At 45.2% G+C, this 72,089-nt stretch overlaps 1 protein-coding gene across 2 annotated transcripts; it reads left to right on the top strand.

Moving 5' to 3' along the window:
- Nucleotides 1-12,399: 12,399 nt before the first annotated feature.
- LOC141173120 (myocardin-like) lies at nt 12,400-39,388 on the top strand. 2 transcript variants are annotated; one of them, XM_073657759.1, is made up of 7 exons: nt 12,400-12,651; nt 12,764-12,929; nt 30,909-31,562; nt 35,806-35,943; nt 36,105-36,162; nt 37,644-37,730; nt 37,869-39,388. In XM_073657759.1, exons 1-7 carry the CDS (start codon nt 12,419-12,421, stop codon nt 38,111-38,113), a joined length of 1,581 nt encoding a protein of 526 aa, XP_073513860.1. In that variant the 5' UTR covers nt 12,400-12,418; the 3' UTR covers nt 38,114-39,388. The 2 variants fall into 2 exon arrangements, with proteins under 2 accessions (XP_073513860.1, XP_073513859.1); XM_073657758.1 differs by having other exon boundaries at nt 35,830-35,943; nt 37,644-39,388.
- The last annotated feature ends 32,701 nt before the right edge of the window (nt 39,389-72,089 follow it).

A 72,089-nucleotide genomic window follows, 5' to 3' on the forward strand; every position in this document is an offset into this window, starting at 1 on the left:
CTTGACGTGGACATTGATATTGTTACCTTGCTGAAGGCTGTGTCTGGAGCCAAGTGGGCATATCTGTCACTGGAAAGGCTCTTGGATGTTATATGTGTAGCATGTCGGCGAGCCACTGAGATGGACTATGTTATGTGCGGTTTATGAGGTGTAATAAACTGCTGGACTTCATATAACCGGAAAACGTTGCATGTGTGCTTTATTTGACCCGGTGAAGCGAGTGCCCCCAGGGGGATGAATAGCGCTGCCTTACAAGACCCACTCCCCAATAATGGGAATAATATTTTTAATATGCTGTACTGCATGGCTCTTGTAAGGGGCATTGCAAGTTCCTCCGTCCTAATTGTTGGCAGCTTTTGCTTGGAAAGCATAGGCAAAGACTATGGGAGACCCACTCCCCAATAATGGGAATAATGTTTTTAATATGCTGTACTGCATGGCTCTTGTAAGGGGCATTGCAAATTCCTCCATCCTGATTGTTGCTAGCTTTAGCTTCGAAGGCATAGGCAAAGACTATGGGAGACCCACTCCCGAATAATAGGAATAATGTTTTTAATATGCTGTACTGCATGGCTCTTGTAAGGGGCATTGCAAGTTCCTCCGTCCTAATTGTTGGCAGCTTTTGCTTGGAAGGCAAAGGCAAAGACTATGGGAGACCCACTCCCCAATAATGGGAATAATGTTTTTAATATGCTGTACTGCATGGCTCTTGTAAGGGGCATTAAAATCGTCTTGTTAAGCTACTGTGACCTCCACGTCTCTTCCAAGGATCATTGAAATTGTCTTTTTATTCCACTGGGACCTCCACGTCTCTTCCAAGGAACATTGATATTGTCTTTTCATTCCACTGTGACCTCCACGGCTCTTCCAAGGGGCATTAAAACTGTATTGTTAAGCTACTGTGACCTCCACGTCTCTTCCAAGGGTCATTGATATTGTCTTCTAATTCCACTGGGACCTCCACCACTCTTCCAAGGGGCATTGATATTGTCTTTTTATTGGACTGCGACCTCCACCACTCTTCCAAGGGGCATTTATATTGTCTTTTTATTCCACTGTAACCTCCACCACTCTTCCAAGGGGCATTGATATTGTCTTTTTATTCCACTGGGACCTCCACCACTCTTCCAAGGGGCATTGATATTGTCTTTTTATTCCACTGGGACCTCCACGTCTCTTCCAAGGGGCATTAAAACCGTCTTGTTAAATCCCTCTGAACTCCAAGTCTCTTCCAAGGGCCATTATAACCATCTTGTTAAGCTACTGTGACCTCCACGTCTCTTCCAAGCGGCATTAAAACCGTCTTGTTATACCACTCTGAGCTCCACAGCTCTGCCAAGGGGCATTGAAATGTTGTTTTTAATTACCTCTAACCTCCACGACTCTTCCAACGGGCATTGCATTTCCCCCTAATTTTAGTCAGCTTTTGCTTTTCAATGCATAGACGAATACTAAGGGAGACGCACTCCCCAATAATGGGTAGAAGGTTTTTAGTACGCTGTAATCCACGTCTGTTTCAAGGGGCATTGCAGTTCCTCACAATTTTTGGAAAGCCTTCCATTCACTGCTAAGGCCAACAGTGTACAGGAGACCCAGTTGCTATAAATGGAAAAAACGGTTTAGTTAAGGCCCTCTGACCTCCATGTCACTTCCAAGGGGCATTAGAGTACCTCAAAATTTTTGGTAGGCATTGCACTCACTGTATGCCCTATAACTGTGTAGCCGAACCACTCGCTCCCTTTGGTACAGAAACATATCCTACAAGACGTGTGTGGTTGACTGGCCTGATACTGATTTGAATGGTCCCTGTTCCTCCTGCTCTTTCTCCTTTGCCACCACCTCATCCATCATTCATCACCTGAAGCTTTGTTTTAACTGGAGTCATAGAACTGGGAAAGTAGCAGGAAAACATCCAGCAATCCTCGGAGGAGGTAGGATATGTGCCAAAACGCTGACCACCTCAGGCCTTGCCGCTACTACATACATGTGCTTGCATTCCAAGGAGCAGAAAGCTAAGGCGATAGATGGCCTCATGATCATGAATAATTTACTCGTTGTGTAGGAGTCCGACCACTGCTGTTGTCCACCTTCTGAACTTTATGTTGAAGCCTGATTGACCCATGATCCGCAATCCTCTATGTCTGGAGGACGTGTTGCATCCCAGTGTCCAATTGTCTCCCGGCTTCCACAATATTAACCCAGTGTGTAGGCATCAGTGAGATGGACCATCCCTGGCCACATTCACTTGTCCACGTGTTTGTGGTTAGGCTGTCCTTCCCACTAAATGGACTAGGGAGGGCACAGGTAATGTTTTGGTATGCGTGTTTGTGAATAAGGTGCACCGGGACAAATAGTGGCGGCTGGGGACCATTTATGGACACCCGGCCGCCCCCAAGCGACTGGGGACCGTGTATGGGCACCCGGCTGCGGGGTGGCTGGGAACCGATTATGGACACCTGGATGCCCCCTGGCGGCTGGGGACCAAGCGTGGATACCCGGCCGCCGGGTGGCTGGGGACTGAGCATGGACACCAGGCCGCTGACGCAGCCATGACGTGGTGGCCAGATTCCGCCTCCACATGCCTAAAAGGCCCAATTTCAAGTGCAAGCAAGCAAGAAGTATGATATTGCAGCCTGGGGGTGGGTGGTTGGCACTTGCACTTGCATTGCAAGGAGAGGGGGTGGTACAATTGAACACTGCGCTGGGACAAGGCCTTGCAACGACAGGTGCAGCGCGGGAGGCATCTTCGCATGTGAGAAGAACAGGGGGTTGGCGTGCACACACTACAGCCGAATAGGCTGTCCTTCCCACTAAATGCACTGGGGAGGGCACAGGTAATGTTTTGATATGAGCGCTTGTGTATAAGGTGCACCGGGACAAATAGGGGCAGCTGGGGACTGAGTATGGACACTGGCCGCCCCCTGGCGGCTGGGGACCGAGTGTGGACAACCAGCCGCTGGGCGGCTGGGGACTGAGTATGGATACCAGGCCGCCGACGCAGCCATGACATGGTGGCCGGCATCTGCCTCCACAAGCCTAAAAGGCCTCATTTCAAGTGCAAGCATGCAAGCAGTATAGTATTGCAGCCTGGGGGTGGGTGGGTGGCAGGCTGCACATTTATGTTTGCATTCCGAGAAAACAAAGCAGATGCTAACTTCTATCATCATCATCATGGAAGTTTGGAAGTGCATTGAGCTGTAGGGTGCATTGATGGAAAAGGGGGAAAAACAAACAAAAAAACTCTTTAAATCTCTTAGTTTGCGAGTGTGGATGATCTGAGTGTGACCGGAGCGCAAGTGCGAACGAAAGTAAGTGTGTGACTTGTTTTTCAGTGAAGAGGTATTTGCGAATCCTGCAGAAAATACCTGTGTGAATTGCGGTGAGTTGCTGCATTGTGACCTGCTGAGTGCTTTTCTACCTGTTTAGTTTTATTGGGCTTTTTAAAACCTATTTTCTCACTACAGTTTTACAGTTTTAGTTTACTACCTGTGTATTTAAGGGTTAACTACATTGCACTAAATTCCTGAGGAGTAGCTATACTCACAAGGGGTAAATTAAGGGGGAGGGATCATAATTAAGGATTTATAAGGGGCAGCTGGTTGGGCATCCAGTCCTTTGGAAGTGCATTGAGCTTTAGGGTGCATTGCTGGAAAAGGGGGAAAAAAAAAAAAAACCTCTTTAAATCTCTTAGTTTGTGAGTGTGAATGAGCTGAGTGTGACCGGAGCGTAAGTGCGAACGAAAGTAAGTGTGTGACTTGTTTTTCAGTGACTTTGGATTCAGGGAGTTTGGAAGGGAGGTCTTTGGACTGAATTGCTGTCTGTATCTTATTAATTCTTTACTTTTCTTTTTACTTAACATTCTGTCTATTGCAATCCCCATTAGGAAATGAGCTCCATTATTGACAATGATATCCATTGTACATCTTGCCACATGTATGCATTCCCTGAACAGCCGGTCGGGGTTGCTTACTGCTGCGCGAGATGTGTGCACGTTGTGCATTTGGAAGCCCAGGTACTGGATCTAAATGAGCAGCTGGCAACACTGAGATCCATTGACAATATGGAAAGGAGTCTGCTGCTCACTGAGCAGCAGCTCACTGGGGTAGATGTGGGGGAGGGTGGTAGTCGGGAGCTGCAGGACAGTGAGGTCTCTAGTTGGGTGACAGTTAGAAGGGGGGGTAGAGGGAAGAGTGCCAGGGAGGCTAGTCCTGATCTGGCACACCCCAATAAGTTTGCAAAGTTGGCAGATGAGGGGAGTGACGGTACAGGGGTAGCACTGCTGCAGCAAGGCATATCCCCTGAAAGCCGGAGGAGTGTCAGCTCCAGTAAAGCGGGAAATAGGAGAGCAGGGCAGGCCAGGCAGGTGCTGGTAGTAGGGGACTCAATTATTAGGGGGACAGATAGGGCAATCTGTCACAAAGACAGGGATCATCGAACAGTGTGCTGCCTACCTGGCGCTCGATTCCGGCACATCGCTGATCGGGTTCACAGATTACTGGGAGGGGCTGGTGAGGACCCAGCGGTCATGGTGCACATAGGCACAAATGACAAAGTTAGAGGTAGGTGGAAGGTCCTTACAGATGATTTCAGGGAATTAGGCTGCAAGCTAAAAGCAAGGACCTCCAAGGTGGTATTCTCTGAAATTCTACCGGTACCACGTGCCACGCCAGAGAGGCAACAGGAGATTAGGGAGATAAATAAGTGGCTCAAGAACTGGTGTAGGAAGGAGGGATTTGGGTTCCTGGAGAACTGGGCCGACTTCTCAGTTGGCTACAGACTCTATGCTAGGGACCGGCTGCACCTCAATGGGGAGGGTGCAGCTGTGCTGGGGGAGAAAATGGCTAGAAGGTTGGAGGAGTGTTTAAACTAGGGATTGGGGGGGAGGGTATTCATTTTATAGGTGGGGAAGATAGTGCAGATAGTGACCTGGGCACAAATAAAGAAATTGGGGGTGGGGTTAGAACAGTCAATAAAGTAAGAAGGAATAGAGGTACAGAGAGATACATAAAATGCATGTACACTAATGCCAGAAGCCTCACCAACAAAATGGAGGAATTGGAATTAATTTTGTTGGAAAATAATTATGACATGGTGGGGATATCTGAGACGTGGCTGGACAAGAGCCATGACTGGGCGGTTAAGTTACAGGGCTATAGTGTGCTCAGAAATGACCGTACAAACAAGCGAGGGGGGGGTGTGTGTTTATATGTAAAATCATCCTTAAAACCCGTCTTGCGGGAGGATATGTGTGAATCTAATGAAAATGTAGAGTCCCTGTGGGTGGAGATAAGGGGAGGGGGAAAAAATAATAAATTACCGATAGGGGTTTGTTATAAGTCTCCAAAAATAATGGAAGTAGCGGAGAATATCCTCGTAAAGCAAATAGATGAAGCAGCGACTCAAGGAGAAGTCATCATTATGGGAGATTTCAACTACCCTGAAATACATTGGGGGACAGAAACATGTAGTTGAAGCAAAGGTAATAGTTTTTTGACAACTGTGAGAGACAATTACCTTTCACAACTGGTTCAGGACCCAACAAGAAGGGGGGCACTGCTAGACCTAATATTAACCAATAGGCCAGACCGCATATCAAATATACGAGTTGGGGGTCACTTGGGTAATAGTGATCACAAAATAATACGTTTTCATGTAACCTTTAATAAGATGTGTAGTAGAGGGGTTACAAGGACACAAAACTTCAGGAAGGCAAATTTCCAACGGTTGGGAGATGATCTCAGTGCAATAAATTGGGACGATATTCTGAGACATAAATCTACACAAAGCAAATGGGAGACATTTATTAACATCCTGAATAGGACCTGTGCACAATATATACCCTTTGGAAATAAACATGCTAGAAATAGGAGGAAACCACTATGGCTAAATAGAACTGTAAGGGGTGCAATAAGTGACAAAAAGAAAGCATTTAGAGAACTAAAGCAAGTAGGTAGTGATGAGGCATTAAATAAATATAGAAAATTAAATAAATGATGTAAAAAACAAATCAAGGCAGCAAAGATTGAGACAGAGAGACTCATTGCTAGAGAAAGTAAAAATAACCCCAAAATATTCTTTAACTACATAAATAGTTAAAAACTAAAAAATGATAGTGTTGGCCCCCTTAAAAATAGTCTGAGTGAAATGGTGGATGAGGATGAGGAAAAAGCCAATATGCTAAATGATTTTTTTTCAACCGTATTTACACAAGAAAATTGCATGACAGAAAACATGATTAGTGATAACAAAAATTCTCCATTAAATGTCACTTGCTTAACCCAGCACGAAGTATGGTGGCGTATAAAAATCACTAAAGTTGACAAATCCCCGGGCCCGGATGGGATACGCCCGCGAGTACTGCAGGAATTAAGTAATGTCATAGATAGACCATTATTTTTAATCTTTAAAGATTCCATAATAACAGGGTCTGTACCACACGACTGGCGTATAGCAAATGTGGTGCTAATATTCAAAAAGGGGACAAAAACTGAACTTGGAAATTATAGGCCAGTAAGCTTAACCTTTACTGTGGGTAAAATCCTGGAGGGTTTCCTAAGAGATGCTATACTAGAGTATCTGAAGAAGAATAACCTCATGACCCAATATCAACATGGGTTTACGAGGGACCGTTCCAGTCAAACTAATCTGATCAGTTTTTATGAGGAGGCAAGTTCTGGACAGGACCAAGGAAATGTAGTGGATGTTGTGTATATGAACTTTTCAAAAGCTTTTGATGCGGTTCCACACAAAAACGTTGATACATAAAATGAGAACAATGGGGATAGGGGAAATAATATGTATGTGGGTTAAGAATTGGCTCAGTGATAGGAAACAAAGGGTGGTTATTAACGGAAAACACTCAGACTGGGTCTCAGTTAACAGTGGGGTACCACAGGGGTCAGTATTGGGCCCCCTTCTTTTTGACATATTTATTAATGACCTTGTAGGGGGCATACAGAGTAATATTTCAATATTTGCAGATGACACTAAACTCTGCAGGGTAATCAATACAGAGGAGGACAATTTTATATTACAGGAGGATCTATGTAAACTAGAAGCTTGGGCTGATAAATGGCAAATGAGCTTTAATGGGGATAAATGTAAGGTAATGCACTTGGGCAGAGGAAATAAAATGTATAATCATATGCTTAATTGTAAAACACTGGGCAAAACTGTAACTGAAAAAGACCTGGGTATATTGGTGGACGACAAGCTCACGTTTAGTGGCCAGTGTCAAGCAGCTGCTGCAAAGGCAAATAAAATAATGGGATGCATTAAAAGAGGCATAGATGCTCATGAGGAGAACATAATTTTACCTCTATACAAGTCATTAGTGCGACCACACTTAGAATACTGTGTACAGTTTTGGTCTCCGGTGTATAAGAAAGACATAGCTGAACTAGAGCGGGTGCAGAGAAGAGCGACCAAGGTTATTAGAGGGCTGGGGGGTCTGCAATACCAAGACAGGTTATTACACTTGGGGTTATTTACTGTGGAAAAAAGAAGGCTTAGGGGTGATCTTATTACTATGTACAAGTATATGAGGGGACAGTACAGAGACCTTTCTACTGATCTTTTTACTCTGAGGCCTGAGACGGGGACAAGGGGGCATCTTCTACGTCTGGAGGAAAGAAGGTTTAATCATAATCATAGACGCGGATTCTTTACTGTAAGAGCAGTGAGACTATGGAACTCTCTGCCGCATGATGTTGTAATGAGTGATTCACTATTAAAATTTAAGAAGGGCATGGATGCCTTTCTTGAAAAGTATAATATTACAGGTTATATATACTAGATTCCTTGATAGGGCGTTGATCCAGGGAACTAGTCTGATTGTCATATGGAGTCGGGAAGGAATTTTTTTCCCCAATGTGGAGCTTAGTGTTTACCACATGTTTTTTTTTGCCTTCCTCTGGATCAACACGTTAGGATATGGGTTGAACTAGATGGACTAGTCTTCATTCAACCTTAAAAACTATGTTACTATATAACTATGTTAATATCATGCTCCTCACCTTGGCACTCTCAACTCCCTTGATTGAGAAGCCAGGGCCCAACGGAGGAGTCTGGTTGTCTGGTGGGTTCGTCCAATGCTGCCCTAAAGCAGGCCAGGCTAAGAAAAGTGAGGGGAAGGTTACCGGGACAAATAGTGGCGGCTGGGGACTGAGTATGGAGACATCGCTGCCGAAGCAGCCATGAGGTAGTGGCCAGCTTCGGCCTCCTCCAAACTAAAAGGCCCCATTTCAAGTGCAAGCTAGCAGTATGGTATTGCAGCCAGGGGGTGGGTGGGTGCCAGGCTGCACACTTACGCTTGAATTCCAAGAAAACAAAGCAGATGCTAACTTCTATCATCATCATCATGCTCCTCACCTTGGCACTCTCAACTCCCCAGATGGAGAAACCAGGGCCCACCGGAGGAGTCTCTGGTTGTCTGGTGGGTTCGTCCAATGCTGCCCTAAAGCAGGCCAGGCTAAGAAAAGTGTGGTCAAGGTTACCGGGACAAATAGTGGCGGCTGGGGACTGAGTATGGAGACCTCGCCGCCGACGCAGCCATGAGGTAGTGGCCAGCTTCAGCCTCCTCCAAGCTAAAAGTCCCCATTTCATGTGCAAGCTAGCAGTATAGTATTGCAGCCTGCGAGTGGGTGGGTAGTTGGCTGCATATTTGCGCTTGCATTGCAAGGAATTGGGGAGGTACAATTGAACACTGCCCTGGGACAAGGCCTTGCACGGGGATAGTTGCAAGTCTGCATCTTCTGATGCGGCAGGAATCATTTCTGATGGGCACACTTTTAGGTAGTGACCTGGGTGTCAGAGATGCTTCCAGGGGTCTTCCCCATGCTGTTCCCATGTCTTTTCAGCACTGTATGCATGTGTCACACAGCACATGGCCAGATAAGGTTGTAAAATGTTAAAATGACATTTCCCGGTGAATGCATTTGTCACGGTTGAAAGCAATACAAAAGTGTAAAAACACATAAAAAGTGCTACTTGTGAACATAGCCCAAGGTGTGGAGGAGTATTTTTGTTTTTGGTTATTTAATTTACCTTATACACAAGTTTTTACCCAGGAAAGGATGTTCCTTAACAGTTTCAGTCTCATTTTTGAATGTTTTATTGTGAGCCCGTAAAAGTGACTCTGACCATGTTGTTGACAGCAGTGACCTGGGGGTCAGAAATGCTTCCTGGGGCAATCCCCACGTTGTCTCCATGTCATTTGAGCACTGTCACTATCGTTTTGGGCACTTTTTAGGCTTTCTGCACACTGCCGGGGGTGCCGCCGCAAAAATGCTCGGGTCTCCCATAGACTAACATTGGGCTCGTTGCTGGGAGGGGCTGAGAAAATTCTCCCAGAACTTTGACAGTGTTCCCCTGCCTCTGCTGGATTGGAGTTGTGTCTCTCTGACCTGTAGTCCTTGGTTGTCCAACGAACTGTCATCTCTGCCACCAGCGTTTTCAGGTGGGAATTTTTATAATAGTTCCGCAACAAGGGCCTTCTAATACTGCCCCATTTTTGTAGACCTGTCCGCCTCAGGAATAAGAGATATAAAGCTCTCCTTGTAATGTGCGTCTAGAAGTGTCACCAACCAGTAATGACTGTCACCCAAAATTTTCAGAGCTTTCATGGGAAAGGCAGCGTAACATTAACTCAGCCATGCGTGCCAGACTGATAAAAGGGAAGACTTCCATCTCCTCACCAAGAGGACAACTGGCCATGCTCTCCTCCTCCTCCTCTCTGTCCTCAGACCATCCACGCTGAACAGACGGTATGACAGTTGTGCAGGCAATACCGTCTATAGTGCAGGAAACTAGCTACTGTTCTTCATCATTCTCCTCCTCTTCCTCATTGTCACCCAATCCACATTGGGATGAGATGAGGCTGGGCTGTGTGTAATCACTCTTTATGGTTCCTGGCTCCATCTCATCGTGCTCTGCCTGCAATGCATGTTCTTTGATTGTGAGCAGAGAGAATTTCAGAAGACAGAGAAGTGGGATGGTGAAGCTAATTATGGCGTCATTGCCGATCACCACCTTGGTGGAGTACTCAAAGTTTTGGAGGATGTTACATATGCCTGACATCCTTGTCCACTCCTGAGGTCTTATGTGTGGAGTCTGTATTGAATACTGATGGCCTTGTTGATGCTGGTACTCAACAACTGCCCTCTTCTGCTCACAAATCCTTCCCAACATCTGCAGTGTAGAGTTCCAACACGTGGGGACATCACTCACCAGTCTCTGTGCCGGAAGCTGCAAAAGCTGCTGAAACACGGCAAGGGTGGCGGAAGCTGTAGGTGACTTTCTAAAATGAGCACAAAAGCGGCGAACTTGGAGGAGCAGATCCGGCAGCTCCGGGTAGGATTTGAGAAACCGTTGAACCATGAGGTTAAGCACACTTGCCATGCATGGTATGTGTGTGAGCTTGCCTCGCCTCAGAGCCACCACCAGGTTCTGGCCATTGTCACACACGACCATGCCTGGCTATAGGTTCAGCGGTGTGAGCCACACACCTGCCTGCTCTTTCAAAGCTGTCCACAACTCTTCAGCATTGTGCGGTTTGTCACCTAAGCATATTAGCTTCAGCACAGCCTGTTGCCGCTTGACCGAGGCAGTGCTGCAGTGGTTCCAGCTTGAGACTGATGTGGTAATTTCGGAGATGGAGGCTGAAGAGGAGGATGAGGCTGAGGAGAATGAGGTGCAGGAGCTTTAGACTGTGGGGGCAACCCTGATTGACCTAGGGCCCGCAATCCTTGTCGTCGGGAGGACGTGTTCCGTCCCAAGGTCCGACTGGGTCCCGTCTTCCACTATGTTAACCCAGTGTGCCATCAGTGAGATGTACCATCCCTGCCCACAAGCACTTGTCCACGTGTCCGTGGTTAGGTGGACTTTCTCGGCAACTGCATTGTTGAGGGCACGGCTAATGTTTTGGGACACATGCTTGGGTAATGCGGGGACGGAACACCATGAGAAATATTGGTGGCTGGGGACTGAGTGCTGAGCTGCCATCAGGTTGTGGAATGCTTCCATCTCCACGAGCCAAAAAGGCGACATTTCGAGAGCAAGCAGTAGCCAAATATGGGAATTTAGTAGTGTGGCCTGTGGGGCGTTGGCTGCGTATTTGCACTTGCGTTCCAAGGACTGGGGTAAGGACAACTGAACGCTGCACTGGGACAAGGACGTGGACGTGCTTCCTGATGCTGCTACTTGAGAGTGTGCAAGGGCAGGGCAGGAGGCATGTTCGCATGCACCATGGACAGGGGATTGGCTTGCATGCACAACAGCAGAAGAAGCAGTGGTGCCACCCGCAGACACTGTTCCTGGACCCTGGGGTTCGGCCCACAAAGTCAAGTGATTTGCTGCCATGTGCCTGATCATGCTGGTGGTGGTCAGGCTGATCTGTGTACATGAAAGACTGAATGGGGCCATGTATCGTGAGATTTTGAGTGCAAACCTCCTTCAATCAGCAAGGGCATTGAAGATAAAACGTTGCTGGGTCTTTCAGCATGACAATGATCCCAAGCACACCGCCAGGGCAACAAAGTAGTGGCTTCGTAAGAAGTATTTCAGGGTCCCGGAGTGGCCTAGCCAGTCTCCAGATCTAAACCTATAGAAAACCTTTGGAGGGAGTTGAAGGGAGTAGAGGAGATCTGCATGGAGGAATGGGCCAAGATACCAGCAACAGTGTGTGCCAACCTTGTGAAGACTTACAGAAAACATTTAACCTCTGTCTTTGCCAACAAAGGATATATAACAAAGTATTGAGATGAACTTTTGTAATTGACCAAATACTTATTTTCCACCAAAATTTGAAAAAAAAATTCTTTCCAAATCAGACAATGTGATTTTCAGGATTTGTTTTCTCATTTTGTCTCTCATAGTTGAGGTCTACCTATGATGTCAATTACAGGCCTCTCTCATCTTTTTAAGTGGGAGAACTTGCACAATTTGTGGCTGACTAAATACTTTTTTTCCCCACTGTTTATTTTGGTTTTATATTACAAATGTAATATACTTATGTAGTCAATATGTGACTTGAGGAATTGTGATTTATTCAAGCTTTGGAAATTAAAGTGACTATATAGTGATTGGATAATGTATGTACAGTATGTACATTATAATACACTCCTCAACATTGAAATTGCAACATAAGACGGAAAAGTCCTGGAATTATGGAAATTAAAGGAATGATAGACGCATAAATGATTATGAAATTATGAAAAAAAGACACAAAATTTCCAAAACATCTCGATTTATTCAGTATCAAATGCATGCCATGTGCAAAAGTACATACACTTACATGCCTTGGCTGCTATCAGTGACATTATTAATAGCTGTCTTAGGAGAACTAAAATAAGAACTATGCTTTCTCAAAAATAATTACATTATCATATTGTTAATTAAGGTTCCAGTGAAGTCATCTGACATGGGAAAAAGCCAAAGGCAAAAAAAGCCAAAAGATTCTAAACCCAAGGTGAAGAAACTCAAGTATCATCAATACATTCCACCAGACCAAAAGGCAGACAGATCCCCGGTTGCAATGGATGCAGCCTATTCTCGGTTGCTGCAACAGCAACAGATATTCCTCCAGTTGCAGATCCTCAACCAGCAACAAAACCAAACCTTTTGTGTTCAAACAGTTCACCCTCTGACAACTAGGTATATCCTAATTGAAAAATAAGGACATTTCTGAATGGCTCAGAATGTGTGTTTACAATAATTTCCTATACACAATTTAATTCAAATATTTTTTTTTCTCAATTTGCTTTAGTATCTCAGCTGAACAGGTGATCAGCTTTACAGGCACTACGCAAGCTGGTGCACCCACCATAAATCTCTCATCTGCACCTAGCACGGCCATGACACCAGTGTCCAATTCATCCACAAACTCTACTTTGAAACCAGAGGTGTTGCCAGCAAACTTGGATGATCTCACAGTAAGTGTGAAGATAATTTTTCTTTCTGCTTTAAATTATCTATTATCTTATGTAATATTAAACAATTTACTCACTTGTACATTGATATCTAGTGGATAAATGGTCACAGATCCCAAACTGTGGTTATACAGTGTCTGCTAGTTTAAATTTTATTTTTGGCACCGGATGTAGTTGAATTTGTCTACTGACATATCCAACCATTGTAAGTTTATGTTAAGAAAGGAAACTGATATGAAATAAATACACCAACATTGTACAAAAAAGACAAATACCTTGCAATAATATGATGAATAGTAAATCTATTGCAGCTTAACTTTTTCTATAAAATGAAAATGGGGTTCATAGTATACATTATTAATATGATTAAACTGTATAACCTACTGCCACAGTATTGTGCCATCTATTAAAAAGGTCTCTAATGGTAATGAGTGAGCATGCTCGCTACTGCTTAGTGCTCGCCCGAGCATCTCACGGCTCAAGATGCTCGGCGCTTGCCGAGTATTTCCGGGGTTGCTCGGCGGGAGCTCGGGTCCCCTCGCTGCATGTCGGGTCCCCTCCCTGCTGGGATTGCATGCCACTCATTGTAATGCCGCAGCCATGGTGGTTGTGGCATTACAGTGATTGGCTGGCCGCACAGCGTCATCAGGTCTATATCAGACTTGGTGCTGCTGTGCTCGTCACAGTCACTCTGGAATCAGGCAGAGTAGGGAGAGGTGCTGCTGCGTCAGGGAGAGATTTGCTTGTGTATTAGGTAGTGTAAGGAGAAAAACCATACAATACACATATCCATCTTAACAAACAGTCCTTTTGAGGACTAACTAATCCATCTGAGATATCAGGCAGGCAGTGTATATAGGCATGCAGGCAGTGTATATAGCAGACCGCAGTGCATATAGTACAAGAGGCTCCATTCCAATTCTGCCTTCTGCTGCTGTTAGATATTTCTATACAAAGGCCCAGGTCTCAGGGGCCAGGAATACTCTTTTTTGGATCTTAATCCTCATTATTTGCTTAAAAAGCAATCCAGAGAACACTGTTTTTCTGCGCCATTTGTTTGTTGGCACTGCAGAATACAGCCAGGTCCTTTCCATATTACAGCGCTAGAAATCCAGCTATTTAAAACAGTGTTTTCTCCGTCAAACGGATCACATATACGTTTTCAGAAAATACTGCCATTTCTGGCCTCCATTAAAAAATTCTTTCAGTGTGTCAGTGAAGCAATTCACACCAGTTTGCTGTTCAAACTACTTACCTACAGGCCAGGTATTTAAAACTCTGTTTTCTCCATCACACGGATCACATATATGTTTGCTCCAAACTCAGTCATTTGTAGTGAGTGTGGAAGATACTGTCCTCCATTTAAAATGGGCAAGGCACGTGGCAAGGGACGGGGAACTGCATGCAGATGGTGCATGCAGAGGCTGAGGACAAGGCCATGGGCAAGCTGAAATTGTGCCACAACAAACACCCACATCTTCTAGCTTCACCTTCCTGTCCCAATTCCTAGGGGACCGCAGCACACCACAATTGAACCCAGAGCAGTGTCAAAAGGTTGTTGGTTGGATAGCGGATAATGCTTCCAGTCACTTAGCCACCACCACCACACTGTCTTCCACACTGTCAAGTCTCAGTAGCCATGAGTCTGGATCGCATATTCCTCACCCTGATCCTCTTTCCTCCCACCATGCCAAGTGCCCCGAGACAACTGATCCCACACTTGGACACTCTGAAGAGCTGTTCACTTTTCCATTTATAGATTTGGGCCTCTCGCCTGGTCCACTTGAAGCGGGGCAAGAGGAGATCGTGTGTAGTGATGCCCAAATATTTGAGCCGCCATGGTCACACGAAGGCGACGGTGGGAAAGCGTCAAAAGAGGTGGACAATGATGAGACACAATTGTCAGAAAGTCACGAGGAGGACCAGGGTGCGGAAGTGGAAGACGGGGTGGTGGATGATATAGTAACTGACCCAACCTGGCAGGAGGATATGCAGAGTGAGGACAGAAGCACACAGGGGAGGGAGGCAGAGGACCCCAACAGGCAGGAAGAAGCAATGTGGTGGCTGCAGACAGAAGGCAGGCAACCGTTCCCAGTAACACCAACACAAAGGAAGTTGCCAGTACAACTGTTAGGTCTTCCTGAGTCTGGTTGTTTTTTAAAGACTCTGCCGATAACCCCAAAATGGTCATTTGCACCACCTGCCAGGCCAGCATCAGCAGGGGTGGCAAAACGACCAGCCTGACAACCACCAGCATGATCAGGCACATGGCAGCAAATCACCCAACTTTGTGGGCCGAACCCCAGGGTCCAGGAACAGTGTCTGCAGGTGGCACCATTGCTTCTTCCGCTGTTGTGCATGCAAGCCAATCCCCTGTCCATGGTGCATGCGAAGAAGCCTCCTGTCCTGCACCTGTCTTTGTGCACTCTCAAGTAGCAGCATCAGGAAGCACATCCATGTCCTTGTCCCAGCACAGCATTCAGTTGTCCATACTCCAGTCCTTGGAACGCAAGCGCAAATATGCAGCCAACGCCCCACAAGCCACACTACTAAATTCTCACATTTCACGACTGCTTGCTCTCAAAATGTTGCCTTTTGGGCTTGTGGAGACTGAAGCATTCTGCAACCTGATGGTGGCGGCCGTCCCTCGGTTCTCGGTCCCCAGCTGCCACTATTTCTCCCGGTGTGCCGTCCCCACATTACACAAGCATGTGTCTCAAAGCATTAGCCATGCCCTCAAGAACGCAGTTACCGGGAAAGTCCACCTAACCACGGACATATGGACAAGTGCTTGTGGGCAGGGATGGTACATCTCACTGACGGCACACTGGGTTAACATAGTGGAAGCCGGGACCCAGTTGGACCTTGGGACGGAACACTTCCTCCCGACGCCAAGGATTGCAGGCCCTAGGTCAATCAGGGTTGCCCCCACGGTCTGCAGCTCCTGCGCCTCATCCTCCTCAGCCTCCTCCTCCCCTTCAGCCTGCATCTCCAAAATGACCACATCAGTCACAAGCTGGAAGCACTGCAGCACTTCCTCGGCTAAACGGCAACAGGCTGTGCTGAAGCTAATATGCTTAGGTAACAAACCACACAATGCTGAAGAGTTGTGGATAGCTCTGAAAGAGCAGGCAGATATGTGTCTCACACTGCTGAACCTAAAGCCAGGCATAGTCGCATGTGACAATGGCTGGAACCTGGTGGCGGCTCTGAGGGCTGTGTGGCGAGGTGAGTTCACACACGTACCATGCCTGGCCCATGTGCTTAACCTCATGGTTCAGCAGTTTCTCAAAGCCTACCCGGAGCTGCCGGATCTGCTTCTTAAAGTACACCACCTGTGCACCCATTTTAGAAAGTCAGCTAGAGCTTCCGCCACCCTTGTCGTGTTTCAACAGCATTTTCAGCTTCCGGCTCACAGACTGGTGTGTGATGTCCCCACACGTTGAAACTCTACACTGCAAATATTGGGAAGGATTTGTGAGCAGAAGAGGGCAGTTGTTGAGTACCAGCATCAACAAGGTCATCGGTATTCAGTTTAGACTCCACACATAAGACATCAGGAGTGGACATGGATGTCAGACATATGTACCATCCTCCAAAACTTTGAGGACTCCACCAAGATGGTGAGCGGCGATGACGCCATAATTAGCGTCACCATTCCGCTTCTCTGTCTTTTGAAATGCTCTCTGTTCACAATCAAAGAGGATGCATTGCAGGTGGAGCAGGATGAGATGGAGCAAGGAACCATACAGGGTGATTACACACAGCCAAGCCTCATCTCAACCCAACTTGGATTGGGTGACAATGAGGAAGAGGAGGAGGAGGAAGGACAGGAGCTAGTTTCATGCACTATAGATGGTACGACCTGCACAGCTGTCATACCGTCTGTTCAGCGTGGATGGCAAGAGGAGAGAGAGGAGGAAGGAGGAGGAGAGCATGGTCAGCCATCCTCTTGGTGAGGACACGGAAATCTTGCCTGTTACCAGTCTGGCACGCATGGCTGAGTTTATGTTACGCTGCCTTTCCCATGACCCTCGCGTTCTCAAAATTTTGGGTGACAGTCATTACTGGTTGGTGACACTTCTAGACCCACGCTACAAGGAGAACTTTATATCTCTTATTCCTGAGGCGGACAGGTCTACAAAAATGGGGCTGTACCAGAAGGCCCTTGTTGCAGAACTATTAAAAAAATTCCCATCTGAAAACGCTGGCGGCAGAGGGCACACTTTGTTGGACAACCAAGGAGTACAGGCAAGAGAAACACAACTTCAATCCAGCAGAGGCAGGGGAACACTGTCAAAGTTCTGGGAGAGTTTTCTCAGACCCTCCCATTTCACAGGCCGTGAGGCGCGGGGTACTCTCACAAGGAGTGCAAAGTTTGGGAAGATGCTGAGGGAGTACCTTGCTGACCGTACCAATGTCCTCTGTGATTCCGCTGTGCTTTATAATTATTGGAATGAAATGGCTCTCTATGCCTTGGAGGTCCTGGCCTGCCCTGCCACCAGAGTTTAATCAGAGCGGGTTTTTAGTGCAGCTAGTGGAATTATAACTGATAATCGCATCCGCCTGTCAACTGAAAATGCTGACAGGCTGACTTATAAAAATGAACAAGGGCTGGATTGGGACAGACTTTTCAACACCACCGAATGACAGCAGCGTAACATAAACTCAAATCCAGTGTCTTTTCTTGGGAGGTGTATTCCCATGCAACTTTTCACACCCACACATGGGTATACGCTTCCTGATTTTGGCTATTTGACCTTGTCTTCCTCCTTCTTCTCATCCTCCACCACCATATCACCAGGGTGACCGTGGTCCGTGATGCAACACCCACATAATTTTTTATAGGGTGTTTATGATGCCCGTAAAAAATTTTTTTATATAGTATATTCATGTATACCCCCCCATGGGTAAATGTTTGTCAGCCCATACACTTAGTGCACGGGTATTACAAGTATAGGAGGCCCGCTTTGTCATTACTGTGGCCATGCTCTATGTGTCTTCAATTTCTTAGTGCGGTTTTTCCTAAATTTGGTCAGCCGTTGGACTCACTGCATACCCTATAACTGTATAGCAGACTCTTTCCTTTCTAATGGGAATTTGTTGTTACTGTGGCCCTGCTCTATGTGTCTTTAATTTCTTAGTGGAGTTTCTCCTAAATTTGGTCAGCCGTTGGACTCACTGCATACCCTATAACTGTATAGCAGACTCTCGCCTTTCTAATGCGAACATGTCGTACTCGTTACTGTGGCCCTGCTCTATGTGTCTTTCAGAGTCCCTCTGACTCGCCCCCTGGGCCGCGGGGCACTCGGGACCGGGCTTCAGGGCAATGCTGGGAGTAGTAGTGGCGACCCGGTCCCGTGGCTCAGGGTGGTCAGACCAGTGGCAGTCTTTTATATGTTTTAGGTAATGTCCGACTACGTCACCTGTGGATTGCGGCTATTATGAACCGCTGCTGCAAGGCAGTCCCCTGAGGCTGATGGTGTGTGCAGCTGAGATCGGATAACTCCCCACGGGAAGAGTGTAGCCCCAGGGCAGTGTAGTAGATGGTGGGGGTGATGGTGCAGGGAGTCCTAGTACCGTTAGTGCTGGCGAAGTAAAAAGCACAAAGACAACATGTTGCAGTCCAGGGTCTTTTACTCACAGTTCGTATACTCCAAGCCACTTCTGTACAGGTAGTGACTGCCCAAGCTGTGCTGCGTCCACCAGGTGAGGGGCTCAGTAAACCCCCAGGCAATTCTGGAGTATGGCACAGGACTCCCTTCTATCCTTCCTCTGGCTCGTGCCCCACCAGTGACCAAGCTTTTGTCCAGCTGCCGCGGATCTATGCGGGTAAACGTGGGCCCCGTTTCCTGCTATCCTATATGGTGCCTTCCTAGCAAGGTTTAGCAGGGGGTCGCACCAAGTGATGATCACGACCTCCGGTTCTTGGCTGAGAATTATTTGCCTCCACCAATTTGGGATCTGGTACCCTTTTCTTGCCTGACCCGTCACCCGTAATTTCCTGGGTCCTTAGGGTCCCTTCTGCCTTCTTGTTTCTGAGCCCTTCTGTTTCTCTGTCACTCCTCCTCCTTTCCTGTTCCTTCTTCTCCTTCTTCCCTCGGCCTCTTCTCCAGGCCTACTTCTCCTTCTCCTCCCAGGCTCCGGCCTTCACCCTAGGCCCGCCTTTGAGCAGAGCTCCTACAGAGCCTCCGCTCCCTGTCTTCTCCTCTCACTGTACTTCACCCCGGGAGTGGAATGCCACACCTCTGGCAGAGGTGCAATACCCCTGTAGCGGCCGAACCCTCGGGGCGCTACACCTCCATCATTAATGAAACAAGATGTGTCTGATGATGTGTCACACACCACATTGCCAGATAAGATTGTAAAATGTTAAAATGACATTTCCCGGTGAATGCAATTGCCTTAAAAAATAACGTAAAAAAAAAAAACAGTAGGATCTTTCTTTTGTATAAAAACAAAGTCGCCAATGTAACATCAAAGTAATCACATTGTTCAGCTCCTGCACCTCCTCCTCCATCTCCGAAATGACCACATCAGTCACAAGCTGAAAGCACTGCAGCACTGCGCTGGCCAAGCGGCAACTGGCTATGCTGAAGATAACATGCTTTATGCTTAGGTGACAAACCGCCCAGCTCTGCAGAGTTGTTGCAAGCTCTAACACAGCAGCTTGATTTGTGGCTCTCACCACTGAACATACAGCCAGGCATGGTCGTGTGTGACAATGGGCGGAACCTGGTGACGGAGAAATGACAGCACGAGTAGTTACGATTTCCCTCTATGCCTGTCCTTTCACCGAGCTGAAGAATATGGCTGTGGGGAAATACAAGTCCCACTGAGAAGCTGTTTCAGATTGAAAAACATTGGGCCCACCAGAGGAATTGATTCTGAGGGCTCACCTTTCTCCCCCGCTCAAGAGCCCCATAGTAGCTGCAAAGTTAGCGCTATCATGAACTCTCCTGATGTAGAAGCCAGGGCATACGAGAGGATTCTCTGGTGGGACTGTCCAACCCTGCCGAGAAGCAGTCCTGGCTAAGAAAAGTGTGTGGGAAGGTTCCCCGACACTCTATGGCTGCTTTTTTACTGAGGTGGAAACCCACGCAAACACGGAGAGAACATACAAAATCCTTTCAGATGTTGTCCTTGCTGGGATTTGAACTCAGGATCCCAGCGCAGCAAGGCTTCAGTGCTAACCTCTGATCCAATGTGCTGCTGTTCACCCTCTGATATTTAACTGTCAGGAGAAACTTTCACCTACTGCCACTCTATCTTCAGCTCCTTTGTGAAAAACTAATGTATTTGGGCAGCCACTCAGTCTACCAAATAAAATTCCTGAGAAGGAAATTGGGGAAGGCTTCGCTACTGGTACTGGGGGCAGTGCTAATACCATGACGTCGTACCATAGTTTACTGGAAATATTCCAGGCTGGTAGGTGGCAAGCATATTCCCACAGAAAAGTACCAGCAGTAATGTTCAGGGACCCACGCTTGTAGAAGCCCGAGACAACACCGCGAGAAATAGTGGAGGCTGGGTACCGAGCATGGACACAAGGCATGAGGTTGTGAAAAGCTTCTGCCTCCACGAGCCTAAAAGGCCACATTTCAAGTGAAAGCAGCTTTAGAAGACTTCCTGGGAGAAATCACAGCTGAAGTAGATATTGTTTCCCAAGTCCTTTCACAAAGCTAAAGAATATGGCTGTGGTGAAATACAACTCAGCAAAAAAAGCTGTGGACTGGCTCCGTACCGTCCCTGGCCACATTTACTTGACCACGTGTTTGTGGGTAGGCGTTCCTTCCCAGTAAGTTCACTGGGGAGGGCACGGGTAATGTTGTGGGACCCGTGCTTGTGGAAGGCGGAGACGATACCGGGAGAAATAGTGGCAGCCGCCGGCATGAGGCTGTGAAAAGCTTCCGCCTCCATGAGCCTAAAAGGCCCCGTTTCAAGTGCAAGCTGCTGCCCATAAATCTGGCAGTTTAGTATTGCAGCCTTTGGGTGGGTGGGTGGCTGGCTGCATACTTGCGCTTGCATTCCAAGTAACAGAAAACTAAACAGATGGTGGCCTCTATCATCATCATGGCCCCACCACGGCACTGTGAACTCTCCAGAAGGAGAAGCCAGGGCCCACCGGAGGAGTCTCCGGTTTTCTGGTGGGTCCGTCCAACCCTGCCGAAAAGCAGCCCTGGCTAAGAAAAGTATGGAGGAAGGTTCCCGGACACTCTATGGCTGTTATTTTAATGTACATCGGACGTGCTTGTGTATGTTATTTCTCCAACCGGATTGCATATCAGGCCATTGCACAACTCTGTAGTCATGAAAATAAATGCGCAAAGAAAGATGTTTGTGGGGTCAAAGCACTACCGAAAAGTGCGAGCTGATGTTGGTCGGGCTGCCATTGCTTCTGCAAAAGCTGCTTTAGGGGACTTCCTGGAAGAAATGACACCCAGAGTAGATACGGTTTCCCTCTATGCCAGTCCTTTCACCGAGCTAAAGAATATGGTTGTGGTGAAATAGCAGTGGACTGGCTCCAAACCATCCCTGGCCACATTCACCTGTCCACGTGTTTGTGGTTAGGCGGTCCTTCCCAGTAAGTGCACTGAGGAGGGCACGGGTAATGTTGTGGGACCCGTGCTTGTGTAAGGCGGAGACAACAATGGGAGAAGCAGTGGCGGCTGGGGACCAAGTATGGACACCCGACCGCCGCCAGCATGAGGTTATGAAAAGCTTCCGCCTCCACGAGCCTAAAAGGCCACATTTCAAAAGAAAGCAGCTTTAGAGGATTTACTGGGAGAAGTGACAGCTGGGTAGATATGGTTTCCCAAGTCCTTTCACCAAGCTAAAGAATATGGCTGTGGTGAAATACAACTCAGCAAATAAAGCTGTGGACTGGCTCCATACCATCCCTGGCCACATTCACCTATCCACGTGTTTGTGGTTAGGCGGTCATTCCCAGTAAGTGCACTGGAGAGGGCACGGGTAATGTTGTGGGACCCGTACTTGTGGAAGGCGGAGACGACACCGGGAGAAACAGTGGCGGCTTGGGACCAAGTATGGACACCCGGCCGCCACCGGCATGAGGCTATCAAAATCTTCCGCTTCCATGAGCCTAAAAGGCCACATTTCAAGTGCAAGCAGTTGTCAAAAATTTGGCAGTATAGTATTGCAGCCTGCGGGTTGGTGGGTGGCTGGCTGCATACTTGCGCTTGCATTCCAAGGAATGGGGTAGTGACAACTGAATGCTGCACTGGGACAAGGATGTGGACGGTGATTGTTGCAAGTCTGCAACAACATGTGCATGGCGGGAGGCATCTTCGCATGCGCCAAGGATAACTTATGATGTGCACACTTTTAGGCAGTGACCTGGGAGTCAGAGATGCTTCCAGAGGTCTTCCCTATGCTGTTCCCATGTCTTTTCAACACTGTTTGCATGTGTCTGATGATGTGTCACACACCACATGGCCAGATAAGGTTGTAAAATGTTAAAATGACATTTCCCAGTGAATGTATTTGTCTTGGTTGAAAGCAATGAAAAAGTGCAAAAACGCATCAAAAACACTATGTGTGAACATAGCCCGAGTTGTGGAGGAATATTTTTGTTTTTGGTTATTTATTTTGCCTTATATACAAGTCATTACCCTGGAAAGGTTGTTCCTTAACATATTTCCCAGGAAAATCCATTTTGGTTTCATTTTTGTATGTTTTATTGTGAGTCCGTAAAAATGGCATAATACTCTGACAACGTTGTTGACAGCAGTGATCTAGGAGTCAGAGATGCTTCCAGAGGTCTTCCCCATGCTGTTCCCCTGTCATTTGAGCACTGTTCCCATCGATTTGGGCAATTTTTAGGCCCTCTGCAGACCGCCGGGGGGAGCCGCCTGAAAAATGCTCGAGTTTACCATAGACTTACATTGGGCTCGTTGCTCAGGTCGAGCACCCGAGTATTCCAATGTCCTCGACCCGAGCAAAAAGTACCTGAGCATTTTAGTGCTCGCTCATCACTAGTCTCTAATTTAACTGATTTAATATATAATTGCACTGAAACTGCCATCCCTATAACACTGCAAATACACTACAGACCAAAAGTTTGGACACACCTCATTTAAAGATTTTTCTGAATTTTAATGACTTTGAAAATTGTACATTCACACTGGAGGCATCAAAACTATGAATAAACACATGTGGAATTATATACTTAACAAAAAAGTGTGAAACAACTGAAAACATGTCTTATATTCTAGGTTCTTCAAAGCTGCCACCTTTTGCTTTGATGACTGCTTTGCACACTCTTGGCATTCTCTTGATGAGCTTCAAGAGGTAGTCACCGAAAATGGTCTTCCAATGATCTTGAAGGAGTTCCCAGAGATGCTTAGCGCTTGTTGGCCCTTTTGCCTTCACTCTGCGGTCCTGCTCACCCCAAACCAACTCGAATGGGTTTAGGTCTGGTGACTGTGGAGGCCAGGTCATCTGGGGGAGCACCCCATCACTCTCCTTCTTGGTCAAATAGCCCTTACACAGCCTGGAGGTGTGTTTGGGGTCATTTTCCTGTTGAAAAATAAATGATGGTCCAACTAAACGCAAACTGGATGGAATAGCATGCCGCTGCAATATGCTGTAGCAGTCATGCTGGTTCAGTATGCCTTCAATTTTGAATAAATCCCCAACAGCGTCACCAGCAAAGCACCCCCACACCATCACACCTCCTCCTCCTTGCTTCACAGTGGGAACCAGGCATGTAGAGTCCATCCGTTCACCTTTGTAGTGTCGCACAAAGACACGTGGTTGATACCAGAGATTTCAAATTTGGACTCGTCAGACCAAAGCACAGATTTCCACTGGTCTAATGTCCATTCCTTGTGTTCTTTAGCCCAAACAAGTCTCTTCTGCTTGTTGCCTGTCCCTAGCAGTGGTTTCCTAGCAGCTATTTTACCATGAAGGCCTGCTGCACAAAGTCTCCTCTTTACAGTTGTTGTAGAGATGTGTCTGCTGCTAGAACTCTGTGTGGCATTGACCTGGTCTCTAATCTGAGCTGCTGTTAACCTGCGATTTCTGAGGCTGGTGACTCGGATAAGCTTATCCTCAGAAGCAGAGGTGACTCTTGGTCTTCCTTTCCTGGGGCGGTCCTTATGTGAGCCAGTTTCTTTGTAGCGCTTGATGGTTTTTGCAACTGCACTTGGGGACACTTTCAAAGTTTTCCCAATTTTCCGCACTGACTGACCTTCATTTCTTAAAGTAATGATGGCCACTCGTTTTTCTTTACTTAGCTGCTTTTTTCTTGCCATAATACAAATTCTAACAGTCTATTCAGTAGGACTATCAGCTGTATATCCACCTGACTTCTGCACAACACAACTTATGGTCCCAACCCCATTTATAAGGCAAAAAAATCCCACTCATTAAACGTGACAGGGCACACCTGTGAAGTGAAAACCATTTCCGGTGACTACCTCTTGAAGCTCATCAAGAGAATGCCAAGAGTGTGCAAAGCAGTCATCAACGCAAAAGGTGGCTACTTTGAAGAACCTAGAATATAAGACATATTTTCAGTTGTTTCACACTTTTTTGTTAAGTATATAATTCCACATGTGTTAATTCATAGTTTTGATGCCTTCAGTGTGAATGCACAATTTTCAAAGTCATGAAAATACAGAAAAATCTTTAAATGAGAAGGTGTGTCCAAACTTTTGGTCTGTACTGTAGATGGGCAACCCAGCAGCCCAAAATACCCTTACTTCCAGGCTAAGACCCCTTAACTCTAGTCTACATACCTCCACCAGAATGGCACCCACAGTGAACAGACAAGATAGTAGTCCCCTGCTAAATAAAAATGCCAGGGCCAAATGGGTACCAAGTTACAATCAAAAAGAGGGGACATGATATACAGTACACTAACATTGTAGAAAAAAACATATGGACTACTTCCTTATTATTTACATTGATCTATATATGCAAAGCAAAATGTATAAAAATTTACAGTTTGACTAGTTTTGATTAATCTGTATAAGTCCACTTGCAGTAAGCTTCCTTGATATGAATAAAAAAATATACTTTCAACAAATTTGACATAAATTAAACTTATAGTGCAAGCAAATATAAGAAGCTTTATCATATATTTTATCAGAGAAATTAACTTCTCTCTCCACTCATGAGCCCATTTTCCCCCTTTCCCTGCCTCCTGAACTCATTATTCACTCTAAAAAAAATAGATGAAATCTGTTTTTCTCAAGACAAGAAGACTGCCAGATTACTGATCATATTGATTGAAGTCAATGGAAAGGGCACAGGTGGTAAGAAGGAGAGAAGAGCCAGAACAGTCAGACACAGATCCTGCTGCAGTTTACCGTATCCCAGTGCTGGATTCACAGTTGATCAGTTACATTCCTGTGCTGCTTCTTTATGTGTGTGCTACCTAAGAAAAGAAGAGTAGCAATCTGGCAGTCATTCTGTGTGTGTTGTTTATGGGAGGAGACATTATAGCTGCTGGTCTCCACTCACTAGTAGAGATGAGCGGTGTTTGACTAGAACTGTTCGCCAATCTCAAATTCGAGCTGTTTTGGGCGGTGTTCGAGTTGTTTGACGAACCCGAACGATTTGCAAAAAATTCGGCTGTTTGAGGTTATGTTCGATAACTGTTCGTGCACCAAAAGCGTGTCCTGCATGTCTGGCGCTATTTAGAGCACCAATCATGCAGGGATTGTCTGCCACTCACTGTAATGCCACAGCCATGGTGGTTGTGGCATTAGAGTGATTGCCCAAATCGATGGGAACTGTGCTCACAGTGAAACATGAAAAGCCGGCAATTCAGCAGCGGCTTACACCGGTACCCGACAAATTAGAACCGAAAGAATAGAGCTTTACACATAGATTAGATAGATAGAAACATGTCAGTCACATATATAAGAAGTACAGTGACAGTGTTGCTTACTGTACTTGTCATTTAGTGTAAAGGATTTATTAAAAAAATATATTAGTGTTTTCATGCACCGTCTCTTTAAAAAAGCCGGCCGGCAATTCAGCAGCGGTACCCGACAATTTAGAATGGAAGGAATAGAGAATCACACATAGATTAGATAGATAGAAACATGTCAGTCACATATATAAGAAGGACAGTGACAGTGTTGATTACTGTACTTGCCATTTAGTGTAAAGGATTTATTAAAAAAAATATTAGTGTTTTCATGCACCGTCTCTTTAAAAAAGCCGGCCGGCAATTCAGCAGCGGTACCCGACAATTTAGAACAGAAAGAATAGAGAATCACACATAGATTAGATAGATAGAAACATGTCAGTCACATATATATGAAGTACAGTGACAGTGTTGATTACTGTACTTGTCATTTAGTGTTAAAATAAAGGATTTATTTTAAAAAAATTGGCGTGGGGTTCCCCGTAATTTTAGGCTCTAGCGGAGGTTAAGCAGACAGCTGGGGCAGATGTTTGAAGCCTGGGAAGGGATAATACCCACGGAGCTTCCCAGGTTACTAATATCAGCCCCCAGCTGAATGCCTAGCCTTTACTAGCTATTAAAATGGGGGACCCCAAAAAAATTGACGTGGGGTCCCCCCTATTTTAATAGCTAGCAAAGGCCAGGCAGACAGCTGGGGGCTGATATTAATAGCCCAGGAAGGGTGCCATGAATATTGGCCCCCTCCCAGGCTAGAAACACCAGCCGTCCCAGAAATGGCACATCCATAGGATGCGCCAATTCTGGCACTTAGCCTCGCTCTTCCCACTGCCCTGTAGCGGTGGCAGTGGGGTAATAGGGCTGGGGTTGATGTCAGCTTATAATGCCAGCTGACATCAAGCCCAGGTTAGTAATGGAGAGGCGTCTATAAGACACCCCCATTACTAACCCCATAGTCAAAGTTAAAAAAAAACACAAAAACCCAGAATAAAGTCCTTTAATTGAAATAAAGACACAATTCTTTATTGTTCTAAATTAAACCATAGTTACAATCCCGCCCATTCCAGCTGAAGCCAACGATTCCCTGCAATAAAAGAAAAATAATAAAGCAACATAATCCTTACCTTTCCATGGTTCCCACGACAGCTTCAGCTCTGCTACATCGAGATGACAGGCTGGACCGCAGCAGAAAGCTGCCATCCAGCCTGTCATCCCGCAGACACTGAGAAGCGCAGGCTTGCTTGCGCTCCTCAGCGTCTCTCTGTGACGGCATCCAGATGAGCCGAGCTCATGTCCAATGAACTCAGGAGAATTCTCCCACGCTGTCAGTGACGTGCATGAGGTGAGCTCATGTCCAATGAACTCAGCTCACCTCATGCACGTCACTGACAGCGTGGGAAAATTCTCCTGCACTCAGCGCTTCAGCGTGAGAATTCTCCCACGCTGAAGCGCTGAGTGCAGGAGAATTTTCCCACGCTGTCAGTGACGTGCATGAGGTGAGCCGAGTTCATTGGACATTAACTCGGCTCATCTGGATGCCCTCACAGAGAGACACTGTGGAGCGCAAGCAAGCCTGCGCTTCTCAGTGTCTGCGGGATGACAGGCTGGATGGCAGCGTTCTGCTGCGGTCCAGCCTGTCATCTCGATGTAGCAGAGCTGAAGCTGTCATGGGAACCATGGAAAGGTAAGGATGATGTTGCTTTATTATTTTTCTTTTATTTCAGGAGATCGTTGGCTTCAGCTGGATTGGGCGTGACGGTAAGCATGGTTTAATTTAGAACAATAAAGAATTGTGTGTTTATTTCAATTAAAGGACTTTTTTCTGGGCGTTGTGTTTTTTTTAAATACTTTACTAGAAATTCATGGTGGTCATGTCTAATATTGGCGTGACCCCATGAATTTCGGGCTTAGGGCCAGCTGATAATGCCAAGCTGGCCCTAACCCCTTTATTACCCAGTGAGCCACCGCACCAGGGCCCTGGATGAGTTGGGTACAGCGCCAGAAGATGGCGCTTCAATGAACGCGCCATTTTCCGGGGTGGCTGCGGACTGCAATTTGCAGCGGGGGTGGCCCAGAAAGCTTGGGCCTCCCTGCGCTGCGGATTCCAGCCCCCAGCAGCCTAGTTGTACCTGGCTGGACACAAAAACAGGGCGAAGCCCCACGTCAATTTTCTTTAAATTATTTCATGAAATAATTAAGAAAAAAAGGGCTTCCCTACATTGTTGTGTCCGGCCAGATACAAATAGGCAGCTGTTGGTTGGGGGCAGCCCGTTCCTGCCTGCTGTACCTGGCTTCACACAAATATAGTGCGAAGCCCGACGTCAATTTTTTTTTAATTATTTCATGAAATAATTTAAAAAAAAAGGGCTTCCCTATATTGTTGTGTCCGGTCAGGTACAAATAGGCAGCTGGTGGTTGGGGGCAGCCCGTTCCTGCCTGCTGTACCTGACTGGACACAAATATAGTGCGAAGCCCCACGTCAATTTTTTTTTAATTATTTCATGAATTTCCTGAAATAATTTAAAAAAATTGAAGTGGGGCTTCGCACTATATTTGTGTCCAGCCAGGTACAGCAGGCAGGAACGGGCTGCCCCCAACCACCAGCTGCCTATTTGTACCTGGCCGGACACAACAATATAGGGAAGGCCTTTTTTTCTCACGCTGAAGCGCTAAGTGCAGGAGAATTCTCCCACGCTGTCAGTGACGTGCATGAGGTGAGCTCATGTCCAATGAACTCAGCTCACCTCATGCACGTCACTGACAGCGTGGGAAAATTCTCCTGCACTCAGCGCTTCAGCGTGAGAATTCTCCCACGCTGTCAGTGACGTGCATGAGGTGAGCTGAGATCATTGGACATGAACTCAGCTCATGCACGTCACTGACAGCGTGGGAAAATTCTCACGCTGAAGCGCTGAGTGCAGGAGAATTTTCCCACGCTGTTAGTGACGTGCATGAGTTGAGCTGAGTTCATTGGACATGAGCTCACCTCATGCACGTCACTGACAGCGTGGGAGAATTCTCCAGCACTCAGCGCTTCAGCGTGAGAATTTTCCCACGCTGTCAGTGACGTGCATGAGGTGAGTTCATGTCCAATGATCTCAGCTCACCTCATGCACGTCACTGACAGCGTGGGAAAATTCTCACGCTGAAGCGCTGAGTGCATGAGAATTTTCCCACGCTGTCAGTGACGTGCATGAGGTGAGCCGAGTTCATTGGACATGACCTCGGCTCATCTGGATGCCGTCACAGCGAGACACTGAGGAGCGCAAGCAAGCTTGCTCTTCTCAGTGTCTGCGGGTTGACAGGCTGGATGGCAGCGTTCTGCTGCGGTCCAGCCTGTCATCTCGATGTAGCAGAGCTGGAGCTGTCCTCGGAACCATCGAAAGGTAAGGATGATGTTGGTTTATTATTTTATTTTTATTGCAAGAGATCGTTGGCTTCAGCTGGAATGGGCTTGACGGTAAGTATGGTTTAATTTAGAACAATAAAGAATTGTGTGTTTATTTCAATTAAAGGACTTTTTTCTGGGTGTTTGTGTTTTTTTTAACTTTCACTATGGGGTTAGTAATGGGGATGTCTTATAGACGCCTCTCCATTACTAACCTGGGCTTGATGTCAGCTGGCATTATAAGCTGACATCAACCCCAGCCCTATTACCCCACTGCCACCTCTACAGGGCAGTGGGAAGAGCGAGGCTAAGTGCCAGAATTGGCGCATCCTATGGATGCGCCATTTCTGGGGCGGCTGACGGCTGGTGTTTCTAGCCTGGGAGGGGGCCAATATTCATGGCACCCTTCCTGAGCTATTAATATCAGCCCCCAGCTGTCTGCCTAGCCTTTGCTAGCTATTAAAATAGGGGGGACCGCATGTCATTTTTTTGGGGGGTCCCCCATTTTAATAGCTAGTAAAGGCTAGGTATTCAGCTGGGGGTTGATATGGGTAGCTCCGTGGGTATTACCCCCTTCCCAGGCTTCAAACATCTGCCCCAGCCGTCTGCTTAACCTCCGTTAGAGACTAAAATTACGGGGAACCCCACGCTAATTTTTTTTTTAATAAATCCTTTATTTTAACACTAAATGACAAGTACAGTAATCAACACTATCACTGTACTTATTATATATCTGACTGACATGTTTCTATCTATCTAATCTATGTGTGATGCTCTATCTTTCTGTTCTAAATTGTCGGGTACAGATGCTGAATTGCCGGCCGGCTTTTTTAAAGAGACGGTGCATGAAAACACTATTATTTTTTTAAATAAATCCTTTACACTAAATGACAAGTACAGTAAGCAACACTGTCACTGTACTTATTATATATGTTACTGACATGTTTCTATCTATCTAATCTATGTGTGAAGCTCTATTCTTTCTGTTCTAAATTGTCGGGTACCGCTGCTGAATTGCCGGCCGGCTTTTTTAAAGAGACGGTGCATGAAAACACTAATATTTTTTTTAATAAATCCTTTACACTAAATGACAAGTGCAGTAACCAACACTGTCACTGTGCTTCTTATATGTGTGACTGACATGTTTCTATCTATCTAATCTATGTATGATGCTCTATTCCTTCTTGTCTAAATTGTCGGGTAGCGGTGTATGCCGCTGCTGAATTTGCCGGCCGGCTTTTTTAAAGAGAGTGTCTTCTGAGCAGTTTGTCAGCTTTTGGACACCTTTGAAGTTGTTTTCTATGTGTTTTTGTTTGCCTGCCATTGGTTTTAACGGTGTTCGACGGTGTTCTAAGGTGTTCCACGAACAGTTCGACGAACAGTTCCTCGAACATCCTGGTGTTCGACGAACCGAACCCGAACACTACGGAGGTGGCTCAACACTACTCACTAGCTCAGAGTCTATTTCAAATGGTAGAGCATGCAGAGAGTAACACTAGTTAAATATGTAGGATGCATGTCATGACCAGAAATAGTGTGATTTCTCACAAACACATATGACATTGTATTCTGATAAGCTATATGAAAGCATAGATACCCTAAAAGATAATAAATATTTATCACCTAATTACTAAATTAACAAATAAGAGAGACAAGATTAATGTTTAAAATTTGTTTGTATAATTAACTTTGAAAGGTTTCCGAATTACGCCAACATCTAAGAAAGAGAGGACTACCTGTGTCAGGAACAAAGCCAGCTTTACTGGAACGCCTTAGGCCGTACCAGATCCCCCGAACAAAGACCATTCCAGCCCCCATTCAAAGTGCGGGCTTGTTAACTCCAGTAATTGAAATACCTTCACTACAAAATCAATCAATACGAGAGACTAGCTCCACCGCCCTTTGCACATTTCAAAACTCCCCATCATCATCTTATACTGAGAATCTGACATCTGAAACAATTTGCACTGTTGTGGAGAGTTCTGATACACAGACAATAATTCAAGACAAAGAAATGGCAATGCAGGGAATTGATGATGACCAAGTTCTTCTTGAGAAGCAGAAAGTGATTGAAAATCTGACGTGGAAATTACTCCAAGAACAAAAGCAGGCAGAAGACCTTCGAGTAGAATTAGAAATGCACAAACGATTAAAAAACAGAAGAAAGAATGACAAGTTGAATGCCAGGATATCTATTAAAACAGAAATAGATGAATCTGTGACACTTTGTTGTGCTAAAGCAAAAACCGAAGACTCACAATATCTATATGGTCTCAACAGTGACAGCCCTGAATTAGGGCCCCCTGTGCAGGAGCAACTGATGAGTGCGGATGTTAATGAAAGCTATATGGTAAGTACAGTTTTAATAGTCCTGTAGAAAATCATTTACATACAGTAATTATATATATGTAATATTGAGTAGTAGAAAAGCATGAAATGAATAAAAATAGACGACATCGTTTTTTTTTCTCAGTGCAGTCAAGTTTTTTATGACGTTAAATGGCATCAAATTTTATCTCAAAAAATTTTCAGTAAAATTTTTTTAAAGGGAACTTGTCATCAGGAAATTAGATCCCTTATTAAAGCCATGTAGAGGCTCTTTAATACTTATTAAATGCATACCTTTCTTTTAGTATGTAGTTTTGAAATAGTAGAGCAATCCACCTCTGAAATTGTAATCGCAGGTGCAGTGGGTGGACAGTGAAATTCCAGCTCTCATACCTGTCTCCTATTTCCCTGCCCATTGTCAGCCTTCAATCCTTGACTGATAGGTCACTCTTCCTTATTCCAAGATTCTCCGTAGGCCCTAAATCACTGTCCTTTATCATCTCATCAGGCGAGGCGGCACACCCACAGTAAGCTCCTGATGACATTGAGGCAGCCGGTCTAACAATCTGCACATGCACCACCTTCCCTATTGATAAAGGCCAGGGCTACAGTGTCCATTTTAGGACATGATCAGATATCAAAATCAAACATCAGAATGCTGTCAGTTTGAGGCTAAATACCCTGTCTGAGAACTGATTTTGATAAGTGATTCAGACAAGTGATTTTGATGAGTGATTCTGACAAGTGATTTTGACGAGTGATTCTGACGAGTGATTCTGACAAGTGATTTTGAAGAGTGATTTTAATGAGTGATTCTGACAAGTGATTCTGACAAGTGATTTTGATGAGAGATTTTGACGAGTGATTTTGATAAGTGATTCTGACAAGAGATTTTGATGAGTGATTTTGATGAGTGATTCTGACAAGTGATTTTGATGAGTGATTTTGATGAGTGATTTTGATTATTGATTCTGACAAGTGATTTTGTTGAGTGATTTTGTTGAGTGATTTTGTTGAGCGATTCTGACAAGTGATTTTGACGAGTTTTAATGAGTGATTCTAACAGTGATTTTGACGAGTGATTCTGACGAATGACTTTAACAAGTGACTTTTACAACTGTAATAAAAAAAAAAAGTAACTGTTCGCTGATATGACTTGAGCCCAAAATTCTGCATCCCATAGCCAGTGCCCTAACCACTAAGCTATAAACTCAGTTATTAAAACCTAGGAGTTCTATTTGGTTATATGATTTTCAGTGCAAACTTGTCTAAAACTCGTTGGGACTTATGAACAGACTGCAAGCAAGCCAAATTCAAATAATGTTTGATTTTGATGTGTGAGTCTGATGTGTGACTTTCTTCAAACATCAGAATCAGAATCACAATTACTTTTAGTCACCCTGAGTATTTTCATGGTTGATCTCATAAGACAAGAAATGCTATTAGTTAGTATGACTTGACTGGGTAGCGCAACGGTAAGGCATCAGTCTCTAAAACTACGTTGTTAAGAGTTCAAATCCTGATAGGAGTAAGATTATTATTTTTTTTATTATGGCTATTTAGCACACAAACTACAGGGGTGTTTTACTTTTAATATCTGACACTCTGATTGTCATCCTGATGTGTTAAGAGTTTCAGACACGCTGTCTATTTGCATGGTAAATTACATAGCAAAAGTAAATTGGGAGTTTGCTGCCAGTACTAGGGTGCATGGAAATAAAAGTTTACAATAAAGACATTTTATCATTAGACCCCTTTAAGAAATCATGCAAATATAAAGTCACTTGGAAATAGATATGTAGTAAATTATTGCCTCCCAATTTACTTTGGCTATGTAATTTACCATGCAAATAGACAGCATGTCTGAAACTCTTAACACATCAGGATGATAATCAGAGTGTCAGATATTAAAAGTAAAACACCCCTATAGCTTGTGTGCTAAATAGTCATAATTAAAAAAAAAAAAAATCTTATTCCTATCAGGATTTGAACTCTTAACACTGCAGTTTCAGAGGCTGCTGCCTTACCATTGTGCTATCCAATCAAGTGTTGCTTATAGCTTTTCTTGTCTTATGAGATCAACCATGAAAATACTCCGGGTGACTAAAAGTCATTGTGATTCTGATTCTGATGTTTGAAGAAAGTCACACATCAGACTCACACATCAAATCAAACATCATTTGAATTTGGCTTGCTTGCAGTCTGTGCATACCTTCCAATGAGTTTTAGATGAGTTTGCACTGAAAATCGTATAACCAAATAGAGCTCCTAGGCTTTCACAACTCAGTTTATAGCTCAGTGGTTAGTGCACGTCCCAATGAGTTTTAGACGAGTTTGCACTGAAAATCATATAACCAAATAGAGCTCCTAGGCTTTCAGTGGTTAGTGCACTGGTTTTGGGGCACAGAATTTTGGGTTCAAGTCCCATCAGTGAACAGTTACTTTTTTTTTATTATTACAGTTGTAAAAGTCACTTGTCAGAATCACTTGTCAGAATCACTTGTCAAAATCACTCGTCAAAATCATTTGTCAGAATCACTCACCAAAATCACTCGCCAGAATCACTCGTCAAAATCACTCGTCAGAATCACTTGTCAGAATCGCTCATCAGAATCGCTCATCAAATCATTTGTCAAAATCACTTGTCAGAATCACTTATCAAAATCAGTTCTCAAACAGGGTATTTAGCCTCATCATTCTGATGTTTGATTTTGATATCTGATCATGTCCTAAAATCGACACTGTACAGGGCAATGATTCAGGGCCTGTGCAGCTGCCTGGCTCATTAGAGGGGTTGCACATGTGCAAATCAAAAGGCTGACTCTCGCTAGCAATCTACATGTGCATCGCCCCATCTGATGAGACAAACCTGCTCAATAATTCGGAGACAGACATGAGAGCTGGGAATACAGTGCCAGCCCACTGCACTTGCAAATTATAATTTCAGATATGGATTACTCTATAATTTCCAAACAGAATACTACATGATAGTTATGCATTTAGTAAGCATTAAAGGGGTTTTACAAACATATGTTTATTTTGGAGTCTAATTTACTGATGACAGATTCCCTTTAACTGTAAGAATGACCTCTTTAAACAGCAAAGAAGCATGTCCCCTGTAACCAAAGGTAAGGGGGTTCAATCAATAGATAGGTAACTAGCAAGGAGTAGATATATAAGGTAGGACAAAACCTAACTTTTCTTGATAATATTAATAAAATGGTGGTTATGCCTTAGAGTACGAACAGGTCTAGAAAAAATATAGCACTATCAATCATCACGCATAAATAAAAGGTGCGCAATATACCAATGCAAATAATAAAAATGGTTCAGTCTCACCCTTTTTTGTATCTGGAAGGAGCCATCCATGAATTTAGGAAATTACAATAATGACACAGGTATTAATAAACTCCCTCTTGTGCCCCATGTGAGGTCTCCCAATCTGACAAGAACAGTACCCAAGTTTGATCCTGTCCCACTAAATATGTCACAAATTTTTCCCACCCAACGCATTTTGCCCCACAGTACCAGGGGACTTTTCAGGGGAGTAAAATAGTAGTGATGGAAACAATGGAATAGGGGTCCTCTAAGAATAGTCCACCCTATAATTTATAAAAATGAGGACAATAATTAGAAAGTACCTACCATCAAAATTCACCCCTTCTTTTTATGTGATCAAAATATTTTTCTAAATATAATTAACTAAAAAATTATTTGTTTATGTGATTTACGTACATAGCACATGGTATGCAAATTGCCAACTTTCTGCTAAAAATCTCCATTAGAGACAGCCGAAACAGAAGCTCCCAGCATGCATAATGGCACCGTCACTCCACAGTACTCAAGTGACTTATCTGCCCAGTTTACAGCAAAGAGAACATATTGAGTACTGTGGCATGATTATCGCATTGTTTTACTTTACTAGAAAAGTTTAGTATAGTTACTATACTATAAGTTACTATAAGTAAAACTATAGTCCTGACAGCAGTATGCATGTTATCATTCACTCCATATGGGTGAACTGGATATCCATTAAAAAGTAGTTATACACATCAAAGCAGACAGTATATATTTAAAGCAAGTAAACAAATATACATAATTATGTACATATTTTATATTTTACTGAAAGTAGATTTTTTCTAATAGGTCTTCTGTAAACTTCCCATGCAGATCACAGAAAGCTTAGCAATTCTAAAGCGTCTGCATGCAACAAATTATTATTTTTTTCTTAATGAAAACATGTTATTAATATAATAATATCCCAGGTTTTGCATCTTCCCACTTGTGAGGTAATTGGCCAAGACTTTGAGCTTCCAATGCAGATCACACAAAGTCCAGAAAGTCCTGTTCAGAAGCCTCGGTCCTTTGAGGAAGAACTTCAAGAGGCCATACAGAAAGCACAGGTATGTTAATTAATATTAATTTATATGACACAGTGTTAATTAACATGATAATTGATGTAACACAATATCAATTAGCATAATATTTATTTATGTAACCCAATTACCGGTAATGCATAATCCAATGGTATGCTCTAAATGTTAAATATATTCTTTTTCTATAGATGGCCATTTCTCAGTCAATTGATGACATATTAGAAGATGAGCCATTATTATGTACAGGTTGGTATCTATAATAATTACATATGCAAAATAAAAGCCACAAAACACTTATGCCCTGATTCATCAAGACTGGCGGTATTCACGTCATTACTGACGAGGAGGCGTGTTGGAGTCAGAGGCACCTGATTCTTTAAAATTTGCATGCCTCTTAATGAGTCAGGTGTATCTAAAAAGTGTCAAGTCAGAGACTGGAGTAAGATTTCTGACAGTAAACATGAATTAGAAGAGCTATGGTTTCACTTCCTATCCCGCCCAAGCTCTGCTCATTTTAGCGGAGCTGGCCATAATTGGTGAGAAAACCAAACTTTTTGTGCAATCTCAATTTGCATAAAAATATATATAAGTATATGTAAGAAGGAAAAGTTGTGAAAGTATGAAAATCACAGGAACGATAAACATGTTAATAGTATTCAAATGCTGAAAAAATGGAAGCTAAATTTTCAAAACATCTCATCTCGTGCAACAATTCATGCAGTATCAAGTATCCCCGCACTTATATGCATTGGAATGCTATTAATGAGGTTATTAATGCTTGTCTGAGGAATGTTCTGCCACATTGAGTGCACTTGGTCATGCAAATCATTTAGATCTGCAGCTGTCAGCTTCTTTTGCAATTTCCGACCAATTATGTCCCAGATGGGCACGATGGGAGACAAGTCCAGATACATACACAAGCAACGCCATGACTTTTCCTTCTTCATGTTGCAATTTCAATGTTGAGGAGTGTACACACATACAGTAGTATCATCATTTTTGGGATCACCATCTTTTTGGTACTATGGTTAGCACAGAAAGACCTTTCACTCCAAGACTATACATTATTGCTTAATCCAGCCTCAACCAGCTTTATTATCTTCATGCATAGAATGAAGCAATAAATCACAAAGTAAACATCGCATCCCTCTCTGTGTCCAGTTTCTAAGACTATTGAACAGTAACATTATATGTGAATTGGAAGTGTAAGTAAATAAATAATGCAAAAAAAATTGACAATAGAAAACCCTTCCATCAACAGAACATTTAAAAAACATCCTTGGGAGTTTAGGAAGTAGGCAGTAGGGATTTCCATCTGCTTGTAGGCTTGTAGATAGATTCTCATGACTGCCCAATAGAGGGCTTGATAAAAGCTCAAAATGACAATACACTGCAATACAGAAGTATTGCAGTGTAATGTCCCTGTAATCCAGTGATTTCAATAAAAGTAAATAAAATTATTTCTATTCACCCCCTCATTTTATATTTTTTACCCAAAATAACAAGAGCACTTTTTGAAAAAATGCCATCCCATGTGTGAATGCATTTATGGCATAAAAATCTTCAATATATCTACCAAATATGAAGAGCTATCAAAGTAATACAGAGGAGCAAGGCTTTCAAGGTTGAGCTGTCCAAATAACATCTTTAAATGTATCTATGTTTTGCAGTCTTTAATGATGGATATCTTTTGACAAATTTAAATGTTTTTCCTTTTCATTTTGCAGATGAATTAATGCATGTTGATGGTATCTCAATGGAAAACATACATACTGATATCAATCATCAAAATACATCACCTGCAGCCCAAAATGGTAATTTTGTGAAGCAGATTCAGTGTTGCATGGAGCCACCTTCAATTATGCCCAGTTCTGGAATCCTAGAATTTCCTGTGTCTGGGAATTATGATTTTCTTTCTGGTCAAGATAGTCTTTCATCTGTCTTTTCTCCAGATCAAATTGAAATGCCATCTTCACCAGATCATCAGGAAAACAATATGTCACCATCATCATCTTCATCTTCTTCATCTAGTACTGCTTTTGATCCAGCTGACTGGCTAGAAGCATTAACATCAGGATCTGCTTCCAATTTCGGTCCTAATAGTCCTATTGGTTCTAGTATTTTCTCCACTGAGATTTTCGACTCACCAGACTTAAGTATCAACAGAATGATTGATTTAATGGTTGAGCAATGGTAATATGAAAATAAAAACGAAACCAGACACTAAATATCACTCTGTTACACCTAATAAAAGAAAAACAATCTTTCTTTTACCCGTAGCTTTTGCTAGCCTCGGTAAGAAGGTGCAGTGTGTAGTCAAATGTAAGGACACGTGATGATGAGAATGGGATGGCCATGGTCAAAGCTGCTTTCTTTAGACAGTATCTTGGCTGCACTAACACTAAACAAAAATGTTTAGCATCTGTGGTTACCTTACTTGATGCCCAAAATGGTAATTTTTTGTGAAACAGATTCAGTGTTGCATTGATTCTCATTCACCCTCAGTTATTCCAAGTTCTGGAATTCAGAATTTTTTATGCCTGGAAACTATGATTTACTTTCAAGCCAGGATAGTTTTTTGCCTGTCTTTTCTCCAGATCAAATTGAAATGCCATCTTTTCCAGATCATCAGGAAAACAATATGTCACCATCATCATCATCTTCTTCATCCAGTGCTGCTTTTGCTCCACTAGACTGGCTAGAAGCACTACATCAGGATCTGCTTCCAATTTTGGTCCTAGGAGTCCCAATGGTTCTAGTATTTTATCTACCAACATTTTTGACTCATCAGACTTAAATATTAACAGATTGATTAACTTAATGGTTGAGCAGTGGTAATATAAACAATAAAAAGAACACCAGACACCAAATTTGACTCTGTCACATCTAATAAAAGATCGATCATCTTTCTTTTTCCATTAGCTTTGGTTAGTAGGTACAATGAGTAGTCAAATCTAAAGATGTGATAATGAGAATGGGATGGCCTTGGTCACAGCTGCTTCCTCTAGACAGTATTTTGGCTGCACTAACACCAAACAGAAATGTTTAGCAATTAAGAATCCACTGTTATTATAGGTTTATCTACAAACCATGGCTGATTGTTTCATGCATTTTAATTCAAACAGGAAAAAAATAACTAAACATTTTAAGAACATCATTTAATTTTGAAAAAGTTCTACCTACAATTGAACCTGAATGAAAACATGACTGCCTAACAAACTGAAAATTTTTCATACCATCTACTTTCTAAAGGGTCTGAAATTACATTACTATTTGTTCCTCTATGAGAGATTGTGCAATACCCTTTTATATATGTTTTTGTTTTATATGAAGGTTCTAAGTATGACTTCTTAATTAGAATGATAAAACACAAAAGATGTCAGATCATCAGTAAACTGATGGCATGTAGCTTCAGTTCCAAATCTGATTGATAAATCCCATAGGTGTATCTTCACGACAAGTGTTTAGAGATGAAACATGAAAAACGTAAAAATGTATGTGTTTCAAAATCATATAGGGGGATAACTCCTTAAAGGGAAATGCTTCAAGAAAGCACTGTACTTTTGCTGCCAAAGGTGGCAAACATATCTTTTAGAGTACCTGAATAACTTTTGATAAAACAAGTACCTTTTTTGTTGACTTACTCTTAGGCTGTGTGCCCAAAATGCGCTTTTTATGTTTTTCCGCAGAGGTAAAAACGCTGCAGAAACGCTTAAAAAATGCATGGTAGAAGGCCTGCCATGTTCCCCAATGATAATCCGCATGTGCTGTGCACATGCTGCGGAAATTTCCGCTGCGTATTATCATTGCGGAAAAAAACGCAGCACTACCAATTATTTTGCGGAAGTGCTGCGTTTTCGCCGCCATTGACTTGCATTAGAAAGCGCTAATTCCACAAGACTGCATCTGTACTTGCGTAATTGGCCCGTTCTAATCTGCGGATGGTACCCGGGTGTAGAGGAGAGGAGATTCTCATTCACACCCAGGTACCATTAAAAGCTGTAAAAAAAAGAATAAAATAAAAAATAAATATATACTTACCTTCTGGCGACCCATGGTGTGCTCCTCCTTGCTTGGCAGCAGTTCGCAATGGAATGAAGGACCTGCGCTGCCGTCAGAGTCATGTGACGGGTCATGCGACGCTGACGTCGGCAGGTCCTTCACTCTACCGCTGCCGGCAGCCGGGACGGAGGAAATTAAGACAGCGCGGGCCATCGGAGGGTAAGTATATATTTATTTTTTTATTTTTTGACATTCTCTCGGGTCACAGTATATAAATCCATGCCGTTTGCATGGATTTATATAGTGTGACCAAGTTGACAAGCACTTTCCAAGTGATTCTAAAAACGATTATCAACCCGCATTCGGAAATGCATGTGAAGAACGCTTCACATCCGCAAGTCCCTGGCAGGAAAACGCATGTACAGTCCGCATGTACAATCCGCATGTACAATCCGCATGCGTTTTTTTCTGCCAGGGAGATGCAGAAACGCTCAGGAAAAAATCCTGAGCATTTCTGCATCGTGGGCACATAGCCTTAGTCAGCAAGCTATATAATATAGCTTTACTGGACTTTAGAAAAAACATCAACATCAAAAGTGTGCATGTATGTAACAAGAACATTTTGAGGCAGTCTGGTAATTTTTAATTCCACTAATCTGGGCACATGTAGGTCTAAAATTGTCTCAGAAGTCTGCACAATTTTAATCATACAGGTGACTTATTTTTTGAGACTCCTAACAACACCTGGGATATATCTGGACTTTATATTACAAATATTTTATATTTCAAAAAAGTTACATGGGAGTGGCAGGGACTTGGCCTGTCAGTCAAATTCGTGAGAATTATTTATCAACAAATAATTTGCCTTACAAAGTAAAGAATGCATCCAACATGGTAGACATGGTCTAGAGCTTTTGTTTGTCTAAGAACAGCATTTACTATTTAGGTATATTTATAGCAGATAGATTATTTTCAGCTACAAAATGTCTACATTTTTTTCCATTGTGTGCTGTACAGATATTGATGGGATAAAACAAAACAATGGCTTAGTTTAAAATAAGCATGTAGGAAAATCAGGCACATAGCCAAATTGTGCTATTAGAATATTAAGCCTTAATTTTCTTATAATTGCGTTTCAAATCTTCACCACCTATTGAATAAGCGAATACATTTTGATTAAGGTTAAATCATCACTATATTCATTAATAATAATAATTATATGTATTTATATAGCACCATTTTATTCCATTAAGGTTTTCAAAAAGGAGAAATGATAAATATGGTAGCATGATTAAAAAAATGACCATAACACTGGCACAGTAATGTGCTCACAAAGTGGCAAGTGTTAGAACAAGCAGAAAAGTTAACATTGTGGGAAACAAAACATTTTTATAATATTATTTATAAAACAACCGTCTTTCCATGTGGTAAGGTAAAAGCCTACAACTGCAAATGAAAGAAATGCTCATAATAATCAGGCAACATTAGAAGCTTCTTATTTCATAAAAAGTAAATAAAATAGTCAAATGATGTAGTCAAAATGTTAAACGAAGAATATTTGTCAAAAATTGTATAAAAAGAACAAATCAGATACACAAAATTTCACTTATCTATGGAGCTTAACAATTGTGAATTTATACAGCAAATCTAGTTTTTAAATGACTAAAAAACAGAACTCACTTCTTCAATCCCTCACTGATCTGTTGTAGATGATCAGACCAGTATGGAATCAATTCAGCCAATCAATGGCATCAGTTGTTATGTTCCAAACTTATTGGTTTTACTCATCAACTACCAAATACTTAGCAACTTTGGAATGAATGGAAAATTAATCTGCAAACAATTTTGGATTTGTGCAAGAGAAAAGAAAATAGAATTTAAGGGCTGAAATTAAAGTAATGTATACAATTTTTAGTGGAGCATCATAAGATCATATCATCTAACTGATGAGAAAAATACAATGAATTTCCATACATAAAGGAACATCTAAATACTTCAGGTTTTGTTTTAATGCAACTTGTCACTTATTCCCCAATATATATAATTCAGTTAGTATTACATTGTTTTGGTGTCCCTTGCTATCTTGAAATTCTTCTTTTTGATTAGCTAATATGATCTTATGGAGACCCCATGAGAATTATATACCTTCATGCTCTCTAAAAAGGTTCACTATCTCATTCACCAGACCTTCTTGAATGAAGATATTGCTAAGACCATGTCACTAAAGTTCTTCACTGGGGTTGGTTTGAAGCTCAAAACAAGCAGAAAAAAGAACCTAAAATGTAACTTTTAATATATAGGTTAAAACCAATCCTATTATAAAAACCACACATATCCATCAAAAATGGACAAAAAGGTAAATAGACACCAGGTTACACCTGAACTAGCAACCAGCAAGCAACAATTGTATTGAAATGACAGCTTATTGATAGCAGTTACTTAATAAATTAGACAGAAAAAAGGAACAACCTCACCCAGTGGTCCCACATATGGATGAGTAGACCTGGCATTCATCAGTAGGATATATCCAATCCGTATGGGTCAGCATGGGGTAGAGGTGGGGTGGCTTACACCCACTACTACCTTCTTGCCACCGCTAGGGAACTGGGGTGGTCTAGTAATACATAATGCACTTTAGCTCCCCTGAGTAACCTGGAGGAGAAACGCATTGGGAGATGCATGCTGGGTGACTGTAGGATTTACCACTGATTAGGGATGGTTGTGGACTGCCCTTGTTAGGGCGGGAGCTTGGCGTTGAGGGATAGATACCCCTATAGGGCACAACAGGCTCCCTCCTTCTGCTCTACCCCATGCTGACCCATATGGATTGGATATATCCTACTGCTGAATGCCGGGACTACTCATCCATATGTGGGACGACTGGGTGAGATTGTTCCTTTTTTCTGTCTAATTTATTAAGTAACTGCTATCAATAAGCGGTCGTTTCAATACGATTTTTGCTTGCTTGTTGCTAGTTCAGGTGTAATCTGGTGGCTATTTACCTTTTTGTCCATTTTTGATGGATATCTGTGGTTTTTATAATATGGTTGGTTTTAATCTATATATTAAAAGTTAAATTTTAGGTTCTCTTTTCTGCTTGTTTTGATTTATATGAGAATACGGAGTGACTCGTTGGTATTTAACATTGAGTTTATTTTTTTGCTGTATCTTGGCTAGAAGCTCCTATCACATATAATGATGATGACTTCACAACTCTTGTCACACAATTACAAAAAAAGGAGATCATAGCATAACCTTCTGACTGCATACTTATATTCGCTCACTCAGGAAAATATAGAAGGAAAAATAATCGCAGTGTCATTCCAGCAGACATATATGTTACTGGCTCCAGCTGGTTATGTGATGCTGTACTGATGCTTTATGAGATTTATAGCACAGCAGAGAAGAAAATGCAAGATGAGATGTTGGAATCAAGATGGTGCCTGAAGGAAGGAAAACTAGAGTCTGAAGAACATGGAAGTAAGCTGATCGTGTATAAGAGAAGTGCATAGTGTGATAAACAATCAAGTAGAGGTAGCAAAAACAGAAAAAATCTGTGAGTGCTTATTTTTTTTTGTTATTGCTTCCCACAACTATTGATAATGTAGTCTCAGGATAGGTAATCAATATCAGATCAATGGGGGCATGATACCTGGCACCCCCACAGATCAGCTGTTTTCTGTCTTGGCAGTGGCTGGATGTAAACAGTGAAGGAAGCAGAACAGCACAGCTCTGTTCATTTTCTAGTGGCTGTTCTCAGGTATTGCAGCCCAGCTCATATTGAAGTGAATGTTTTTCATTTTACAGTAAAGATTAGCTGATACAATGCAGTGGCAGTTTAAATATGGCATAAACGCCCAATATTACATAACCTGAAAATGCTGAATGAACAGCTTCTCATAGCAAAAATTCAAATATTATTAAATACCCTGGAAATATCCAGAAAAGATAGCCTATTAGTATTTACATGGCATTTTGTTTGGGTTTCTGCTGTGGATTTGTCTCCAAGAGAACAAAGTAACAACATTGACAACATGAGCACATATGAAGGCAACCTTATCTAGACAAGTGACATCAATTTAACAAATATAACAATGTAATAAAATAAAGTATAACCACGGAAAGTGCCACTGATCTTTGATTTTTAAAGTTTCTTAAAATACTATACATATCATTATCATGATTATGGCTAACATTTTTTTTGTTATGTACTGAACCAATGTTGGTATATAAAGCTGCTGTTAGTCATAATATGTACACTGATATATACCGGCCAAATCTCATATAATATATAACAGAAATAGAGGGAACCACTAATGGGGACTCATGGTCCACCAATTGATAGTAATTTATGCCTAAGGCATGATCATCATGTATTTTTGTGAAGCTAAATGCTAATTAATAAAGTGCTGTGAATTTCTGAACATTGGTATGTTCTTGTAAAACTATGAATAAATGTATGGCTGTATTTTGTCTCCTAAAAGAAATGATGAATATTGCTACATGTACTCAGACTAGCTTGTGGTTTTCATAGGTCACATAAATTTAAAAAATGAAATTAAAATAATGATTATGTAAATACTACTGAAATATAATGTTAACAAGGGGGTGCTAAAAAGCAAGAAAAAATGATCAAATGGTCCATCATAGTGAAAAAAGATGAAAAAACGTTATTATAAATACTGCACAGGGTGTATGGGAAGGAGGGGAAAAAATACATACATATACATAAAAAAAAATTTAAAAGCAGATACACAACATGTCAAAGGTACGTATAGGGCCCCTCTATATTAATACTAAGCCATAGCTATAGATAGAATGGAATATAGTGGTGCTGGAACATAGAGGAGGGAGACACATCACATGATAAATAGCGTACTGGTGTACATATACATCAATGTCCCTCACATCATATATGGTCACCATAGGCCATAATTACCTTAGTAGGAATGGAAAAACACCACATCAACCTGCATCAGCACGTGTTTCCCCGACGCGCGTTTTGACGCTTTTGTCTTTCTCAATGGGACTACTCTGGATGAAAGCTGATGCCTTAAATACATTTATACATGTGCCGCCTCCAACAGAAGTGACACCATGTGTGTCATCGTTGCCATGGTAGCAACAGGTGCTACCCAGTACACCACCGCGACTGCCCGGAAATGACGCAAGGCGCATCACCGTAACTAGGATACCCGATAGCGTCGGTATTGCGGCGGCAACACCACCCAGGGATGCCGAAAGGAACCGGGTATGTAAGGACGGTGACACCCCTGCGTACTGAATCATGGGGTGGTATATGCAGGAATATCTAGATCTTAACACCAATCTCTAGGGCACAATATGCAAAGTGAATGGAAATAACCATCATGCAAAATATAAAAGGATCAGGGAATAGCGTATTCAGAACATAGGAAGCACTGATGTTACTTTTACTGATGGACAACTGTATCTGAACAAAACTATGAAGAAAAAAAAACAAGTACTACATAGGTCACCCCGGATATACATATATATATGGAATAATATATGGGACAGTATAAATACAACTGTTCATAAAACGCGGTCAACATACAAAATATCATTAAATGGGCATATAATTACCAGATCACAGAGATTAATAGAACATTGCCACCAATATTAATCCCATAACACTGTGTTACATGTACATTCAGGGGTGATCCCAGAAGGGCCCCTAGCTGAAATATGGACATGTATCACCAAAATACTCCCCATGATCCCTAGAACAAACACAATAGATACATATAAACAGTCGCTGCATAAAAAACCATCACAGATTAGTCATATATTATGTGAGGTATTACCAAAAAAGGGGGGGACCAAGAAGTATATCTCCACGATGAAGAATGGTAGACATCCCACTGGATATACATTTTCCGAATGGCAGCCGGCAAAGATGAATCCGTTCAGATGACACAAAGATGACCTTATATTCAGCCAGAGTATAGAAGTCATTAAACTTGCTAAGATGAATGCAATTAAAATCACAAAAACACATAATACTTAAAAAATAATATGTATATTACCCCAATAGCACAAAACACGCACCCACAGGGCTAGATCATAGAAATGGGGCAAAACTGTTGTTCTCATTTAAACCACTCGGATGTAATGTTTTCAAGGTCCATATCCACCTTGTTTCAATCTGAGCAAGTCTCTGGGATATAGGGCCACCATATATCCCTGTTACAACCATGTCTATCCCTTTTACCCTCAACAACTTTGCATTATAATTATGGTATAATTTAAAGTGCTTCGGGATGGTTTTTAACATGGATATATCACTTTGGTCCACAGCTGCCAAAATCCCTGACACATGTTCTCTAATGTGTGTTTTGAGACATTGGGTGGTCATTCAAACGTAAATAAGTCCACACGGGCACATTGCGTGATGTACATGTAATATGTTTTTTAATATCAAAAGTTCTCCTGCCCGTAGAGTCAATAAATGTGGTGCTTCTCGCCACGTTGGGACAGGCCACGCACCATCCACACGGCGTGCATCCATGTCTGGCCTTAGCCTTATCCATAAATGTGTGTGTCAAACCTCCCTCATAGTGGCCACGGACCAGATGGTCACGAAGGTTCTTAGCACAGCGAAATACAATTGTAGGTTTATCCGAGATGTATTTAGCCAATATCGGATCTGCTCTCAAGGTGGGCCAAGCTTTTGTAAGGGCCTTTCTTACTGCTGGAATTTGGGTATGGAATGTCATGATAAATCTCACCGCATCATTCTGCTTCTTTTCCTGTGATTTATAAAGTAAAACCTGAATTATAAAGTTAAGAAGTACATTTTTGTAGCAAAAAAATCATTGTAAAACACAAATCAGATAAAGCAAGGTTTTTATAAAACTTTTGGGACCCAAAATATGTGAGATGAGCCATAGCATGTCCCACTGTCCTCAATCAGTTCTCTACGCAAATAGTGATCTTAAATGTGATTATTGACTCAGATAACCTTTAGTGGTAGCTAAGTCAATAAGGGACCACATACACAAGTGCATATTTTTGAAAACATGTTATATATTTTGTTTAGTTAAGATCAGCATGAATTAATCATCAAAGGACTCATACTGAGTTTGTTCTTCATTACTGTTAAGTAATGCTCTAACCCTTCTTACCATACATATTGTCAGTACTGCTGCACGCTTGAAAGATTACCTTTTTGGGGGTTTCTGAAGGTAGTCAATAGAGTTGAGATGCCCACGGCAGCATATTAACCTGCCTAACCACTTCTTCTTCAAGCCAGTTTCCTCCTTCTTGACAAGGTCAAATTTTTCAAATTCGACATATTAAATTTTAGCTGGTAATAACTATGAAATGCTTCTGCATGTCCAAATAATTTGTGTTCTTGTGTTACATTGTACCTTACATTTACTTTAAATTTAGGTTGATATGATTTGAGTTTATTTACTGTATGAAAATAATATTAGAAAAAGTCTTAATTTTCAAAATCTTTATTTTTATGCCCTTACAACCGTCATATCACACAAAATAGTTAATAAATAACATTTACCTTTAGAGATGAATGAGTTTTCTGAAATTCAAATTTGCTGGCTTCACCGAATATAATAATAAAAATTTTGATTTAGAAGGAGAAAAACCGGCACACTCTCCTTTTGAAAGAATTGTTTGCTTGAGGAAAGGACTCGTGGTCCAGATTATTAAGGTTGAAACCTCAGGACCACAAAATAAAATGAAATGAGACTGGGTCTGTCACAGGCGTGTCAGATGTGACAGACAGTCATCCTGCAGTTGGTTCCAGAAGATCTCTTTGTTTGCCATTACAGACACCTTCTTAGCTGTTTCACTCTAGGACCCAGCGACTACCTCCCTCCTGCTTTAATTGACACCCTTGCCTGGGTGTTTAAATAGTTTCACTTTGCTATAGGGTGGTGTCGGTGATATTCACATGTTTCCTTATGAAAGGTTGGAGCGAGTGCAGTCTGTTCAATTACACTCTGGTCCTAAGAGGAAGTGTGAGTTATCTCTCTGAAGTCGGCTCAAGCTCAGTTATCTTTCCCCCATGTCTGTCTACCTTGTTGTCTTTACTTGTTAGTGGGGATCGACTAGTGCTCATCCCTCTCTTCCTTATCAGGGCCAAGCGCTAGGAAAATACAGGGATAGGCTCCTGTGTGGCGATTGGTGAAGAACCAATATAGGGATGGTAGGGGAGACAGGGTGATATCACATCAGCCTAAGAGGTCTCCACTCCCCCCATTCCCTAGAATCTGCGCTCCTTTCCCCTCTTCCCTTTGTGTTGCACTTAGTCTTTCCCAAACTTATATTTAGGTTTACTCACCTGATTTTGAGACACATCGGCGGCATGTTAAACAGGTGCTCCAGATATTAAGGGATAACAAACTACATGCCAAACTAGAAAAATGTGTTTTCGCTGTTCAGGAGGTGCAGTTCTTGGGGCACTTGCTGTCATCTTCTGGTTTTCGGATGGATTTGAAGAAGATCCATGCAGTCCTTGATTGGTACCGTCCCGAGAACCTGAAGGCTCTACAACGTTTTCTGGCATTTACTAATTTTTACCGGAAATTCATCCAAAATTACTCAGTAATTGTGAAACCCCTTACTGACATGACTAAGAAGGGGTCTGATTTTTCCAAATGGTCGGATGCCTTCCTCCAGGCTTTTTCTTCCTTAAATAATTATTTTGCCACTGCTCTTATACTCAGTCAACCTCTATGTTTCAAACCCTTTATTGTGGAAGTTGATGCATCGAATGTGGGGTTGGGGCTTAGTTGTCTCAGGGTCCATCCCCTGGTAAATGGCGTCCATGCGCCTTCTTTTCTAAAAAATTGTCTTCGGCTGAGAGAAATTATGACGTGGGTGATAGGGAACTTTTGGCAATCAAATTGTCGTTCGAAGAATGGCAACATTGGTTGGCTGGGGCTGTCCATCCTATTACTGTTATTACTGACCATAAGAACCTGTCATATCTTCAGTCAGCTTAACGTCTCAAGCCTAGGCAAGCCAGATGGTCCCTGTTTTTTACTAGGTTCAATTTTGTTGTCACTTTTCATCCAGGGGTTAAAAATGTAAAGGCTGATGCACTGTTCCAAAGCTTCCCTGTTGGTGGTGACCATGAGAACCCTGCCACGATATTACAGAAAGGGGTAGTCATTTCGGCATTATATCCTGAACTGGAGGGTGAGGTGTTTGAGGCTCAGGGGGACACTCCTGCTTCCTGCCCCCCAGGAAGGTTATTTTCACCATCCAATCTGTGCCACAAAGTAATTAAGGAACATCATAACTCTGTGCTTGCTGGGCAACTGTGGACCTCCTCTCTTGTCGCTTTTGGTGGCCGGGGATGCATCGGGATTTGATTGCACGTTCTAAGGTTACGTATACCTGTCTGTCTGGTACTCTTCTTCTGCTACCTATCCCTAGTAGGCCATGGACATACTTGTCCATGGATTTTATTACTGACCTATTGGTCTCTGCAGGCAAAATAGTGATTTTGGTGGTTGTTGATAGGTACAGTAAAATGGTTCTCTTCGTCGCATTACTTGCACTTCCAAATGCCAAAACACTTGCTCAGGTGTTTATAAATAAGATTGTGAAGCTTCATGGGGTTCCCTCTGATGTGGTGTCAGATCCAGGCATTCTGTTCTCGACGGGGGGTGCAGTTGTCCTTTTCCTCTGCCTTCCACCCTCAGTCAAATGGACAGACCGAACGTGTCAATCAGAATTTGGAGACCTACCTCAGGTGTTTTGTCTCCGAAACCAGGAGAATTGGGCATCCTACGTACCGCTGGCAGAATTTGCCATTAATAATCATCATCAAGAATCCACTGGAAGGTCATCGTTCTTTGGTGCATTCAGTTAGCATCCACAGTTTGGTACCTTTAGTGAGGGAGGAGCTTCGGGAGTTCCTGATGAGGAACTTTTTGCTTTGTCGCTCTCCTCAGTGTGTTGGAGAGTACTGAGTAATTTAAAGATCATGGGAGACAGGTATAAACGCATGGCTGACAGAAAACGCTTGGCAAGTCCGGAACTGAATGTGAATGACTTTGTGTGGTTGTCTACCATGAATATTAAGTTGAAAGGCCCTTACTGGAAGCTGGAACCTAGGTTTATTGGTCCTTATTAGTGATGAGCAAGCACTAAAATGCTCGGGTGCTCGAAGCTCGGGTCGAGCACATTGGAATACTCGGGTGCTCGACCCGAGCAATGAGCCCAATGTAAGTCTATGGGAAACTAAAGCATTTTTCTGGCGGTTCCCCCCCGGCGGTCTGCAGAAGGTCAAAAATTGCCCAAATCGATGGGAACAGTGCTCAATTAAACGTCAGGCAGGCAGAATATATAGGCAGACAGGCAGGCAGGGTATATAGGCGGGTGCATGAAAAACATAGCAGGGCACTTGGAACACACTAGTGCCCTCCGATTTTCATGCACCCTTCTCTTTAAAAAAGCCGTCAATTTAGCAGCGGCATACACCGGTACCCGACAATTTAGAACAGAAAGAATAGAGCATCACACATAGATTAGATAGATAGAAACATGTCAGTCACATATATAATAAGTACAGTGACAGTGTTGGTTACTGTACTTGTCATTTAGTGTTAAAATAAAGGATTTATAAAAAAAAATAGTGTTTTCATGCACCCGTCTCTTTAAAAAAGCCGGCTGGCAATTCATCATCGGTACCCGACAATTTAGAACAGAAAGAATAGAGCATCACACATAGGTTAAATAGAAAGAAACATGACAGTCACATATATAATAAGTATAGTGACAGTGTTGGTTACTGTACTTGTCATTTAGTGTTAAAATAAAGGATTTATTAAAAAAAAAATTGGCGTAGGGTTCCCCGTAATTTTAGTCTCTAGCGGAGGTTAAGCAGACGGCTGGGGCAGATGTTTGAAGCCTGGGATGGGGATAATACCCACGGAGCTTCCCAGGCTACTAATATCAGCCCCCAGCTGAATACCTAGCCTTTACTAACTACTAAAATGGGGGACCCAAAAAAAAATTACGTGGGGTCCCCCCTACTTTACTAGCTAGCAAAGGCTAGGCAGACAGCTGGGGGCTGATATTAATAGCCCAGGAAGGGTGCCATGAATATTGGCCCCCTCCCAGGCTAGAAACACCAGCCGTCAGCCGCCCCAGAAATAACGCATCCATAGAATGTGCCAATTCTGGCACTTAGCCTCGCTCTTCCAACTGCCCTGTAGCGGTGGCAGTGGGGTAATAGGGTTGGGGTTGATGTCAGCTTATAATGCCAGCTGACATCAAGCCCAGGTTAGTAATGGAGAGGCGTCTATAAGACACCCCCATTACTAACCCCATAGTCAAAGTTAAAAAAAAAAACACCCAGAATAAAGTCCTTTAATTGAAATAAAGACACATTCCTTTAATGTTCTAAATTAAACCCTACTTACCGTATCGTCCATTGCAGCTGAAGCCAACGATCTCCTGCAATAAAAATAAAATAATAAACCAACCTCATCCTTACCTTTCCATGGTTCCCAGGACAGCTTCAGCTCTGCTACCTTGACTTGACAGGCTGGAGCGCAGCAGTACGCTGCCATCCAGCTTGCCATACCGCAGACACTGAGAAGCTCCTCGGTGAAGCTCCTCAGTGTCTGGCTGTGATGGCATCCAGATGAGCCGAGTTCATGTCCAATGAACTCAGCTCACCTCATGCACATCGCTGACAGCGTGGGAGAATTCTCCTGCGCATGCGGTGCCGGCAAATGACATCACCGCTTGAGCAGGAGAATTCTCCCACGCTGGGATGGCATTGAGATGACAGGCTGGATCGCAGCAGAGCACTACAATCCAGCTTGTCATCCTTCAGAGACACTGCAGAGCGAAAGCATGCCTGCGCTCTGCAGTGTCTCTGAAGGATGAGGAGGTGCACCTTTGGTCAAAATCAGAGGCTTCGTCTCCCGTTTGCAACAGGCTTGACCTGAAATGTTGCCGAAAGGCAACAAAAGATGACCTTTTGTTGCAAACGAGACACAAGATGGCCGACTTTTGTTGCCGGAGTGCAACATTTGTTGCATTTGTGCAACAGGCTTGACCTTGATACATTGGAACTGGATTAAAGAGTCAATATGGTAGTATGACCTTCTGTACTATAGTAATATATAGGGACTGATGGGGGAAATTTGTTTTTTGGCATTTGGGACGCTTACGCACGCGGTGGGATGCGCTAAATTTTTTTCAGGGTTAAGGCAAAATTTTTGCTCGAAACTGCGCGCTCTGCGGCCTGAAATATCGCTCCTGAGGGGGTCTACGCAATAAAAATGCAAAAAAATGTAACAGAGCTGGCTAAATCACTTACCTGATTGACCAATAGGAAGCCCTCATTGACTTTATTCTTGACATTGTGTGTTCTGAGGAAACTCCACCGGGTGGCAATGTTGTCCAATTTTTAAATTTTTAATGTAGGATTGTAAAAACACCAGATGGCAATGTTTCTCTTTCTAATGTGCACGCAAGCATGAGAGCTTGCTGCTGGTTGTCCTGGATTACCTGCAGCCAGCCCTCATATTGGGCATATAATGTCTATAGCCAACTCTCAAATTTTTTTTGCTTTAAAAACACTAAGGCTATGTAACCACGATGCAGAAATGAAGCATTGTGTTCACGGCTGCCTCTAGCCAGCCCCCCAATTTTTTTTTTCTTTAATAACACAAACACCATGAGGGCTGGCTATCGTGTGTCCACGGCTGCCTCTAGCGAGCCCCCCAATTTTTTTTTCTTTAATAACACAAACAGCATGAGGGCTGGCTATCGTGTGTTCACGGCTGCCTCTAGCCAGCTCCCCAATTTTTTTTTTCTTTAATAACACAAACACCATGAGGGCTGGCTATCGTGTGTCCACGGCTGCCTCTAGCCAGCCCCCCAATTTTTTTTTCTTTAATAACACAAACACCATGAGGGCTGGCTATCGTGTGTTCACGGCTGCCTCTAGCCAGCCCCCCAATTTTTTTTTTCTTTAATAACACAAACAGCATGAGGGCTGGCTATCGTGTGTCCACGGCTGCCTCTAGCCAGCCCCCAAATTTTTTTTTCTTTAATAACACAAACAGCATGAGGGCTGGCTATCGTGTGTCCACGGCTGCCTCTAGCCAGCCCCCCAATTTTTTTTTTCTTTAATAACACAAACACCATGAGGGCTGGCTATCGTGTGTCCACTGCTGCCTCTAGCCAGTCCCCCAATTTTTTTTCTTTAATAACACAAACACCATGAGGGCTGGCTATCGTGTGTCCACGGCTGCCTCTAGCCAGCCCCCCAATTTTGTTTTTTCTTTAATAACACAAACAGCATGAGGGCTGGCTATCGTGTGTCCACGGCTGCCTCTAGCCAGCCCCCCAATTTTTTTTTCTTTAATAACACAAATACCATGAGGGCTGGCTATCGTGCGTTCACGGCTGCCTCTAGCCAGCCCCCCAATTTTTTTTTTCTTTAATAACACAAACACCATGAGGGCTGGCTATCGTGTGTCCACGGCTGCCTCTAGCCAGCCCCCCAATTTTTTTTTTTCTTTAATAACACAAACACCATGAGGGCTGGCTATCGTGTGTTCACGGCTGCCTCTAGCCAGCCCCCCAATTTTTTTTTTCTTCAATAACACAAACACCATGAGGGCTGGCTATCATGTATCCACGGCTACCTCTAGCCAGCCCCCCAATTTTTTTTTCTTTAATAACACAAACACCATGAGGGCTGGCTATTTTGTGTCCACGGCTGCCTCTAGCCAGCCCCCCAATTTTTTTTTTCTTTAATAACACAAACACCCTGAGGGCTGGCTATCATGTGTCCACGGCTGCCTCTAGCCAGCCCCCCAATTTTTTTTTTCTTTAATAACACAAACACCATGAGGGCTGGCTATCATGTGTCCACGGCTGCCTCTAGCCAGCCCCCCAATTTTTTTTTCTTTAATAACACAAACACCATGAGGGCTGGCTATCGTGTGTTCACGGCTGCCTCTAGCCAGCCCCCCAATTTTTTTTTTCTTTAATAACACAAACACCATGAGGGCTGGCTATCCTGTGTCCAGGGCTGCCTCTAGCCAGCCCCCCAATTTTTTTTTTTCTTTAATAACACAAACACCATGAGGGCTGGCTATCGTGTGTTCACGGCTGCCTCTAGCCAGCCCCCCAATTTTTTTTTTCTTTAATAACACAAACACCATGAGGGCTGGCTATCGTGTGTCCACGGCTGCCTCTAGCCAACCCCCAAATTTTTTTTTCTTTAATAACACAAACACCATGAGGGCTGGCTATCGTGTGTCCACGGCTGCCTCTAGCCAGCCCTCAAATTTTTTTTTTCTTTAATAACACAAACACCATGAGGGCTGGCTATCATGTGTCCATGGCTGCCTCTAGCCAGCCTTCAAATTTTTTTTTTCTTTAATAACACAAACACCATGATGGCTGGCTATGAGGAAGAGAGCTATGTCCCTGTAAAGTTAGCTTGTTGTCATGTGGAGAAGAGTTTGAGGGGATTGTGGCCCTGTGGAAATGCTTGTGGCCCGGCAGAAGGAGCCAGTGGTCCTGTGGAGAGAGCTGAAGGAGTTGAGGCCCTGTGGAAAGGCCTGTGACCCTGTATAGGGGTCCGTTGCCCTGTGGAGAGAGCTGGAGGGGCTCGTGCCCTATGGAAATGACTATGGCCATGTAGACAGGCCTTCTGGCCTTGAAGAGGGGGCTTGTGCCCTGCAGATGGGCCTTGTGTCTCTGTGGAGAGAGCTAAAGGGGGCTGTGGCGGTGCAGAAAGTGCATTTCGCCCTGTTGATGGGAGCTATGGCCCGGTAAAGAGAGCTTGTTGTCCTGTGGAGAAGAGTTGGAGGGGATTGTGGCCCTGTGGAAAGGTTTGTGGCCCGGCAGAAGTAGGCAGTGATCCTGTGGAGAGAGCTGAAGGGGTTGAGGCCCTGTGGAAAGGCCTGTGACAATGTATAGGGGTCTGTGGCCCCGCAGAGGGGCATGTGGCGATGTAAAGAGAGCTGGAGGGAGTTGTGGCCTGAGGTAAAGGCCATGTGGAGCGGGCTGGAGAGGCCTGTGGAAGGCTCTGGAGTAAGATTTGGGCCTATGAAGTCCTTTGCAGTAAACAACATGCAACATGATTGCCTGTGGAGAGAGCTGGAGGGGCTTGTGGCACTGTGGAAAGGCCTGTGGCCCAGTAGGAGCCTGTGGTCCTGTGGAGAGAGCTGAAGGTGTTGTGGCCCTGTGGAAAGGCCTGTGACCCTGTATAGGGGTCCGTTGCCCTGTGGAGAGAGCTGGAGGGGCTCGTGCCCTATGGAAATGACTATGGCCATGTAGAAAGGCCTTTTGGCCTTGAAGAGGGGGCTTGTGCCCTGCAGACGTGCCCTGTGACTCTGTGGAGGGAGCTGTTGGGAGTTGTGGCCGTGTGGAAAGTGCATTTGGCCTTGTGGAGGTGAGCTATGGCCCGGTAAAGAGAGCTTCTTGTCCTGTGGAGAGAGCTGGAAGGTGTTGTGGCCCTGTGGAAAGGTCTGTGGCCCTATGGATAGGCCCTTAAGCCTTGTGGAAAGGGCTGTGGCCCTGTGGTGAGAGCTGGAAGGAGTTGTGGGCTGTGGAAAAGCCTGTGGTCCTGTGGAGACAGCTGAAGGGGTTGAGGCCCTGTGGAAAGGCCTGTGACTCTGTATAGGGGTCTGTGGCCCCGCAGAGGGGCATGTGGCGATGTAAAGAGAGCTGGAGGGAGTTGTGGCCTGAGGAAAAGGCCATGTGGAGCGGGCTGGAGAGGCCTGTGGAAGGCTCTGGAGTAAGATTTGAGCCTATGAAGTCCTTTGCAGTAAACAACATGCAACATGATTGCATGTGGAGAGAGCTGGAGGGGCTTGTGGCACTGTGGAAAGGCCTGTGGCCCAGTAGGAGCCTGTGGTCCTGTGGAGAGAGCTGAAGGTGTTGTGGCCCTGTGGAAAGGCCTGTGATCCTGTATAGGGGTCTGTTGCCCTGTGGAGAGAGCTGGAGGGGCTCGAGCCCTATGGAAATGACTATGGCCATGTAGAAAGGCCTTTTGGCCTTGAAGAGGGGGCTTGTGCCCTGCAGACGTGCCCTGTGACTCTGTGGAGGGAGCTGTTGGGAGTTGTGGCCGTGTGGAAAGTGCATTTGGCCTTGTGGAGGTGAGCTATGGCCCGGTAAAGAGAGCTTCTTGTCCTGTGGAGAGAGCTGGAAGGTGTTGTGGCCCTGTGGAAAGGTCTGTGGCCCTATGGATAGGCCCTTAAGCCTTGTGGAAAGGGCTGTGGCCCTGTGGTGAGAGCTGGAAGGAGTTGTGGGCTGTGGAAAAGCCTGTGGTCCTGTGGAGACAGCTGAAGGGGTTGAGGCCCTGTGGAAAGGCCTGTGACTCTGTATAGGGGTCTGTGGCCCCGCAGAGGGGCATGTGGCGATGTAAAGAGAGCTGGAGGGAGTTGTGGCCTGAGGAAAAGGCCATGTGGAGCGGGCTGGAGAGGCCTGTGGAAGGCTCTGGAGTAAGATTTGAGCCTATGAAGTCCTTTGCAGTAAACAACATGCAACATGATTGCCTGTGGAGAGAGCTGGAGGGGCTTGTGGCACCGTGGAAAGGCCTGTGGCCCAGTAGGAGCCTGTGGTCCTGTGGAGAGAGCTGAAGGTGTTGTGGCCCTGTGGAAAGGCCTGTGATCCTGTATAGGGGTCTGTTGCCCTGTGGAGAGAGCTGGAGGTGCTCGTGCCCTATGGAAATTACTATGGCCATGTAGAAAGGCCTTTTGGCCTTGAAGAGGGGGCTTGTGCCCTGCAGACGGGCCCTGTGACTCTGTGGAGAGAGCTGTTGGGAGTTGTGGCCGTGTGGAAAGTGCATTTGGCCCTGTGGAGGTGAGCTATGGCCCTGTAAAGAGAGCTTCTTGTCCTGTGGAGAGAGCTGGAGGGTGTTGTGGCCCTGTGAAAAGGTATGTGGCCCTATGGATAGGCCCTTTAGCCTTGAGGAAAGGTCTGTGGCCCTGTGGTGAGAGCTGGAAGGAGTTGTGGGCTGTGGAAAAGCCTGTGGTCCTGTGGAGACAGCTGAAGGGGTTGAGGCCCTGTGGAAAGGCCTGTGACCCTGTATAGGGGTCTGTGGCCCCGCAGAGGGGCATGTGGCGATGTAAAGAGAGCTGGAGGGAGTTGTGGCCTGAGGAAAAGGCCATGTGGAGCGGGCTGGAGAGGCCTGTGGAAGGCTCTGGAGTAAGATTTGAGCCTATGAAGTCCTTTGCAGTAAACAACATGCAACATGATTGCATGTGGAGAGAGCTGGAGGGGCTTGTGGCACTGTGGAAAGGCCTGTGGCCCAGTAGGAGCCTGTGGTCCTGTGGAGAGAGCTGAAGGTGTTGTGGCACTGTGGAAAGGCCTGTGATCCCGTATAGGGGTCTGTTGCCCTGTGGAGAGAGCTGGAGGGGCTCGAGCCCTATGGAAATGACTATGGCCATGTAGAAAGGCCTTTTGGCCTTGAAGAGGGGGCTTGTGCCCTGCAGACGGGCCCTGTGACTCTGTGGAGAGAGCTGTTGGGAGTTGTGGCCGTGTGGAAAGTGCATTTGGCCCTGTGGAGGTGAGCTATGGCCCTGTAAAGAGAGCTTCTTGTCCTGTGGAGAGAGCTGGAGGGTGTTGTGGCCCTGTGGAAAGGTATGTGGCCCTATGGATAGGCCCTTTAGCCTTGTGGAAAGGGCTGTGGCCCTGTGGTGAGAGCTGGAAGGAGTTGTGGGCTGTGGAAAAGCCTGTGGTCCTGTGGAGACAGCTGAAGGGGTTGAGGCCCTGTGGAAAGGCCTGTGACCCTGTATAGGGGTCTGTGGCCCCGCAGAGGGGCATGTGGCGATGTAAAGAGAGCTGGAGGGAGTTGTGGCCTGAGGAAAAGGCCATGTGGAGCGGGCTGGAGAGGTCTGTGGAAGGCTCTGGAGTAAGATTTGAGCCTATGAAGTCCTTTGCAGTAAACAACATGCAACATGATTGCCTGTGGAGAGAGCTGGAGGGGCTTGTGGCACTGTGGAAAGGCCTGTGGCCCAGTAGGAGCCTGTGGTCCTGTGGAGAGAGCTGAAGGTGTTGTGGCCCTGTGGAAAGGCCTGTTATCCTGCATAGGGGTCCGTTGCTCTGTGGAGAGAGCTGGACGGGCTCGTGCCCTATGGAAATGACTATGGCCATGTAGAAAGGCCTTTTGGCCTTGAAGAGGGGGCTTGTGCCCTGCAGACGGGCCCTGTGACTCTGTGGAGAGAGCTGTTGGGAGTTGTGGCCATGTGGAAAGTGCATTTGGCCCTGTGGAGGTGAGCTATGGCCCTGTAAAGAGAGCTTCTTGTCCTGTGGAGAGAGCTGGAGGGTGTTGTGGCCCTGTGGAAAGGTCTGTGGCCCTATGGATAGGCCCTTTAGCCTTGTGGAAAGGGCTGTGGCCCTGTGGTGAGAGCTGGAAGGAGTTGTGGGCTGTGGAAAAGCCTGTGGTCCTGTGGAGACAGCTGAAGGGGTTGAGGCCCTGTGGAAAGGCCTGTGACCCTGTATAGGGGTCTGTGGCCCCGCAGAGGGGCATGTGGCGATGTAAAGAGAGCTGGAGGGAGTTGTGGCCTGAGGAAAAGGCCATGTGGAGCGGGCTGGAGAGGCCTGTGGAAGGCTCTGGAGTAAGATTTGAGCCTATGAAGTCCTTTGCAGTAAACAACATGCAACATGATTGCCTGTGGAGAGAGCTGGAGGGGCTTGTGGCACTGTGGAAAGGCCTGTGGCCCAGTAGGAGCCTGTGGTCCTGTGGAGAGAGCTGAAGGTGTTGTGGCCCTGTGGAAAGGCCTGTGATCCTGCATAGGGGTCCGTTGCTCTGTGGAGAGAGCTGGAGGGGCTTGTGCCCTATGGAAATGACTATGGCCATGTAGAAAGGCCTTTTGGCCTTGAAGAGGGGGCTTGTGCCCTGCAGACGGGCCCTGTGACTCTGTGGAGAGAGCTGTTGGGAGTTGTGGCCATGTGGAAAGTGCATTTGGCCCTGTGGAGGTGAGCTATGGCCCTGTAAAGAGAGCTTCTTGTCCTGTGGAGAGAGCTGGAGGGTGTTGTGGCCCTGTGGAAAGGTCTGTGGCCCTATGGATAGGCCCTTTAGCCTTGTGGAAAGGGCTGTGGCCCTGTGGTGAGAGCTGGAAGGAGTTGGGGGCTGTGGAAAAGCCTGTGGTCCTGTGGAGACAGCTGAAGGGGTTGAGGCCCTGTGGAAAGGCCTGTGACCCTGTATAGGGGTCTGTGGCCCCGCAGAGGGGCATGTGGCGATGTAGAGAGAGCTGGAGGGAGTTGTGGCCTGAGGAAAAGGCCATGTGGAGTGGGCTGGAGAGGCCTGTGTAAGGCTCTGGAGTAAGATTTGAGCCTATGAAGTCCTTTGCAGTAAACAACATGCAACATGATTGCCTGTGGAGAGAGCTGGAGGGGCTTGTGGCACTGTGGAAAGGCCTGTGGCCCAGTAGGAGCCTGTGGTCCTGTGGAGAGAGCTGAAGGTGTTGTGGCCCTGTGGAAAGGCCTGTGATCCTGTATAGGGGTCTGTTGCCCTGTGGAGAGAGCTGGAGGGGCTCGTGCCCTATGGAAATGACTATGGCCATGTAGAAAGGCCTTTTGGCCTTGAAGAGGGGGCTTGTGCTCTGCAGACGGGCCCTGTGACTCTGTGGAGAGAGCTGTTGGGAGTTGTGGCCGTGTGGAAAGTGCATTTGGCCCTGTGGAGGTGAGCTATGGCCCTGTAAAGAGAGCTTCTTGTCCTGTGGAGAGAGCTGGAGGGTGTTGTGGCCCTGTGGAAAGGTATGTGGCCCTATGGATAGGCCCTTTAGCCTTGTGGAAAGGGCTGTGGCCCTGTGGTGAGAGCTGGAAGGAGTTGTGGGCTGTGGAAAAGCCTGTGGTCCTGTGGAGACAGCTGAAGGGGTTGAGGCCCTGTGGAAAGGCCTGTGACCTTGTATAGGGGTCTGTGGCCCCGCAGAGGTGCATGTGGCGATGTAAAGAGAGCTGGAGGGAGTTGTGGCCTGAGGAAAAGGCCATGTGGAGCGGGCTGGAGAGGCCTGTGGAAGGCTCTGGAGTAAGATTTGAGCCTATGAAGTCCTTTGCAGTAAACAACATGCAACATGATTGCCTGTGGAGAGAGCTGGAGGGGCTTGTGGCACTGTGGAAAGGCCTGTGGCCCAGTATTAGCCTGTGGTCCTGTGGAGAGAGCTGAAGGTGTTGTGGCCCTGTGGAAAGGCCTGTGATCCTGCATAGGGGTCCGTTGCTCTGTGGAGAGAGCTGAAGGGGCTCGTGCCCTATGGAAATGACTATGGCCATGTAGAAAGGCCTTTTGGCCTTGAAGAGGGGGCTTGTGCCCTGCAGACGTGCCCTGTGACTCTGTGGAGAGAGCTGTTGGGAGTTGTGGCCGTGTGGAAAGTGCATTTGGCCCTGTGGAGGTGAGCTATGGCCCTGTAAAGAGAGCTTCTTGTCCTGTGGCGAGAGCTGGAGGGTGTTGTGGCCCTGTGGAAAGGTCTGTGGCCCTATGGATAGGCCCTTTAGCCTTGTGGTAAGGGCTGTGGCCCTGTGGTGAGAGCTGGAAGGAGTTGAGGGCTGTGGAAAAGCCTGTGGTCCTGTGGAGACAGCTGAAGGGGTTGAGGCCCTGTGGAAAGGCCTGTGACCCTGTATAGGGGTCTGTGGCCCCGCAGAGGGGCATGTGGCGATGTAAAGAGAGCTGGAGGGAGTTGTGGCCTGAGGAAAAGGCCATGTGGAGCGGGCTGGAGAGGCCTGTGGAAGGCTCTGGAGTAAGATTTGAGCCTATGAAGTCCTTTGCAGTAAACAACATGCAACATGATTGCCTGTGGAGAGAGCTGGAGGGGCTTGTGGCACTGTGGAAAGGCCTGTGGCCCAGTAGGAGCCTGTGGTCCTGTGGAGAGAGCTGAAGGTGTTGTGGCCCTGTGGAAAGGCCTGTGACCCTGTATAGGGGTCCGTTGCCCTGTGGAGAGAGCTGGAGGGGCTCGTGCCCTATGAAAATGACTATAGCCATGTAGAAAGGCCTTTTGGCCTTGAAGAGGGCGCTTGTTCCCTGCAGACGGGCCCTGTGACTCTGTGGAGAGAGCTGTTGGGAGTTGTGGCCGTGTGGAAAGTGCATTTGGCCCTGTGGAGGTGAGCTATGGCCCTGTAAAGAGAGCTTCTTGATCTGTGGAGAGAGCTGGAGGGTGTTGTGGCCCTGTGGAAAGGTCTGTGGCCCTATGGATAGGCCCTTTAGCCTTGTGGAAGGGGCTGTGGCCCTGTGGTGAGAGCTGGAAAGAGTTGTGGGCTGTGGAAAAGCCTGTGGTCCTGTGGAGACAGCTGAAGGGGTTGAGGCCCTGTGGAAAGGCCTGTGACCCTGTATAGGGGTCTGTGGCCCCGCAGAGGGGCATGTGGCGATGTAAAGAGAGCTGGAGGGAGTTGTGGCCTGAGGAAAAGGCCATGTGGAGCGGGCTGGAGAGGCCTGTGGAAGGCTCTGGAGTAAGATTTGGGCCTATGAAGTCCTTTGCAGTAAACAACATGCACCATGATTGCCTGTGGAGAGAGCTGGAGGGGCTTGTGGCACTGTGGAAAGGCCTGTGGTCCGGTAGGAGCCTGTGTTCCTATGGAGAGAGCTGAAGGTGTTGTGGCCCTGTGGAAAGGCCTGTGACCCTGTATAGGGGTCCGTTGCCCTGTGTAGAGAGCTGGAGGGGCTCGTGCCCTATGGAAATGACTATGGCCATGTAGAAAGGCCTTTTGGCCTTGAAGAGGGCGCTTGTGCCCTGCAGACGGGCCCTGTGACTATGTGGAGAGAGCTGTTGGGAGTTGTGGCCGTGTGGAAAGTGCATTTGGCCCTGTGGAGGTGAGCTATGGCCCTGTAAAGAGAGCTTCTTGTCATGTGGAGAGAGCTGGAGGGTGTTGTGGCCCTGTGGTAGGTCTGTGGCCCTATGGATAGGAACTTTAGCCCTGTGGAAGGGGCTGTGGCCCTGTGGTGAGAGCTGAAAGGAGTTGTGGGCTGTGGAAAAGCCTGTGGTCCTGTGGAGACAGCTGAAGGGGTTGAGGCCCTGTGGAAAGGCCTGTGACCCTGTATAGGGGTCTGTGGCCCCGCAGAGGGGCATGTGGCGATGTAAAGAGAGCTGGAGGGAGTTGTGGCTTGCGGAAAAGGCCATGTGGAGCGGGCTGGAGGTGCCTGTAGAAGGCTCTGGAGTAAGATTTGGGCCTATGAAGTCCTTTGCAGTAAACAACATGCACCATTATTGCCTGTGGAGAGAGCTGGAGGGGCTTGTGGCACTGTGGAAAGGCCTGTGGCCCGGTAGGAGCCTGTGGTCCTGTGGAGAGAGCTGAAGGTGTTGTGGTCACGCAAATGAGCCCTTTTAACTGATTAAAGGGGGGTGGAGGAGGCTGTGGCCCTGATGAAAGAGCTGAAAGGGGTTGTAGCCTTGTAGAAGGAGCCTGTGGTCCTCTGGAGAGAGCTGGAGGGGGTTATTGCCTTGGGGAAATGCCTATGGCCCTGCGGAGGGGACCTATGACCCTTTGAAAAAGGCCTTTGGCCTTTTGGAGGGGGCTGTTGCCTTGTAAAGGGAGCCTCTGTCCTTTTTAAGAGAGACAGAGGGGGTTGTGGCCTTATGGAAAGGCCTATGACACTGTGAAAGGGCCCTGTGGAGAGAGGTGAAGGCGGTTGTGGCCCTGTGTAAATGCCTGTAAACCTGTAGAAGGAGCCTGTGGTTCTGTGGAGAGAGCTTGAGGAGGGTTATGGCCCTATGGAAATGACTATGGCCCTGTGGAATGGACCTATAGCCCTTTCCAAAGGGCCTTTGGCCTTGTGGAGGGGGCTGTTGCCATGCAGAAGGAGCCTGTGGCCCTGTTGAGAGAGCCAGAGGGGGTTGTGGCCCTATTTAAAGGCCAGTGGCCCTGTAGACTGGCCCCTTGGCCTTGATGAAGGGGCTTGTGCCCAGCAGACGGGCCCAGTGACTCTGTGGAGAGAGCTGGAGGGGATTGTGGCCATGTGGAAAGTGCATTTGGCCCTGTGGAGGGGAGCTATGGCTCTGTAAAGAGCATGAGGGCTGGCTATCGTGTGCCCACGGCTGTCTCCAGCCGGCCCTCAAGGTTTATATTTTTTATCATCATCTTATTTAAATTTTTATATAGCGCTTACATATTCCACAGCGCTTTACATACATTATTGTCGCTGTCCCCACTGGGGCTCACAATCTAGATTCCCTATCAGTGTGTCTTTGGAGTGTGGGAGGAAACCGGAGAACCCGGAGGAAACCCATGCAAACACGGGGAGAACATACAAACTCGTTTCAGATGTTGTCCTTGGTGGGATATAAATATAACACCCCCATGAAGGCTGGCTATCCGCGTGCACACGGCTCTCGCCAGCCAGCCCTAAAGGTTTATATTTTTATTTATAAGAAATGCAACCATGAAGGCTGGCTATCGTGTGCCCATGGCTGTCACCAGCCAGCCCTCAAATTTTTTTATTTTTTTTAATAACATTAAAACCATGAGGGCTGGCTCTCGTGTGCCCATGTCTGTCTCCAGCCAGCCCTGAGGAAGCATTTGAAAAAAGAGAAAAAAAAGCTAAGGTTTGTATGTTATTTCATTTGAGATAAGGCTGCAGAAGGACTTGTGTATTTGGCCAATTGTCAGCAAAACATCTTGTAGTACAGAAAAGAAAAGAGACTCCGTCTGCAGACGTCTGAAAAGTTGAGAGTGAACTCAATTGTAGAAGTGTGAAAAATCTGTCCATGTCACAAACTCAAAGTTATGGAGGGCACCATCTAATCACTATGGGATCAACATGCAGCATACCAAATATATATAAACATCGGCAAGAAGAAAAGGGGTATGCTCTTGTGCAGTGATCACCCAATCTAGACAATACTTCAATAAATTACAATGAATTATATTTTTTATAAATATATACAAACAATGTCACAATCCAATTCATGAAAACACAAGTAAAAGTTAATATAGTGGAATTACCCACTAATGGAAAGCCCACCTACTCCAAAATCCATCCCAGAAAAACACATGATTGTAATATATCAAGTAAAGATCAAATATACACTTAGGCTGTCCCTGGTGATCAATTTTGCACATTAATATACTGACTGGCAAATCCGCCACCAGTATTAGAGGTAATGCACTATAGCACAAAATATATACTATAGCAGACAATATAATAAAATGTAAGAATCCAAGGCAAAAACCACACAAATACAGGGCATTAAACTGGTCAGTGCCATATATTCACACACCAGAAGAAACAATATCCAAAACACAAATAAATAAACACCCCATTCATGCTGTTAGTGCCCCTGCTATTCCTATTAGTACTGGAATCAATAATCACCACACATGGGCAGGGCCAGCTCCAGGTTTTTGTGGGCCCTAGGCGAAAGTCTCAGTGGGCCCCTTTAACACATATCACGATTCATAATGCACAGATACTGCAGAAATATATATATATATATATATATATAATATATATATATATATATATAGTGTGTCCACGGCTGCCTCTAGCCAGCCATCAAATTTATATTTTTTCTTTAATAACACAAACACCATGAGGGCTGGCTATCGTGTGTCCACGGCTGCCTCTAGCCAGCCCTCAAATTTATTTATTTTCTTTAATAACACAAACACCATGTGGGCTGGCTATCGTGTGTCCACGGCTGCCTCTAGCCAGCCCTCAAATTTATTTTTTTTCTTTAATAACTAGTGTTGAGCCACCCCCGTAGTGTTCGGGTTCGGTTCGGTTCATCGAACACCGGGATGTTCGAGGAACTGTTCGTCGAACTGTTCGTCGAACACCTTAGAACACCGTCGAACACCGTTAAAACCAATGGCAGGCAAACAAAAACACATAGAAACACATAGAAAACACCTGCAAAGGTGTCCAAAAGCTGACAAACTGCTCAGAAGACACTCTCTTTAAAAAAGCCGGCCGGCAAATTCAGCAGCGGCATACACCGGTACCCGACAATTTAGACAAGAAGGAATAGAGCATCACACATAGATTAGATAGATAGAAACATGTCAGTCACACATATAAGAAGCACAGTGACAATGTTGGTTACTGCACTTGTCATTTAGTATAAAGGATTTATTAAAAAAAATATTAGTGTTTTCATGCACCGTCTCTTTAAAAAAGCCGGCCGGCAATTCAGCATCTGTACCCGACAATTTAGAACAGAAAGAATAGAGCTTCACACATAGATTAGATAGATAGAAACATGTCAGTCACATATATAATAAGTACAGTGATAGTGTTGCTTACTGTACTTGTCATTTAGTGTAAAGGATTTATTTAAAAAAATAATAGTGTTTTCATGCACTGTCTCTTTAAAAAAGCCGGCTGGCAATTCAGCAGCGGTACCCGACAATTTAGAACAGAAAGATAGAGCATCACACATAGATTAGATAGATAGAAACATGTCAGTCACATATATATGAAGTACAGTGATAGTGTTGGTTACTGTACTTGTCATTTAGTATTAAAATAAAGGATTTATTATTAAAAAAATTGGCGTGGGGTTCCCCTTAATTTTAGGCTCTAGCGGAGGTTAAGCAGACGGCTGGGGCAGATGTTTGAAGCCTGGGAAGGGGGTAATACCCACGGAGCTTCCCAGGCTACTAATATCAGCCCCCAGCTGAATACATAGCCTTTACTAGCTATTAAAATGGGGGACCCCCCCAAAAAAATGACGTGGGGTCCCCCCTAATTTAATAGCTAGCAAAGGCTAGGCAGACAGCTGGGGGCTGATATTAATAGCCCAGGAAGGGAGCCATGAATATTGGCCCCCTCCCAGGCTAGAAACACCAGCCGTCAGCCGCCCCAGAAATGGCGCATTCATAGGATGCGCCAATTCTGGCACTTAGCCTCGCTCTTCCACGCTGACCTGGTGCGGTGGCAGGGGGTAATAGGGTTGGGGTTGATGTCAGCTTATAATGCCAGCTGACATCAAGCCCAGGTTAGTAATGGAGAGGCGTCTATAAGACACCCCCATTACTAACCCCATAGTCAAAGTTAAAAAAAACACAAACACCCAGAATAAAGTCCTTTAATTGAAATAAAGACACAATCCTTTATTGTTCTAAATTAAACCATACTTACAATCACGCCCATTCCAGCTGAAGCCAACGATCTCCTGCAATAAAAGAAAAATAATAAAGCAACCTCATCCTTACCTTTCCATGGTTCCCACGACAGCTTCAGCTCTGCTACATCGAGATGACAGGCTGGACCGCAGCAGAACGCTGCCATCCAGCCTGTCATCCCGCAGACACTGAGAAGCGCAGGCTTGCTTGCGCTGCTCAGCGTCTCTCTGTGACGACATCCAGATGAGCCGAGTTCATGTCCAATGAACTCGGCTCACCTCATGCACGTCACTGACAGCGTGGGAAAATTCTCACGCTGAAGCGCTGATTGCAGGAGAATTTTCCCACGCTGTCAGTGACGTGCAGGAGGTGAGCTGAGTTCATTGGACATGAGCTCACCTCATGCACATCACTGACAGCGTGGGAGAATTCTCCTGCACTCAGCACTTCAGCGTGAGAATTTTCCCACGCTGTCAGTGACGTGCATGAGGTGAGCCGAGTTCATTGGACATGACCTCGGCTCATCTGGATGCCGTCACAGCGAGACAGTGAGGAGCGCAAGCATGCCTGCGCTTCTCAGTGTCTGCGGGATGACAGACTGGATGGCAGCGTTCTGCTGCGGTCCAGCCAGTCATCTCGATGTAGCAGAGCTGAAGCTGTCGTGGGAACCATGGAAAGGTAAGGATGAGGTTGGTTTATTATTTTTCTTTTATTGCAGGAGATCGTTGGCTTCAGCTGGAATGGGTGTGATGGTAAGTATGGTTTAATTTAGAACAATAAAGAATTGTGTCTTTATTTCAATTAAAGGACTTTATTCTGGGTGTTGTGTTTTTTTTAAATACTTTACTAGAAATTCATGGCGGTCATGTCTAATACTGGCGTGACCCCATGAATTTTGGGCTTGGGGCCAGCTGATAATACCAAGCTGGCCCTAACCCCTTTATTACCCAGTGAGCCACCGCACCAGGGCCCTGGATGAGTTGGGTACAGCGCCAGAAGATGGCGCTTCTATGAACGCGCCATTTTCCGGGGTGGCTGCGGACTGCAATTTGTAGCGGGGGGGGGCCCAGAAAGCTTGGGCCTCCCTGCGCTGCAGATTCCAGCCCCCAGCTGCCTAGTTGTACCTGGCTGGACACAAAAATAGGGCGAAGCCCCACGTACTTTTTTTTTAATTATTTCAGGAAATTCATGAAATAATTTAAAAAAAATTGACGTGGGGCTTCGCACTATATTTGTGTCCAGCCAGGTACAGCAGGCAGGAACGGGCTGCCCCCAACCACCAGCTGCCTATTTGTACCTGGCCGGACACAACAATATAGGGAAGCCCTTTTTTTCTTAATTATTTCATGAAATAATTTAAAGAAAATTGACGTGGGGCTTCGCCCTATTTTTGTGTCCAGCCAGGTACAACTAGGCAGCTGGGGGCTGGAATCCGCAGCGCAGGGAGGCCCAAGCTTTCTGGGCCACCCCCGCTGCAAATTGCAGTCCGCAGCCACCCCGGAAAATGGCGCGTTCATAGAAGCGCCATCTTCTGGCGCTGTACCCAACTCATCCAGGGCCCTGATGCGGTGGCTCACTGGGTAATAAAGGGGTTAGGGCCAGCTTGGCATTATCAGCTGGCCCTAAGCCCGAAATTCATGGGGTCACGCCAATATTAGACATGACCACCATGAATTTCTAGTAAAGTATTTAAAAAAAACACAACACCCAGAAAAAAGTCCTTTAATTGAAATAAACACACAATTCTTTATTGTTCTAAATTAAACCATACTTACCATCACGCCCATTCCAGCTGAAGCCAACGATCTCCTGAAATAAAAGAAAAATAATAAAGCAACCTCATCCTTACCTTTCCATGGTTCCCATGACAGCTTCAGCTCTGCTACATCGAGATGACAGGCTGGACCGCAGCAGAACGCTGCCATCCAGCCTGTCATCCCGCAGACACTGAGAAGCGCAGGCTTGCTTGCGCTCCACAGTGTCTCTCTGTGAGGGCATCCAGATGAGCCGAGTTAATGTCCAATGAACTCGGCTCACCTCATGCACGTCACTGACAGCGTGGGAAAATTCTCCTGCACTCAGCGCTTCAGTGTGGGAGAATTCTCACACTGAAGCGCTGAGTGCAGGAGAATTCTACCACGCTGTCAGTGACGTGCAGGAGGTGAGCTGAGTTCATTGGACATGAGCTCACCTTATGCACGTCACTGACAGCGTGGGAAAATTCTCCTGCACTCAGCGCTTCAGCGTGGGAGAATTCTCACGCTGAAGCGCTGAGTGCAGGAGAATTCTACCACGCTGTCAGTGACGTGCAGGAGGTGAGCTGAGTTCATTGGACATGAGCTCACCTTATGCACGTCACTGACAGCGTGGGAAAATTCTCCTGCACTCAGCGCTTCAGCGTGGGAGAATTCTCACGCTGAAGCGCTGAGTGCAGGAGAATTCTCCCACGCTGTCAGTGACGTGCAGGAGGTGAGCTGAGTTCATTGGACATGAGCTCACCTTATGCACGTCACTGACAGCGTGGGAAAATTCTCCTGCACTCACCGCTTCAGCGTGAGAATTTTCCCACGCTGTCAGTGACGTGCATGAGGTGAGCCGAGTTCATTGGACATGAACTCGGCTCATCTGGATGTTGTCACAGAGAGACGCTGAGCAGCGCAAGCAAGCCTGCGCTTCTCAGTGTCTGCGGGATGAGAGGCTGGATGGCAGCGTTCTGTTGCGGTCCAGCCTGTCATCTCGATGTAGCAGAGCTGAAGCTGTCGTGGGAACCATGGAAAGGTAAGGATGAGGTTGCTTTATTATTTTTCTTTTATTGCAGGAGATCGTTGGCTTCAGCTGGAATGGGCGTGACGGTAAGTATGGTTTAATTTAGAACAATAAAGGATTGTGTCTTTATTTCAATTAAAGGACTTTATTCTGGGTGTTTGTGTTTTTTTTAACTTTGACTATGGGGTTAGTAATGGGGGTGTCTTATAGACGCCTCTCCATTACTAACCTGGGCTTGATGTCAGCTGGCATTATAAGCTGACATCAACCCCAACCCTATTACCCCCTGCCACCGCACCAGGGCAGCGTGGAAGAGCGAGGCTAAGTGCCAGAATTGGCGCATCCTATGAATGCGCCATTTCTGGGGCGGCTGACGGCTGGTGTTTCTAGCCTGGGAGGGGGCCAATATTCATGGCTCCCTTCCTGGGCTATTAATATCAGCCCCCAGCTGTCTGCCTAGCCTTTGCTAGCTATTAAATTAGGGGGGACCCCACGTCATTTTTTTTGGGGGGTCCCCCATTTTAATAGCTAGTAAAGGCTATGTATTCAGCTGGGGGCTGATATTAGTAGCCTGGGAAGCTCCGTGGGTATTACCCCCTTCCCAGGCTTCAAACATCTGCCCCAGCCGTCTGCTTAACCTCCGCTAGAGCCTAAAATTAAGGGGAACCCCACGCCAATTTTTTTAATAATAAATCCTTTATTTTAATACTAAATGACAAGTACAGTAACCAACACTATCACTGTACTTCATATATATGTGACTGACATGTTTCTATCTATCTAATCTATGTGTGAAGCTCTATTCTGTCTGTTATAAATTGTCGGGTACCGCTGCTGAATTGCCGGCCGGCTTTTTTAAAGAGACGGTGCATGAAAACACTATTATTTTTTTTGATAAATCCTTTACGCTAAATGACAAGTACAGTAAGCAACACTGTCACTGTACTTCGTATATATGTGGCTGACATGTTTCTATCTATCTAATCTATGTGTGAAGCTCTATTCTGTCTGTTATAAATTGTCGGGTACCGCTGCTGAATTGCCGGCCGGCTTTTTTAAAGAGACGGTGCATGAAAACACTATTATTTTTTTTGATAAATCCTTTACGCTAAATGACAAGTACAGTAAGCAGCACTTTCACTGTACTTCGTATATATGTGGCTGACATGTTTATATCTATCTAATCTATGTGTGAAGCTCTATTCTTTCTGTTGTAAATTGTCGGGTACAGGTGTATGCCGCTGCTGAATTGCCGGCTTTTCATGTTTCACTGTTGGCACTGTTCCCATCGATTTGGGCAATCACTGTAATGCCACAACCACCATGGCTGTGGCATTACAGTGAGTGGCAGACAATCCCTGCATGATTGGTGCTCTAAATAGCGCCAGACATGCAGGACACGCTTTTGGTGCACGAACAGTTATCGAACATAACCTCGAACAGCCGAATTTTTTGCAAATCGTTCGGGTTCGTCGAACAACTCGAACACCGCCCAAAACAGCTCGAATTTGAGATTGGCGAACAGTTCTAGTCGAACACCGCTCATCTCTATTAATAACACAAACACCATGTGGGCTGGCTATCGTGTGTCCACGGCTGCCTCTAGCCAGCCCTCAAATTTATTTATTTTCTTTAATAACACAAACACCATCAGGGCTGGCTATCGTGTGTCCACGGTTGCCTCTAGCCAGCCCTCAAATTTATTTTTTTTCTTTAATAACACAAACACCATGTGGGCTGGCTATCATGTGTCCACGGCTGCCTCTAGCCAGCCCTCAAATTTATTTTTTTTCTTTAATAACACAAACACCATGTGGGCTGGCTATCGTGTGTCCACTGCTGCCTCTAGCCAGCCCTCAAATTTATTTTTTTTCTTTAATAACACAAACACCATGAGGGCTGGCTATCGTGTGTCCACGGCTGCCTCTAGCCAGCCCTCAAATTTATTTTTTTTCTTTAATAACACAAACACCATGTGGGCTGGCTATCGTGTGTCCACGGCTGCCTCTAGCCAGCCCTCAAATTTATTTTTTTTCTTTAATAACACAAACACCATGAGGGCTGGTTATCGTTTGTCCACGGCTGCCTCTAGCCAGCCCTCAAATTTTTTTTTTCTTTAATAACACAAACACCATGAGGGCTGGCTATCGTGTGTCCATGGCTGCCTCTAGCCAGCCCTCAAATTTATTTTTTTTCTTTAATAACACAAACACCATGTGGGCTGGCTATCGTGTGTCCACGGCTGCCTCTAGCCAGCCCTCAAATTTATTTTTTTTCTTTAATAACACAAACACCATGTGGGCTGGCTATCGTGTGTCCACGGCTGCCTCTAGCCAGCCCTCAAATTTATTTTTTTTCTTTAATAACACAAACACCATGAGGGCTGGCTATCGTGTGTCCACGGCTGCCTCTAGCCAGCCCTTAAATTTTTTTTTTTCTTTAATAACACAAACACCATGAGGGCTGGCTATCGTGTGTCCACGGCTGCCTCTAGCCAGCCCTTAAATTTTTTTTTCTTTAATAACACAAACACCATGAGGGCTGGCTATCATGTGTCCACGGCTGCCTCTAGCCAGCCCTAAAATTATTATTTTTTCTTTAATAACACAAACACCATGAGGGCTGGCTTTGAGGAAGGGAGCTATGGCCCTGTAAAGTTAGCTTGTTGTCCTGTGGAGAAGAGTTTGAGCGGATTGTGGCCCTGTGGAAATGCTTGTGGCTCGGCAGAAGGAGCCAGTAGTCCTGTGGAGAGAGCTGAAGGTGTTGAGGCCCTGTGGAAAGGCCTGTGACCCTGTAAAGGGGTCTGTGGCCCCGCAGAGGGGCATGTGGCGATGTAAAGAGAGCTGGAGGGAGTTGTGGCCTGCGGAAAAGGCCATGTAGAGCGGGCTGGAGGGGCCTGTGGAAGGGTCTGCAGTAAGATTTGGGCCTATGAAGTCTTTTTGCGGCAAACAACATGCAACATGATTGCCTGTGGAGAGAGCTGGAGGGGCTTGTGGCACTGTGGAAAGGCCTGTGGCCCGGTAGGAGCCTGTGGTCCTGTGGAGAGAGCTGAAGGTGTTGTGGTCACGCAAATGAGCCCTTTTAACTGATTAAAGGGGGGTGGAGGAGGCTGTGGCCCTGATGAAAGAGCTGAAAGGGGTTGTAGCCTTGTAGAAGGAGCCTGTGGTCCTCTGGAGAGAGCGGGAGGGGGTTATTGCCTTGGGGAAATGCCTATGGCCCTGCGGAGGGGACCTATGACCCTTTGAAAAAGGCCTTTGGCCTTTTGGAGGGGGCTGTTGCCTTGTAAAGGGAGCCTCTGTCCTTTTTAAGAGAGACAGAGGGGGTTGTGGCCTTATGGAAAGGCCTATGACACAGTGAAAGGGCCCTGTGGAGAGAGG

The sequence above is a fragment of the Phyllobates terribilis genome, unplaced genomic scaffold (assembly GCF_046119375.1).
Source record: "Phyllobates terribilis strain yellow unplaced genomic scaffold, ASM4611937v1 Scaffold_12__6_contigs__length_324123572, whole genome shotgun sequence".
NCBI classification, from domain to species: domain Eukaryota; kingdom Metazoa; phylum Chordata; class Amphibia; order Anura; family Dendrobatidae; genus Phyllobates; species Phyllobates terribilis.

Coding starts and splice junctions, on each gene's coding strand:
- LOC141173120 (XM_073657758.1), top strand. CDS start 12,419: ATGGGAAAAAGCCAAAGGCAAAAAAAGCCAAAAGATTCTAAACCCAAG. Junction 12,930..30,908: donor CAAACTTGGATGATCTCACA/GTAAGTGTGAAG, acceptor TAACTTTGAAAG/GTTTCCGAATTACGCCAACA. Junction 35,944..36,104: donor AGGCCATACAGAAAGCACAG/GTATGTTAATTA, acceptor CTTTTTCTATAG/ATGGCCATTTCTCAGTCAAT.